This window comes from Ambystoma mexicanum, chromosome 14 (assembly GCF_040938575.1).
Source record: "Ambystoma mexicanum isolate Mex_15411 chromosome 14, UKY_AmexF1_1, whole genome shotgun sequence".
NCBI lineage: Eukaryota > Metazoa > Chordata > Amphibia > Caudata > Ambystomatidae > Ambystoma > Ambystoma mexicanum.
The window spans coordinates 65,659,356-65,730,616 of record NC_090940.1 but is presented as its reverse complement, the minus strand read 5'-3'; positions in this window follow the sequence as shown (position 1 = coordinate 65,730,616).

The window sequence follows — 71,261 nt, the reverse complement described above, 5'->3', positions numbered from 1 at the left end:
ATACTGCGGACTCGGTGGGCCACTGGGACAGCACCTCTTTTGAGGATTATTCTGTGTTGGAAACCTTTTAGGAGTCCAATCTTGTCGCAGAACACCTTGGGGAATTGTTTTGCTAGATTAGATTTGATGTCCATATCATTATTGAGCACACTCAGCACGGGGATTTCTTCTCCAGGGTGTATTCTTACTCGAAGAGCGGCTTGTTCTTCCCATCCCACAACGGAGGAGCCATCTTTGGCTACAAAGAGTTTGCAATATGTTTCTCTGTCATGGAACTTGAGGTTCACCCACACATATCCCATTATCTCGATGGGCGTTTTTCCATAACCGGTAGCTCTTACACAAGTGCTTCGCAGGTCATGTATCTTGCCAGAGAGTACACTCAAAAAGGTCTTGAGATCCACGATGGTGTAGGGGGAGCCAGTGTCTACCATTACAGGTAATGATATGCCGTTGATTTGCATTTTGACCCAGGGACCGTTGCTCTGTTGTTGGGATGTTACAGTGAGTATTTGTACCTTTTGTTGCATTGGACTGATAGATAACATGTCATTGTGCTCTTGGTTGCTTTCGATTACTCTCACAGAGGACGGTCTGATGAAAGGTCGCCTGGTGAGATTGCCATATCTGGTTGTCTTTCCCCGTGTGTTCTTGCAGACTTTGGCAAAGTGTCCAATCTGGCTGCACTTATAACACTCCACAGCGATGGCGGGGCATTCTTTGTCAGGATTTGCATGCTTGTACCATCCGCACCTCTGGCAGCGCGTTGGATTCTGGGAGTTGTATGGCCTCGCTCTGCTTGAGCCAAATTTTGAACCCCTTGATGGCGGAGCCTTTCTTACTGCTGCTACTAGAGGCTCGTAAGGCTCGGACTCAGGGCTGACACATTTGATTTCCACACTGGTCGTGTGGTCACGTCTTTCCCTCATGCATCGATCTCCCAATTCCATGCTCCTTGCTATCTCCGTGGCTTGGTCCAGGGTGGGATTTTTGGTTTGCCACAATTTTTGTTGGATGCGTGGATCAGCCACATTCAGCACCAATTGGTCTCTCAAATACTCATCACAGACACCTGTGAAACTGCAGGTTGACATAAGCGCCCTGAGGGACGCTATGTATGAATCAATAGACTCGCCTTTGAGCTGCTTTCTGGAAAAGAACCTGTATCTTTCCAGTACTACGTTGGTCTTGTTGCCAAAATGACTGGTGAGTTTGGCCAATGCTATGTCAAACTTGCGGTTGCCATCTCCTCCTATGTTGCCGGGTTCGGGAAGGGTCCTGAAAAGTCTCAGTGCTTCTGCCCCTATACAGTTCAAGAGGGTCGCCTCCTTGAGGTCATCATTGAATTTGCTGCCCCCAATGGCTCTGAGGTAGACGTGGAATCCATCGATCCATTGTTCCCATGGACAGGTTGGGCTCCCAGGGCATGGAAGAAACTTGGTGGGAGGCGGAACGCCCTGCATGGTGGTGTGCCTGATTCTAGGTTGTAAGTGGTGAGGAATGGCGTTGAGTGGCACCAGTTGCTGTAGTGTAGGCAGAGGTTTTCAGTACTGTTGGCAGTTAGCAAGGAGGCGCTGAGATACAGTCTTTATAGAATTGCTTGCATGGCAGGGTGGGACCCGATTCAGAGAATGCCCAGGTGTATCTGTACTGCAGAGTCTTTAGGCTTCAGTGTATGGATGGTCCTTAGTACAGATTGTGACCTCACAATGGGCTGGGAGCACAGGTTGGCTGGTTAGGGGAAGACCTGATGGAATGTTCAGTTGTGATGTCACAATGGACCAAGATAGTGAGTGATTAGTCCCGGAAAGTCAGAGTAGCCATTGAGAGAATGAAGACTGCTGATGCTGTGTGTGTGTTGCTGGGCAACAGCTAGCAGCTTTTGAAAATGATGCAGGTTTCTGCTCAGGGCAGCAGTGAGGGTTTTACACAAAAAAATTGCCAATAAAAGGAAAGCGTACGTTTCATTTTGTCCGTTTTACACATAAAATGCCAAATGAAAGGAAAGTGTAAGTTTCACTTCGTCCTCCCCCCTCCTCTGACCTGATAGATGGACAGCTCCTGCTGTCTGAAGCACTTTTGGAGTAGGGCAGGAGTGCAATGTGCGCCGCTCTAAACTCCCAGCGGGGAGGAGCGGCACCCTTTACAGTGGAGAACTGAAAGGTGATGTCGAGGCCTCTCTTGGCTGTTCCTCTTGGCTGTCCACAGCTGACAGGCAGGCCGCTGCAGGCGCTGGCAGCAGAAGTCGGCGGCAGCGAAAAAAGGGGGGGGCTGCGCCCAATCAGGTGACCTAATACGCTCCCGGGGGCCTCGGGGTACAGTGCCTCGTCGCCATATGAAATAAAGAGGCACAAAGTATGGGAGAAGAGAAGAGCTTTATTTGAGGCCCCCAGGTAGCTGCAGTGGAAGCATCAACTGGCGAGGCACTCCCAAATGGAATCTACATGCACAAGGTCCTAAGGAGACCTGTGCATGTATTACCATAACAGTCTGCCACCTGCGATGGACGTCCCTGCACACCTGGGTGGAGGAATGACTGCAGTCTTACAATCATACAGATCTAGGTGTTTGGCGTATGCAAGGGATGCTGGCTGCGCCACACTTGCACCCCTTGTGTGATTTAGGGGGCCTGCATGCAGCCCATGTTTGCATGATGAGATGAGAAACGTTGCTCATCACATCCTGCTTCCAGCATCATGGGTAGGGCAACAGTTAAAGGCGTAACATAAATCTTTAATTTGAATAGTGTGTTCAGCATGTGTTTGACAGAACAGATCATGTGTGTTTGTGGTATAAAACCAGGCAGCCTGAGGCAAGTGCCGAGCAGGATTGTGGTAAATACCTGTGAGAACGTGAACATCCCATTACTGTGGGGGTAATACCCCGTTCCAAGGGCTGGAACGGGGGTAACAGCCTCGCAGTCCAAGTCAATGGCCTGAGCGAAGCACCCTGGGTTACTAAAACGCTAACCCAGGGTGGTAAAAAAAAGTATTGTCATTCGTTGAAGGGGAAGCCACGCGCATCCCGTTCAGTGAATGAAAATGCTGACCCAAAATGGCTGTCATGGTCATAGAAGACAGGCTCTGTATGGTGCCCCTCTTCCATGACCATGGCAGCTGGTAAAAGGAAGCTACTGCTGCGGCAGGCGGTGGCCGCCACAATCAGGTAAGTGGGGATGGGGATAGGGGCTGGGATATTAAAAAAACACTGAGATTATAGGTTTCAGCGATCCGTGGAACCTGATTGGCTGCGTGCCCATAATCCTTGATGTCCTGGGTGTTAGTCTTAGCAGTGCACAGTGGTGGCGCGAGTTATGGTTGTTTAGCTTACCATAACTGGTGAATTTCTGGGTTTTTTTCGATTTTACTTGAAACCATAACGTCCCTTTAACAAAGTTTTTTCATAGACTTTCATAGGTTTTTATTAGTGCAACTTAACCATAACGTCCCTTTAACAAAGTTTTTTCATTGAATTTCATAGGTTTTTATTAGTCCAGTGTAAAAAGGAGTACTCACACTGGGAGGATTAAGGAACAGCTTTATTGTAGCCAACCTGAACCCAGCAGGACTCCGCCATCACCTCTCCAACCGCTCATTTGTGGAACCCAGAACCCTCACGTAAGTAAACAAACAGTTAACAGCAGGGTTGGAATCCTATCCGCATGAGGGTGAAGGGCTCTATGTTCGTGGTGGTGTGTGGGGTAGTTCTATACGCATGCAAAGCTTCTTTGAGGGTTTCTCTCCACGGGAGGTTGTTGGCCGTGGCCAGTTGGACTACGCTCTTCACGAGCCTGTTCATGCGTTCCACAAGTCCGTTGGAAATTGGATGGTACAAAGATGTTGTTATGTGGCTGATGGACCTTTTCTTGAGGAAATCAGCAAATTCCATAGATATGAACTGAGACCCGTTGTCCGAAACCAATTCCTTGGGGTCTCCCTCCCTGCTGAAGATCTCTGTCAGGAAATCTATGACTTTCTTTGAGGTCACATTGTCCTCAGCTATTCCCCATTCTGTCCATTTAGAGGTGTAATCGACAAGTACTATGATATATACTTTGACTGTTTTGAGGTTCTCGAATGGACCCATGATGTCGATTGCCAGTTTAGACCACACATGTTTGGGAGGTTCAATAGGCTGTAAGGGGGTCTTTCTTAAGATCTTGGACTTGTCACTCATGGCACACGTGGAGCAATTTTTGACCAGTTCTTCTGCTTCTTTCCACATTCCTGGCCACCAATAGTTGTTTCTCAACTTGTTTTTCGTCAAGCTTCTTCCTAGGTGACCTTCGTGTGCCAGTTGGAGTACTTTTTTTCTGAGTTGGGTGGGTGGGATTACTCGATCGCCTCTGAAGATATGCTCATCGTCCATGGATGATTCTTCCTTGAAGGGAATGAAGGTTGTTAAAGCCTCTCCCATTTCCACCCAGTCATTAGCTATCGCTTCCCTGATTTCTCGCTGTTCCGGATCAGCATTGGCAATAATTATCCATTCATCTCTCGAGATGGCAGGGTTTACGACAGCTATGATGTCCTCATCTTGAGATGCAATCTCAGTGTCGATGTTGGTTGATAATCTGGAAAGACAATCTGCTACTTGGTTTTGTGGACCAGGAGTATAGCATAGTTGGAGGTTGTATTGCATGATGTCGAGGAACCAACGTCTTATTCTCGGTGATATAAGGTGAGGAGTTTTGGACTGAAGGACATTTACTAGAGGTTTATGGTCTGTTTCCAGTATGACGGGTAAGCCCCAAATTAGGTTCCTGAAATGCTGAAGAATCCACCTCAGACCCAGAGCTTCTCTCTCAATGGTGGAATAGTTTAGTTCGGCTCCCCTCAGTACTCTCGATGCGAATGCGATCGTCACGATGTCCTTATCTTGTTGCTGTTCTAGGACACCACCCAGTCCGGTTTTACTTGCATCTACGGATATGATGGTTTTAGCTTTACAATCGAACATTCCTAAGGCTGGGGCTTGGTTAATTTGAAATTTGATTTCTTCGAATTCGTTCTTGCATTCAGTGGACCATATGAATTTGGTTGCCTTCTTCAAGATGTTTCTCATGTTTTTGGTCTTATCAGCATAGTTGCTTATAAACTTGGAGTAGTATTCTGTCATCCCGAGGAAACTCCTTAATTGGTCTTTATTTTGAGGCTCGGCGATATTCATTATGGTGTCCATGAGTTTCCTCTTGGGGCTGATGCCGTTGGCGTCAATGGAATGGCCCAGGTATGAAACTCGGTCGCACTTTATGTTGCATTTCTCTAATTTGAGTGTGAGCCCACTTTTTTGTATGACCTGTAGGACACCCACAAGTTTTGCATTGTGCTCTTCTTCTGTACTGGCTGATATGAGGATATCATCTTGGAAGCAGTGTATGCCATCAAGTCCTCCAAATAGATGTGACATGAGTCTCTGAAAGACTGCTGCGGCTGAAGCGAGTCCGAATGGCATTCTGTTAAACATGAATGCACCGAGAGGTGTGACAAAAGATGTTAGGTTCTTTGAGCTCTCTTCCAAAGCAATCTGGTGATAGGCTGAGGAGAGGTCCAGAGTTGTAAAGTATTTTGCAGGTTTCATGGTCGATAGGAGTTCAGATATATTGGGAAGTGGGTGTCTGTCAACCCATATGTTTTTGTTTAGGTATCTCAAGTCGACGCACATTCTTATGGAATCGTCCGTTTTTTTTACTAAGACAATTGGGGCAAGCCATTCTGAACTTTCGATGGGCTGTATGATATTTTAATCGCAGAGGCGCTTAAGTTCTTTCTTCAACGCCTCTTTTGTTCCAAAGGGAATACTGCGGACTCGGTGGGCCACTGGGACAGCACCTCTTTTGAGGATTATTCTGTGTTGGAAACCTTTTAGGAGTCCAATCTTGTCGCAGAACACCTTGGGGAATTGTTTTGCTAGATTAGATTTGATGTCCATATCATTATTGAGCACACTCAGCACGGGGATTTCTTCTCCAGGGTGTATTCTTACTCGAAGAGCGGCTTGTTCTTCCCATCCCACAACGGAGGAGCCATCTTTGGCTACAAAGAGTTTGCAATATGTTTCTCTGTCATGGAACTTGAGGTTCACCCACACATATCCCATTATCTCGATGGGAGTTTTTCCATAACCGGTAGCTCTTACACAAGTGCTTCGCAGGTCATGTATCTTGCCAGAGAGTACACTCAAAAAGGTCTTGAGATCCACGATGGTGTAGGGGGAGCCAGTGTCTACCATTACAGGTAATGATATGCCGTTGATTTGCATTTTGACCCAGGGACCGTTGCTCTGTTGTTGGGATGTTACAGTGAGTATTTGTACCTTTTGTTGCATTGGACTGATAGATAACATGTCATTGTGCTCTTGGTTGCTTTCGATTACTCTCACAGAGGACGGTCTGATGAAAGGTCGCCTGGTGAGATTGCCATATCTGGTTGTCTTTCCCCGTGTGTTCTTGCAGACTTTGGCAAAGTGTCCAATCTGGCTGCACTTATAACACTCCACAGCGATGGCGGGGCATTCTTTGTCAGGATTTGCATGCTTGTACCATCCGCACCTCTGGCAGAGCGTTGGATTCTGGGAGTTGTATGGCCTCGCTCTGCTTGAGCCAAATTTCGAACCCCTTGATGGCGGAGCCTGTCTTACTGCTGCTACTAGAGGCTCGTAAGGCTCGGACTCAGGGCTGACACATTTGATTTCCACACTGGTCGTGTGGTCACGTCTTTCCCTCATGCATCGATCTCCCAATTCCATGCTCCTTGCTATCTCCGTGGCTTGGTCCAGGGTGGGATTTTTGGTTTGCCACAATTTTTGTTGGATGCGTGGATCAGCCACATTCAGCACCAATTGGTCTCTCAAATACTCATCACAGACACCTGTGAAACTGCAGGTTGACATAAGCGCCCTGAGGGACGCTATGTATGAATCAATAGACTCGCCTTTGAGCTGCTTTCTGGAAAAGAACCTGTATCTTTCCAGTACTACGTTGGTCTTGTTGCCAAAATGACTGGTGAGTTTGGCCAATGCTATGTCAAACTTGCGGTTGCCATCTCCTCCTATGTTGCCGGGTTCGGGAAGGGTCCTGAAAAGTCTCAGTGCTTCTGCCCCTATACAGTTCAAGAGGGTCGCCTCCTTGAGGTCATCATTGAATTTGCTGCCCCCAATGGCTCTGAGGTAGACGTGGAATCCATCGATCCATTGTTCCCATGGACAGGTTGGGCTCCCAGGGCATGGAAGAAACTTGGTGGGAGGCGGAACGCCCTGCATGGTGGTGTGCCTGATTCTAGGTTGTAAGTGGTGAGGAATGGCGTTGAGTGGCACCAGTTGCTGTAGTGTAGGCAGAGGTTTTCAGTACTGTTGGCAGTTAGCAAGGAGGCGCTGAGATACAGTCTTTATAGAATTGCTTGCATGGCAGGGTGGGACCCGATTCAGAGAATGCCCAGGTGTATCTGTACTGCAGAGTCTTTAGGCTTCAGTGTATGGATGGTCCTTAGTACAGATTGTGACCTCACAATGGGCTGGGAGCACAGGTTGGCTGGTTAGGGGAAGACCTGATGGAATGTTCAGTTGTGATGTCACAATGGACCAAGATAGTGAGTGATTAGTCCCGGAAAGTCAGAGTAGCCATTGAGAGAATGAAGACTGCTGATGCTGTGTGTGTGTTGCTGGGCAACAGCTAGCAGCTTTTGAAAATGATGCAGGTTTCTGCTCAGGGCAGCAGTGAGGGTTTTACACAAAAAAATTGCCAATAAAAGGAAAGCGTACGTTTCATTTTGTCCGTTTTACACATAAAATGCCAAATGAAAGGAAAGTGTAAGTTTCACTTCGTCCTCCCCCCTCCTCTGACCTGATAGATGGACAGCTCCTGCTGTCTGAAGCACTTTTGGAGTAGGGCAGAAGTGCAATGTGCGCCGCTCTAAACTCCCAGCGGGGAGGAGCGGCACCCTTTACAGTGGAGAACTGAAAGGTGATGTCGAGGCCTCTCTTGGCTGTTCCTCTTGGCTGTCCACAGCTGACAGGCAGGCCGCTGCAGGCGCTGGCAGCAGAAGTCGGCGGCAGCGAAAAAAGGGGGGGGCTGCGCCCAATCAGGTGACCTAATACGCTCCCGGGGGCCTCGGGGTACAGTGCCTCGTCGCCATATGAAATAAAGAGGCACAAAGTATGGGAGAAGAGAAGAGCTTTATTTGAGGCCCCCAGGTAGCTGCAGTGGAAGCATCAACTGGCGAGGCACTCCCAAATGGAATCTACATGCACAAGGTTCTAAGGAGACCTGTGCATGTATTACCATAACAGTCTGCCACCTGCGATGGACGTCCCTGCACACCTGGGTGGAGGAATGACTGCAGTCTTACAATCATACAGATCTAGGTGTTTGGCGTATGCAAGGGATGCTGGCTGCGCCACACTTGCACCCCTTGTGTGATTTAGGGGGCCTGCATGCAGCCCATGTTTGCATGATGAGATGAGAAACGTTGCTCATCACATCCTGCTTCCAGCATCATGGGTAGGGCAACAGTTAAAGGCGTAACATAAATCTTTAATTTGAATAGTGTGTTCAGCATGTGTTTGACAGAACAGATCATGTGTGTTTGTGGTATAAAACCAGGCAGCCTGAGGCAAGTGCCGAGCAGGATTGTGGTAAATACCTGTGAGAACGTGAACATCCCATTACTGTGGGGGTAACACCCCGTTCCAAGGGCTGGAACGGGGGTAACAGCCTCGCAGTCCAAGTCAATGGCCTGAGCGAAGCACCCTGGGTTACTAAAACGCTAACCCAGGGTGGTAAAAAAAAGTATTGTCATTCGTTGAAGGGGAAGCCACGCGCATCCCGTTCAGTGAATGAAAATGCTTACCCAAAATGGCTGTCATGGTCATAGAAGACAGGCTCTGTATGGTGCCCCTCTTCCATGACCATGGCAGCTGGTAAAAGGAAGCTACTGCTGCGGCAGGCGGTGGCCGCCACAATCAGGTAAGTGGGGATGGGGATAGGGGCTGGGATATTAAAAAAACACTGAGATTATAGGTTTCAGCGATCCGTGGAACCTGATTGGCTGCGTGCCCATAATCCTTGATGTCCTGGGTGTTAGTCTTAGCAGTGCACAGTGGTGGCGCGAGTTATGGTTGTTTAGCTTACCATAACTGGTGAATTTCTGTTTTTTTTTCGATTTTACTTGAAACCATAACGTCCCTTTAACAAAGTTTTTTCATAGACTTTCATAGGTTTTTATTAGTGCAACTTAACCATAACGTCCCTTTAACAAAGTTTTTTCATTGAATTTCATAGGTTTTTATTAGTCCAGTGTAAAAAGGAGTACTCACACTGGGAGGATTAAGGAACAGCTTTATTGTAGCCAACCTGAACCCAGCAGGACTCCGCCATCACCTCTCCAACCGCTCATTTGTGGAACCCAGAACCCTCACGTAAGTAAACAAACAGTGAACAGCAGGGTTGGAATCCTATCCGCATGAGGGTGAAGGGCTCTATGTTCGTGGTGGTGTGTGGGGTAGTTCTATACGCATGCAAAGCTTCTTTGAGGGTTTCTCTCCACGGGAGGTTGTTGGCCGTGGCCAGTTGGACTACGCTCTTCACGAGCCTGTTCATGCGTTCCACAAGTCCGTTGGAAATTGGATGGTACAAAGATGTTGTTATGTGGCTGATGGACCTTTTCTTGAGGAAATCAGCAAATTCCATAGATATGAACTGAGACCCGTTGTCCGAAACCAATTCCTTGGGGTCTCCCTCCCTGCTGAAGATCTCTGTCAGGAAATCTATGACTTTCTTTGAGGTCACATTGTCCTCAGCTATTCCCCATTCTGTCCATTTAGAGGTCTAATCGACAAGTACTATGATATATACTTTGACTGTTTTGAGGTTCTCGAATGGACCCATGATGTCGATTGCCAGTTTAGACCACACATGTTTGGGAGGTTCAATAGGCTGTAAGGGGGTCTTTCTTAAGATCTTGGACTTGTCACTCATGGCACACGTGGAGCAATTTTTGACCAGTTCTTCTGCTTCTTTCCACATTCCTGGCCACCAATAGTTGTTTCTCAACTTGTTTTTCGTCAAGCTTCTTCCTAGGTGACCTTCGTGTGCCAGTTGGAGTACTTTTTTTCTGAGTTGGGTGGGTGGGATTACTCGATCGCCTCTGAAGATATGCTCATCGTCCATGGATGATTCTTCCTTGAACGGAATGAAGGTTGTTAAAGCCTCTCCCATTTCCACCCAGTCATTAGCTATCGCTTCCCTGATTTCTCGCTGTTCCGGATCAGCATTGGCAATAATTATCCATTCATCTCTCGAGATGGCAGGGTTTACGACAGCTATGATGTCCTCATCTGGAGATGCAATCTCAGTGTCGATGTGGGTTGATAATCTGGAAAGACAATCTGCTACTTGGTTTTGTGGACCAGGAGTATAGCATAGTTGGAGGTTGTATTGCATGATGTCGAGGAACCAACGTCTTATTCTCGGTGATATAAGGTGAGGAGTTTTGGACTGAAGGACATTTACTAGAGGTTTATGGTCTGTTTCCAGTATGACGGGTAAGCCCCAAATTAGGTTCCTGAAATGCTGAAGAATCCACCTCAGACCCAGAGCTTCTCTCTCAATGGTGGAATAGTTTAGTTCGGCTCCCCTCAGTACTCTCGATGCGAATGCGATCGTCACGATGTCCTTATCTTGTTGCTGTTCTAGGACACCACCCAGTCCGGTTTTACTTGCATCTACGGATATGATGGTTTTAGCTTTACAATCGAACATTCCTAAGGCTGGGGCTTGGTTAATTTGAAATTTGATTTCTTCAAATTCGTTCTTGCATTCAGTGGACCATATGAATTTGGTTGCCTTCTTCAAGATGTTTCTCATGTTTTTGGTCTTATCAGCATAGTTGCTTATAAACTTGGAGTAGTATTCTGTCATCCCGAGGAAACTCCTTAATTGGTCTTTATTTTGAGGCTCGGCGATATTCATTATGGTGTCCATGAGTTTCCTCTTGGGGCTGATGCCGTTGGCGTCAATGGAATGGCCCAGGTATGAAACTCGGTCGCACTTTATGTTGCATTTCTCTAATTTGAGTGTGAGCCCACTTTTTTGTATGACCTGTAGGACACCCACAAGTTTTGCGTTGTGCTCTTCTTCTGTACTGGCTGATATGAGGATATCATCTTGGAAGCAGTGTATGCCATCAAGTCCTCCAAATAGATGTGACATGAGTCTCTGAAAGACTGCTGCGGCTGAAGCGAGTCCGAATGGCATTCTGTTAAACATGAATGCACCGAGAGGTGTGACAAAAGATGTTAGGTTCTTTGAGCTCTCTTCCAAAGCAATCTGGTGATAGGCTGAGGAGAGGTCCAGAGTTGTAAAGTATTTTGCAGGTTTCATGTTCGATAGGAGTTCAGATATATTGGGAAGTGGGTGTCTGTCAACCCATATGTTTTTGTTTAGGTATCTCAAGTCGACGCACATTCTTATGGAATCGTCCGTTTTTTTTACTAAGACAATTGGGGCAAGCCATTCTGAACTTTCGATGGGCTGTATGATATTTTAATCGCAGAGGCGCTTAAGTTCTTTCTTCAACGCCTCTTTTGTTCCAAAGGGAATACTGCGGACTCGGTGGGCCACTGGGACAGCACCTCTTTTGAGGATTATTCTGTGTTGGAAACCTTTTAGGAGTCCAATCTTGTCGCAGAACACCTTGGGGAATTGTTTTGCTAGATTAGATTTGATGTCCATATCATTATTGAGCACACTCAGCACGGGGATTTCTTCTCCAGGGTGTATTCTTACTCGAAGAGCGGCTTGTTCTTCCCATCCCACAACGGAGGAGCCATCTTTGGCTACAAAGAGTTTGCAATATGTTTCTCTGTCATGGAACTTGAGGTTCACCCACACATATCCCATTATCTCGATGGGCGTTTTTCCATAACCGGTAGCTCTTACACAAGTGCTTCGCAGGTCATGTATCTTGCCAGAGAGTACACTCAAAAAGGTCTTGAGATCCACGATGGTGTAGGGGGAGCCAGTGTCTACCATTACAGGTAATGATATGCCGTTGATTTGCATTTTGACCCAGGGACCGTTGCTCTGTTGTTGGGATGTTACAGTGAGTATTTGTACCTTTTGTTGCATTGGACTGATAGATAACATGTCATTGTGCTCTTGGTTGCTTTCGATTACTCTCACAGAGGACGGTCTGATGAAAGGTCGCCTGGTGAGATTGCCATATCTGGTTGTCTTTCCCCGTGTGTTCTTGCAGACTTTGGCAAAGTGTCCAATCTGGCTGCACTTATAACACTCCACAGCGATGGCGGGGCATTCTTTGTCAGGATTTGCATGCTTGTACCATCCGCACCTCTGGCAGCGCGTTGGATTCTGGGAGTTGTATGGCCTCGCTCTGCTTGAGCCAAATTTCGAACCCCTTGATGGCGGAGCCTTTCTTACTGCTGCTACTAGAGGCTCGTAAGGCTCGGACTCAGGGCTGACACATTTGATTTCCACACTGGTCGTGTGGTCACGTCTTTCCCTCATGCATCGATCTCCCAATTCCATGCTCCTTGCTATCTCCGTGGCTTGGTCCAGGGTGGGATTTTTGGTTTGCCACAATTTTTGTTGGATGCGTGGATCAGCCACATTCAGCACCAATTGGTCTCTCAAATACTCATCACAGACACCTGTGAAACTGCAGGTTGACATAAGCGCCCTGAGGGACGCTATGTATGAATCAATAGACTCGCCTTTGAGCTGCTTTCTGGAAAAGAACCTGTATCTTTCCAGTACTACGTTGGTCTTGTTGCCAAAATGACTGGTGAGTTTGGCCAATGCTATGTCAAACTTGCGGTTGCCATCTCCTCCTATGTTGCCGGGTTCGGGAAGGGTCCTGAAAAGTCTCAGTGCTTCTGCCCCTATACAGTTCAAGAGGGTCGCCTCCTTGAGGTCATCATTGAATTTGCTGCCCCCAATGGTTCTGAGGTAGACGTGGAATCCATCGATCCATTGTTCCCATGGACAGGTTGGGCTCCCAGGGCATGGAAGAAACTTGGTGGGAGGCGGAACGCCCTGCATGGTGGTGTGCCTGATTCTAGGTTGTAAGTGGTGAGGAATGGCGTTGAGTGGCACCAGTTGCTGTAGTGTAGGCAGAGGTTTTCAGTACTGTTGGCAGTTAGCAAGGAGGCGCTGAGATACAGTCTTTATAGAATTGCTTGCATGGCAGGGTGGGACCCGATTCAGAGAATGCCCAGGTGTATCTGTACTGCAGAGTCTTTAGGCTTCAGTGTATGGATGGTCCTTAGTACAGATTGTGACCTCACAATGGGCTGGGAGCACAGGTTGGCTGGTTAGGGGAAGACCTGATGGAATGTTCAGTTGTGATGTCACAATGGACCAAGATAGTGAGTGATTAGTCCCGGAAAGTCAGAGTAGCCATTGAGAGAATGAAGACTGCTGATGCTGTGTGTGTGTTGCTGGGCAACAGCTAGCAGCTTTTGAAAATGATGCAGGTTTCTGCTCAGGGCAGCAGTGAGGGTTTTACACAAAAAAATTGCCAATAAAAGGAAAGCGTACGTTTCATTTTGTCCGTTTTACACATAAAATGCCAAATGAAAGGAAAGTGTAAGTTTCACTTCGTCCTCCCCCCTCCTCTGACCTGATAGATGGACAGCTCCTGCTGTCTGAAGCACTTTTGGAGTAGGGCAGGAGTGCAATGTGCGCCGCTCTAAACTCCCAGCGGGGAGGAGCGGCACCCTTTACAGTGGAGAACTGAAAGGTGATGTCGAGGCCTCTCTTGGCTGTTCCTCTTGGCTGTCCACAGCTGACAGGCAGGCCGCTGCAGGCGCTGGCAGCAGAAGTCGGCGGCAGCGAAAAAAGGCGGGGGCTGCGCCCAATCAGGTGACCTAATATGCTCCCGGGGGCCTCGGGGTACAGTGCCTCGTCGCCATATGAAATAAAGAGGCACAAAGTATGGGAGAAGAGAAGAGCTTTATTTGAGGCCCCCAGGTAGCTGCAGTGGAAGCATCAACTGGCGAGGCACTCCCAAATGGAATCTACATGCACAAGGTTCTAAGGAGACCTGTGCATGTATTACCATAACAGTCTGCCACCTGCGATGGACGTCCCTGCACACCTGGGTGGAGGAATGACTGCAGTCTTACAATCATACAGATCTAGGTGTTTGGCGTATGCAAGGGATGCTGGCTGCGCCACACTTGCACCCCTTGTGTGATTTAGGGGGCCTGCATGCAGCCCATGTTTGCATGATGAGATGAGAAACGTTGCTCATCACATCCTGCTTCCAGCATCATGGGTAGGGCAACAGTTAAAGGCGTAACATAAATCTTTAATTTGAATAGTGTGTTCAGCATGTGTTTGACAGAACAGATCATGTGTGTTTGTGGTATAAAACCAGGCAGCCTGAGGCAAGTGCCGAGCAGGATTGTGGTAAATACCTGTGAGAACGTGAACATCCCATTACTGTGGGGGTAACACCCCGTTCCAAGGGCTGGAACGGGGGTAACAGCCTCGCAGTCCAAGTCAATGGCCTGAGCGAAGCACCCTGGGTTACTAAAACGCTAACCCAGGGTGGTAAAAAAAAGTATTGTCATTCGTTGAAGGGGAAGCCACGCGCATCCCGTTCAGTGAATGAAAATGCTGACCCAAAATGGCTGTCATGGTCATAGAAGACAGGCTCTGTATGGTGCCCCTCTTCCATGACCATGGCAGCTGGTAAAAGGAAGCTACTGCTGCGGCAGGCGGTGGCCGCCACAATCAGGTAAGTGGGGATGGGGATAGGGGCTGGGATATTAAAAAAACACTGAGATTATAGGTTTCAGCGATCCGTGGAACCTGATTGGCAGCGTGCCCATAATCCTTGATGTCCTGGGTGTTAGTCTTAGCAGTGCACAGTGGTGGCGCGAGTTATGGTTGTTTAGCTTACCATAACTGGTGAATTTCTGGGGTTTTTTCGATTTTACTTGAAACCATAACGTCCCTTTAACAAAGTTTTTTCATAGACTTTCATAGGTTTTTATTAGTGCAACTTAACCATAACGTCCCTTTAACAAAGTTTTTTCATTGAATTTCATAGGTTTTTATTAGTCCAGTGTAAAAAGGAGTACTCACACTGGGAGGATTAAGGAACAGCTTTATTGTAGCCAACCTGAACCCAGCAGGACTCCGCCATCACCTCTCCAACCGCTCATTTGTGGAACCCAGAACCCTCACGTAAGTAAACAAACAGTGAACAGCAGGGTTGGAATCCTACAGTGGTAGGATTCCACCCAGATAAATAACACACATCACAACACTTCTCCCCCCATAACCTTACAGAAACACCAGAGCATCCTCCCTCCACCCGCAACCATTCATGCACCCATTCATACACTACGCACCCCACTCAATGAGTAATACTAGATAATGAGAAGGAAAGGAGAAGACAAGAGTGGAAAAACACAACTAGAAAATACCTACTGTACAACGGCCCCCAAAACGTAATCATTAAATTTGGAATGTAACTTCCTCTACCGCATGGGGTAATTGTTGATCCAAACAGGGGCGGTAAAACTTGAGTTAGCTGAAGATCTGGGGCAATTGCAAATCCTAACAGGAGTGGTCAATCTAGAGTCATCAGGAGCCCCAGTACTCACCCCAGCACCACCCCCAACAAAGGGACCCTCAATAGAAACAGAATCAGCGCCTACATCATGACACTCTGACGGGACGCCAGCATCAGCACAAGGGGAATCAAAATTTAGAATTCATAGTTACCTCGGAATCTGGAATCCAGAAAGGATGATTGGGAGCCACTCCATGCAACCCGCACCCCCACTTTCTTTAATGGGTTTACCCTCTACTAGGGACCTTTCCACAACCACCACCCATCTCATGCTCCAGCTGGACCCATCATCAAGTTTAACATATCCTCGCCCTGTCTTTATCACCACACGGGGTTGCATATACTTGCTATAACCCTTGGGCACTAGCCTCGGGTTTCTGATCTGGACGTGGTCCCCTACCTTTACCGACAGGGGCTTCCTACACGCCAACTGTTTCTGCATGAATGACTCTTGCTTACAACGCACCCGACCCAAAACCTCTTGCATGTCAACCTTCGAGTGGGTGCCACCCCCCAACACCGGCACCCTCTGTTTGGTACCAGGTCTCCTTCCCCGCATCAGCTCAAACGGGGAATGACTCGTAAGTGCTGATGGAGTGTATCTGTATGCCTTCAGAGCCTCCGAAACCAAATTCTTCCATGGGAGCCCATTGGCCAGAGCTAGCTGTATGGCTCCCTTTACGAACCGATTCATTCGCTCTACAAGGCCATTTGCCTCTGGATTGTATAGTGAAACTTTGTGGTGGCGGATGCCCAGGTTCTTCAAAAACTCCTGCATGTGATTGGACACGAATTGTACCCCGTTGTCGGTGACAATACCAGCTGGCACCCCTTCTCTGTCAAAAACCTTACTTAGAAATTCAACGACTTTCTCAGCCGTCACAGTAGACAACGCAGTAGCCTACACCCACCTGGATGTGTAGTCAACCATCACCACTATAAATCTGACACCGCCACCCAGTATGTCCATGGGACCCATTATGTCAACGGCCACTTTTGACCACACTTCCTTTGGGACTTCAATAGGATACACATGCTGGGGAGATGGAACCTTACTCTTGTCACTCACGGAAAATGCTGCACACTCCTTTACCACTGCTTCTACATCACCATCCATCCTAGGCCACCAATATGAATCTCTCAACCTCCTCTTTGTCATGGACCTTCCCAAATGACCCTCTTGAGCCAACGTCACCAGCTTACTCTTGAGCGATACCGGAGGAATCAACCTCTGGCCCTTAGCAACTCCCCAGGGGCCCTCTGACAGCTCATGCCAGACACGACCGTAGAGCTTGGTCAAACTATCACTCAAGATTCCACTCCTGAGTGCAGACCTTATCTCAATCAATGTGGGATCATAGGAACACTCCTCGCTCCACACCTGCTCACCCACAGCGGGAACAATACTTGCTACCAAAATACACTCATCCCCATCTACCTTGTGCACCTCATCAACGCTACCAGCACGAGGAAATCGCTATAAACAATCCGCTACAGCATTCTTTACCCCAGGAACATATCCTGAAATTGAACTCACTCATGTCTGCCATCCATCTCATAACTCTGGATGAGGCATGCGATAACCCCTTTGTGGTCAGAACATGCACCAAGGGCTTATGTTCCATACGAAGGGTGTACTCCACTCCCCATAAAAAGGTTCTAAAGTGTTTCGAAGCCCAAACAGCCTCCAGAGGCTCCCTTTCAATGACTGCATATCTTTGTTCCGCATCTCTCAGTACTCTCGACGCAAAAGCAATAGGGCGATACTCGCCACCATCCCACTGCTCCAAAACAGCACCAATTCCATATTCACTTGCATCGACTGTCAGAACAGTTTTCTGACAGTCTGACCACTCAAAGTGAACGCCCTTCTTCAACAAAGCTCTCATGCTGACGGTTTTGTCGGTATAGGAAGACACAAAGCGACTATAATAGTCAGCAAGACCCATGAACGACCTAAGCTGCTCTTTGTTCATGGGAGTTGGGGCATTCTTCAACACCTTTACTAAGTCCTCCTTGGGATGAATTCCCTTGAAATCCAAAGTAGGCCCAAGATAGGTTACACTGGGTACACCCACCTTACACTTGCTTAGTTTGACAGTGAGACCGCTACTTCTTAACACCTCCATTACTTCCAACACCCTCCTATCCTGTTCGGCACGAATCTTGCCCCAGACCAGGATGTCATCCTGAAAGCACTCAACTCCCTGGATGTTGACAAACAGTTTCTGCATGATTCTTTGGAATACCGCAGACGCAGATGCCAACCCAAAAGGCATCCTACAGAACCGAAAAAAAACAAAAGGGGTCATGAATGACATTAAAGGGCAGGAATCAACATGAAGATCTATCTGGTGATAAGCAGATGAAAGATCAAACGTGGGGAAACAAGATGCTGCTCCCACCAAAGTGAGCATCTCATTTATATTGGGCAGGGGATGCCTATCTACCCAGATGCAAGAGTTCAAGTCCCTAAGATCCACGCACATCCTCATGTTCCCATCTGCCTTCCTTGCCAATACTAGGGGCGCCAACCATTCGGAACTCTCTACCGCCTCTATGACACCAGCTTCTTGGAGCTTGACCAGCTCACACTTAAGCCCCTCCTGAGCCAATATGGGAGCCCTCCTGACTTTATGAAAGCTAGGTATGGCCCCTCTTTTCAGTATTATTTTGTGTGAGAAGCCTTTCAATTTACCCAACATAGAAGCAAAAACGGCAGGAAACTTCCTTTCAAGGTCTGCCACAGTCAGCCCTCTGACCATCATGGTGCCCTCTCCGTTCTCACTCACACTCAACACCGGGACAGCCTTACCAGGATGTATCTCAATCTCCAAAGCAGCTTGTTCGTCCCACCTGACCACAGGATCCCCTTTGTGGGCCACATATAGCTTCCCACGGGTCTTATGCTCCTCAAATTCTATGGTGGCCCACTCAAACCCCAGAAATTTTATGGGAACCCTGCCATAAGCGCATGGATTAATTTCAGAAGGAGACAATTCGGTTACTTGCTTCTGAAACTTTGCGACGTAAAGTTCAGCGGAAATCATAGTATAAGGGGACCCAGTATCGACAATCATCTCTATGGGTGCTTCATTGACCATCAGGGTAGCCCACGCACCCTTCCTCCCCTGGTTGTTACCCACACTCAACAATAATCCTTCTCGCGCACCTTCACTCACGGGGTCAGTGCAACCCACATACCCTACCACTGTCACATTTTCTCCATCTTGGTCAGCATCCACCATCCTAACAATTTCTCTGTTTTGTACAGCACTCATACACATGTGGGCATAGTGCCTCCTCCCTTTGCACTTCCTACAGTCAATAGTGGAAGCTGGACCCTCCTTTGATCCTGTCGGATGTCCTCGCCATCCACACTTCTTGCACACATCCCTCGGCACGGGCGTCCCTTTTGTATCCTTGGATCTGCCTCTGTTATCATCGCTCCTCCGGGGCATCACTGCATGTACGTTCTCTCCCTTGTCCATCATTTCCCTGATGCTCTTTTTGGATTCCTCAATAGCCCTGGCTATTTCTATGACCTTTTCCAGAGGCGGGTCCCTTTCGATCCACAGTCTCTCCCTCACTCTGGAGTCGCTAGTACGCATCATGACCTGATCACAACTATACTCCTCAATCAAACCTGTGAACTTGCATGTGGCTATCAAGGTTCGCAGAGCTGTTATGTATGAGTCAATGCTTTAGCCGGTTCCTTGTGCTCTGGAAAAAAAGTGGTATCTTTGCAATATGACATTGGCTCTTTTTCCAAAGGGCGCCTCCAACTTCCCTAAGGCTGTCTCATATGCAAGTACCACACCTTTGCCCGCATCTCCCCCTTCTCTGCCATTAGCATGGGGGGCACAAACATTGGGACCAGGCAGATGCCTGAAGATCCTGAGCCCTTCAGTGCCCAGGCAATTTAATAAAGCGGCTTCTTTGTCATCATCTGTGGGTCTGGCCCCACCGGCAGCCCTGAGATACACTTTAATTAAAAGTGTCAGCCCATAGATCCCAAGCTATGGGGGGTTCGCCTGGATTGGGGAGGAAGGCGGGGGGCGGGCGTGCATTGCTGTGTTGCATGGTTCACTTCGGTAACTGTAATACGTGGGTTAAATCCGACTGCTGGATGGACTGGTTGGGCTTGTTGACTGGTAAGAAGCTTAAACCAGATGACCTGCAAGTCCTCACAACCTCAGCCTGCTCACCACGCAGGAGCAAGAAACTCTTTAACTTGTGATGTGTAGTAATAAGCCTTGATTACTACAACCCTTACTACAATTGTCTTTAATGGTTGTGCTGTCTCAAAGGTTCTGCAGACTTCTCCCTCCTAAGTGACACTGACCCTGGCAAGGGTTAACTCCCATTGAAGTCTCTTGAGAGGTTCTGTCAGGCAATAGAGGGTGGGGCACCCCTCCCTTCGTTCCTTCCCGCTTCCGATACAGGCTGGGATCACAGCACAAGGAGAAGGAGGAGCACCAAGTTCCAAGCTCCTCCCCCTTTCCCTCTCCACCGCCTGTGGAGATTCACTCCCTCGACCATGGCTGTAGGGACTGAGTGAGGAGGTGGGAGGGGGAGTGAAGCTGAATGTGGAACGCCGGAGGGGAGCGCGAGGAGAGGAGTTGAGCGAGGAGCGCAGTAAAGGAGGAGGACCTTGCCTCAGTACCGTATCTCGGCTTTTCCGCCGTGTGGGAGCGCTCTGGCGAGCTGTACTTCCGGGTTACTGCCGGTCTTCGTGTGGACGGACTCAGGCAGGGCGGAGCAGCTACTAAGTGGAGAGAGTTGGGCTTGAGGAGGCTGAGAGGTCTCCTTAGGCGAGAGCAAGGAGAAAGTGTGTCCAGAAGAGGAGGTAAGGATGGGCAAGGGAGATGGGAAGCCTGGAAAGAAAGGAGGGGTGGAGGAAAGGGAGAAGAGGGGAAAGGTGTCATCTGTGAGATCCTCATCTATGGAGGAGGGGAAAGGGGGAAATGGGGGACGGCTTCGCAGTAGGTCTCCTCAGAGGAATAATGAAGGAGGGTTGGTTCAGGACTTCTCAGGGTCGGAGTGTCAGGAAAAAAGTGATTTAGAGGAGCTGGGGGCTTTGGGGAGTGGTGTGTTGGAGGCAGAGAAGATGCAACATGATAGTGTGTGGAAGGTGGTATTGAAACCTGATAGTCGCGAAAAGACATTTTTGGGGGTGAATCCATTGGAAATTGCTAGATGGATAGAGGCAGCTGTGGGGGATGTTACTCGGGTGCTAGTAGTGGCTGGGGGTCGGTTGCTAGTGGAGGGAACGAATGCTGATAGCAAAGCTAAGATTCTGGAAGTGCGTTGTTTGGGTAGACATGTGGTACATGCGATTGATCAAAGTGGTGTGTCGTGTAAGGGGGTGTTGTATGGAGTGCCGGTGACTGTAAGTATGTCTGAGATAGAAGATAAATTAGTGGATGTTGGGGTGGTGGAAGCATGGAGGTTGGGAAGGAGAGATGCACGTGGGGATGTAATATCTACGACAGTAGCAGTGAGATTTGCGAGGAAGGAGTGTCCGGAAATGGTGGAGTTGGGTTATCAGAGGTTCCGTGTGAAAGCTTATGTAGCGATGCCAATAAGGTGTTATAAGTGTCAACAGTTTGGGCATATGGCGAGAGTATGCAGGAATGAAAGACACTGTGGGAGGTGTGGAAGGGATCATGACATTAAGGAATGCAAGGTGGAGACTCCGATGAAGTGTGTGAATTGTGGGGGAGGGCATTCAACTGCGTTTAGGGGGTGTGAGAGTCACAGGGTTGCGAGAGAGGTGGTGCAGGTTAGGGCGGCGGAAGGTTTGTCATATGCGGAGGCTGTAGCAAAGGTGAAACCGGCACGGGTAGCAAGTGAGGTGAGTGCGAAAGAGTTGGTAGTGGAAGAGGGTGTGGGAAGGAAGAAAGTGATGGGTGAGGTGAAAGGCAAAGAAATGGTGATTGTTTCAAAAACTGAGTTTATGTGTTTCATAGTGAGTGTGCTGGAGTTGGTTCAAAGGAATACTTCTATTAGTGTGTCAGATCTTACGAAAGGAGTGGTGGAAGCGGGGAGGAGGTATTTGAGTGTTGTGGATGTGGTGGAAGAGGATGTATTTAAGATGGTTGCTAAAATGCGGAAGCAGAGTGGGATCCCGGCATGAGGATTTTGCAGTGGAACGCGAGAAGTTTGTTGAGAAATGGACAGGAGTTAAATGCGGTGTTGTGCAGGGAATTGAATGTTGACGTGGTTTGTATTCAGGAGACGTGGTTGAGGGGTGATCTGAGGTTTGTGATACCGGGTTTTGAGTTGTTTCGTAAGGATAGGTTGGAAGGGAGAGGGGGGGGGTGTGGCTCTAGCGGTTCGAAAGGGGTTGGTAGCAAGAGAGATTGTGGTGGATGGAGAAGTAGAGGCGATTGGGGCGGGGATACGGGTAGGAGGATTGGAAATATTGGTGCTGAATTATTATAATCCGTGTGAGGTGGTGGAAGTGGGTGTGCTGTCTGGAGTGATAAGGGGACATGTGGGACCTTGTGTTTTGTGTGGCGATTTTAACAGTGCCAACACGTTGTGGGGTAGCGACCGGACAGATACAAATGGGGAAATGTTGGAGGACATGGCTGATGAATTGAGACTGGTTTTGCTGAATGATGGTTCAGGTACGCGGTTAGATGTGAGGACTGGGAAGCTGTCGTGCTTGGACTTGACCTGGGTGTCTGCTGCTATAGCGGGTGAATGTGATTGGGAGGTGCGTGTGGAAGGGGACATGGGGAGTGATCATTCTGGTATATTGGTGACTGTAAGGGGTGAGGTAGGGATCAGGCCACGGATGACTGGGAGAAGGTTGAATTTTAAGAAGGCTGATTGGGAGATGTATAAAAGAGTGTGTCAGGAAGTGATTGTTTCTCGAGGTAGAGGTGAGGAGGTGGATGAATGGAATGAATATTTGGTGCAGGGAATGAGAGCAGCATCTGAGGCGGCAGTTCCAGAGATTGAGAAGGGGAAGAGTGGGAAGATTGAGGTACCTTGGTGGACGGTTGAATGTTCGAGAGCTGTGGCGGAACGTAAGAAGGCTAGGGCCAGGGCGATAAGGTCAGGAATGATAGCAGATTTGGTGACATATAAAAAGGCTAAAGCTAAGGCGCAAAGAGTAATTCGGGAACGGAAACGTGGTTATTGGAGGGGTTATTGTGGGTCCTTGGGGAATGAATCTGGTGTGGGTGAGGTATGGAAACAGTTCAAGCGGATGTCTGGATTAACGAGATCACAGGGTGGAATGACAGTGTTGTTGAAAGGAGAAGAGGTGATTAGTGAGGATGGGGAAAAGGCGAATTTGATGGGGGAGTATTTTGCGGAGGTGCACAGTTCGAGGAATATTCCCGAAGAGGTGAGGTTACAAATGGGTATGGTAGAGGAGGAGATGCGGGAGGTGTTGGCAAATGTTGGGCCTTGGGAAGAGCAATATGAGGTCCTGTTTTCGATGTTGGAGTTGGATGGTGCGATCCGGAAGGGGAAGTGGTCAAGTCCAGGGGTGGATGGTGTTATGTATGTATTTTTAGAGAAGTTGCCGGTAGAATGTAAGTTGGAGGTATTAGCTCTGATCAATGAGATTTGGAAGAGTGGTGTTTTGCCGTAGATATGGAAAAGAGCGATTGTGGTGGCGATTTTGAAGGGTGGAAAGGTTCCAACGGAGTGTAAGTCATATAGGCCGATTGCATTGACTGTTGTGATGTGTAAAGTTATGGAACGGATGGTGGTTGAGCGATTGGGGTTTTATTTGGAGTCGAATGGGTGTTTGAGTGATTTTCAGAGTGGGTTCAGGAAGAATCGGTCGGTGGCTGATCCATTAGTGAGATTAGTGACTGGGGTGGAAGAGGCAATATGTGATGGAGAGTTGGTGGGAGCGTTCTTTTTGGATTTGGAGAAGGCTTATGATATGGTGTGGAAGAGTGGGTTGTTGGTAAGATTGTTGGAGGTGGGTGTGAAGGGGAGGATGTTTCGGTGGATAAGGGCATTTTTGGCAGATAGAACCTTTCAGGTGAGAGTGAGGGGGGTGCTGTCTGAAGTTTGGAAGATGGAAAATGGGACACCGCAGGGAAGTGTGATTAGTGCAATGCTGTTTAATGTAATGGTGGATGGACTGATTCGGGCTATGATGGGATTCGGGTGTCAGGTAGATTTCTTTGCGGATGATGGTGTGGTATGGGTGAGAGGGCGGAGTTTGTTGATGGTGCAGAATCGGTTGCAAGCTGTGATAGTACGCATGGAGGAGTGGTGTGGGAAATGGGGCTTTTCGGTGTCTGTGGAAAAAAGTGTGAGTATGGTGTTTTCGAGGAGAAGAGTGCAGCAGGAGTTGAACTTGGTTTTGAAAGGTGTGAGGGTGAAGAGTGTGAAGGAGTTCCGGTACTTGGGGGTGATTCTGGATAGAAAGTTGAATTGGAACATGCAAGTGGATGGAGTGATGGACAAGTGTAAACGCAGGTTGAATTTGTTGCGGGCGGTGACTGGGAAAGAGTGGGGTGCGCAGCAGAAGTGTTTACGAATGTTATATAAGGGATTGATTTTGAGTGTGCTAGATTTCGGATGTCAGGTGGCAGTGGGTTTCACAAAGAGTCAGAAGTTGCGGTTGGATAGGATGCAGGCGAGAGCGTTGAGAGTGTGTTCGGGTGTGATGAGATCCTCTCCAATGAATGCGGTTCAGGTACTTGTGGGGGAGATGCCATTGGGATTGAGAAGGGATGTGTTGAATATGAGGTGGTGGATGAAGTGTAGTGCGAAGAGTGTGGCTCATCCGGTACGTGAATGTTTGCGGTATAATTGGAGGTTTGACTATTATGGGGATCGGTGGAGGAGGAAAGGGGGCACTTTGGGGTTTCACATGTGGGAGAAGGGGGTACAGTGGGGTGTGGGCGAGTTGATGGTTGTGACAGATATGGATCTAGTGAGGTGTCCGATGTGGATGATGGGGTCTCCTAAGGTGTGCTTGAAGTTGACGAGTGTGGTGTCAAAGAAGCGGGGATTGCGGGGTGAGATCAAAGATTTGGGTCAGGCATATGTGGCAGAGAAAGAAGGGTGCAGGGTGTTCACGGATGGTTCAAAGGATCCGGTATCTGGAAGAGTGGGAATGGCGTATTATTTAGAAAGCACGGGGGAGTATAAAGTGGGGCGTCTGACGGATGATGTGTCAATTTGTACGGCTGAGTTGGTGGCGATTGCAATGGCGATTGAAAGGGTATGCGAGTTGAGGTTTGAGAAAGTAGTGGTATTTTCAGATTCATTGAGTGGGTTGCAGGCGATTGTGGCAGGGGATGGTGATAGGAAGGATGTGATTTTGGATATCAGGAGAAAGATTGATCGGTGTGTGCGTGGGGGGATGGATCTGGAGTTGGCGTGGGTCCCCAGTCATAGCGGCATTCTGGGAGATGAGTTAGTGGATCTGGCGGCGGGTGAGGGTATGAGAAGGGAAGCGGTTGATGTAAGATTGCCTTTGAGTGTGGATGAGACGAAGGCAGTGATGGTGAGGCGGGTCATGGATGAGTGGCAGGAGAAGTGGGTGAGTGGGGTGAAAGGTAGGTGGATGTTTGGTATTCGTGAGAAAGTGTCAGTAAAGGTGGATTCGGGAAGTCTAGAATGGAGGAGGGGGGAGGAGGTGATGCTGAATCGATTGAGAATAGGGCATGTGGGGCTGAATGAATGTCTGTTTAGAGTGGGGAAGCGAGAGTCGAGGGATTGTGCGGTGTGTGGAGTGCCTGAGACCGTGGAACATTTTCTGTTTAGGTGTGAGAGACATGCTGTAGAGAGAGAATTGATGAGGGTTCGATTGACTGCGCAGGGTGTGGCTGAGTTGAGTGGGAAGGCTTTGTTGGGAGGTGACGGGGTGAGTGGCAGGAGGAGGAGTAGTGTGTTGTTGGATTTTGTGAGGCAGACAGGGCGGTGGGAGGAATTGTGAGTTTTACGTGGGTCGAATGCTGAATGGTGGATAGGTGCACATCATCCAATTGGATGGGGAAGCGCCTGCGTGGGTCCGTCCATGCCTACTCTAATTTAAAGAAAGAAAGAAAGATTCACTCCCTCAAGTCCTCGTTGGTGGGGAAAAGGGCGAGTTTCCAACGCTGGCAGCTGCTGACCATGGGCCCCTCCCCCACGTGCAGCCCCTCACCGGATGCGCACACGTGCGCGGCGCTGGAAATGCCTCTCTCCTTGTCAGCGGAGGTGGCGCCGCGCTCAACCCAGACCGGGGAACGCAGGCCTCTACGTCGTGGACTGACGGTTTGCTCGCTGCCCACAGGATGCTCTCAATGGCAGCGGGCGCAGGGAGAGGGATTCCACCCTGCGTTGATGAGGCGGTTCGCTCGCCGCCCACTGAGCCTTTGGCGCAGTTCACTCGCCACCCACTGAGCCTTTGGGGAGGTGGCGATCATGCTGGCAGTGGAAATCTTCTATTCCCTCCTCCTGCAGCTCAACAGCTGATGCGGTACGATTCGTGCAGCACCGGTGGGAAGAGGGGCGGTTGCTGTTTTCTTCACTGCTGGGCCTTCTGGTCATTAGAAAAGGCGCGTGGGTTGGTCAGGTTGGCTACCCTCGTCACCATTGTAAAAAGGAGGACTCACACTGGGAGGATTAAGCTTTATTGTAGCCAACCTGAGCCCAATAGGACTCCACCATCACCACTCCAACCGCTCATTTGTGGAACCCAGAACCCTCACGTAAGTAAACAAACAGTGAACAGCAGGGTTGGAATCCTACGGTGGTAGGATTCCACCCAGATAAATAACACACATCACAGCATCCAACTTAACCATAATGCCCCTTTACCAAAGTTTTTTCAGTGAATTTCATAGGTTTTTACCAGTGCATGCTATTTTCCTACAACTTACTAATATCATACTTACCCAATATAGCAATGTTTGTGTCCAATTTACAAAGTGTCATGTTAAAACTCTGGCATTTCCAACCTTCTGGAATCATTTTTAACACTTCCATACACTTGTTGCAACTATTTCAGCTAGTTTTGCTTCCGTAGACGTCTACGAACATCTGACTTCATAGCGGACCTTCCGGACAGTACCACATGACCATACGCTGACACGCGGCATGATGACATGTCCGAGAACCCGTCTGCACTTCACAGTAAGATCTCTGCTAGCGAATTTCTGGGGTTTTTCGGTTTTACTTGAAACCATAACGTCCCTTTAACAACTTTTTTCATTGAATTTTATAGGTTTGTATTAGTGCAACTTAACCATAATGTCCCTTTAAGAAAGTTTTTTCATTGAATTTCATACGTTTTTATTAGTGCAACTTAACCATAACGCCCCTTTAACAACGTTTTTTCAGTGAATTTCATGGGTTTTTACCAGTGCATGCTATTTTCCTCCAACTTACTAATATCATACTTACCCAATATAGCAATATTTGTGTCCCATTTACAAAGTGTCACCTTAAAACTCTGCCATTTCCCACCTTCTGGAATCATATTTAACACTTCTATACACTTTTTGCAACTAATTCAACTAGTTTTCCATCCGTACTTGTCTACGAACATCTGACTTCATAGCGGACCTTCCGGACAGTGCCACATGACCATACGCTGGCGTGCGGTATGATAACGTGTCCGAGAACCCGTCCACACTTCACGATAAGATCTCTGCTTCGCAGACAGTTCAGAACTGCATTTTCTGATCTAGAAACGTTCAACTTCAAAATTTCCCTTGCACTGTGTGTGGGAGTGGGGGGCCAGTAGGCCCCCCCGCCCCTCCTTTCCGTAGTACAAACTTGGACCATCTGCCTCCAATGGTGCGGGGTGCCCCCGTCGCCCTTATGCAGTGTCAGCATTGGTTGGCATTTGCGTAGATGGGACCATCACGCAGGACACAAGGCATCCATCTTTGTGCCCCCTTGACACCATCTTGGTAACTAGGCCTCATTACAATAATACAAAAAGGCTTCTCTCCCCTTTGCAGCGCCGTGCATGCAGCACACATGACCCCCACCTTTTTTCTCTCACTGTGTCTGGAAAACTCTGCAGCTTGATTTCTCACACTGAAGCCGGAGGTAATTGCAACAAAGAACTAATGTAACAACTCACTCTTCCTCTGAGATCACTGCCCTGTGTGTGAACCCACTTAAGCCAAGCATCCATCTCCACAAATCTATCCATACCCCCTCACCCTCGCCATTGGAAAGTTACAGCCAATGTAACCCTGTGTACTTGCACGGTATTCACTTGATGTACCAAAAATGTGACCCCACCATGATGCTCACCAAGCAGGCCCCCAACTAACATTACACCTCTGTCACAACATATTGCTTCCCAATACTAACACATGCCAGCGTGCCTTAGATTCTTTATGAGTCCAGACCCCAGCTTCAATTAATGTTATCATGATGGGCGAAGCCCTTTAACCTGATGCTCCATATAAGTCACTGTTATTGACGATGTAAATAAATATAAGACGTTTATAGGTTTACAATGATTTGTTCAAACAAATGGCAAAGTAATTATTTAGTGCTTCATAGAGATGTATCATGTCAGCTTAGTTAGCGATCAGCCCCGCCTCACAGCAACCTGACCTTCACCCCTCCTGGACACCGGTAACGAGTCACGAGAAGTCTATCTTCCCAGCGAAAGAGCAACCAATCCAGATGGAACCGTAACGTCATCGCCATATGTGCCTATACTGACTGCCAATCATGTACCGCTTCGACACCCTACACTAATTGTGTCATGTCTGACAAATTTACCTTTATAATACAATGTAACTGTGATTTGTGTTAGAGTGCTCTCGGACAGCCGAGTTCTTTGAATGCCAAATATATAAACTTTTATTTGAACTCACGCAACCTGTCCTCTTAGCCTTATTCCCCGCCTGGGGAGTGTCTCATTTATTCTTTTGCACGTCTAAAGACGGGGAGGACGCCTACAACAGCTCCAACACCTATTTCTACTCATTATCCATTGACAATCTAGTACACAGTACATACTTTTAGCAAAACTTCTATTTATCTTAAAATGGCATCAGCTAATGCCATCCCTCCTCCCCAAGAGCCACCACCAATGCTGTAATCATCCTTGAGAAACACTGCCCCCTACCTTAGAAATAACACATGCACACATTTTTCCTTGTCCACCTACCCCTCCATATTAGTGTTTTATTCCTCTTCCCTCATTTCCCTCCCCACCTTTCGTTCTCAGATCTCCTGTCAAAAGAAATTAATCCAAAAACAACAAAAGACATAGTACATTTGGAACCACCTTTCACAGTTAAAAAATATAACAAAAAAAACATGTATAGACTCCATCTACTTTATATTTCTCAGTAAAGTACATAGACTCAATAAGATTTTCCAACATTTCCATTTGCAGTTTGTGTTATGCTAATGGGAATATTGTGGCGTTCATCCTCCGTTCCAGGGACTGGAACGGTGGATACCGGCCCAGCTGCCCAAGTTATCAGCTCAAGCAAAGCAGCCCCTGAAGAGGGGGATGAAGGCCATGAGCATCGTGGGTTCCCAAAGCGGGAACCCGAGGTGCTAAAAAAGAGGATTTTTCTTCCTACAACGGGACGCCTGGGCGTCCCGGTGTAGGAAGGAAAATCCTTTTCCAAAATGGCCACCATGGAAAGGGAAGGTGAGGGTTCCATACAGGGCCCCTCTTCGCTTTCCATGGCAGCCTGCAGAAGGCAAAAAGAGAACCCTATGACCATATTACCACAAGCACATTTTTCTTCCCTTTCAGATCTATCCTAATTTCAAATAACTTTACCACAAAGCCAGTCCCAGGTGGACATGGCCGCTTTAATCTTTTGTTTTGTCCCTTGTGGTCATGGCCAGTAGCCAGATTGTCCGGATCATGACCTTATTCCATGACCCGGACAATCTGGCCACAGCCCATGGGCACAGGCTACCGCTCAGTCACTAAAGGTATACCACAATTTTTTGTAGCTACATTATGACACTTGTCAAATAATAAAACACTGGCACATTTGCAAAACCATGCTTGTAGGTCCTTGCCAATGCTCCTTACGCAGGTTTGCTGGAAATCCACCCATGTTTTATTTTTTCAAAAGTGTCTAATGTATGCACATACAATCGTCATATAACTTAGCCCCCACTTGACAAAATCCATTCAGACTTTACGAAAACATCTAAATCTAGATCTATAATCTTTTTGTAAACCTTTGTGTAGATTTGTCAAATGGCACCACATTTATAAGCCTTTACAATATTTTGGGACCCCCCCCTCTAATTTTGCTCTCTCTTGACAGAATCCCACCAAACGTCACAAAAACATGTATATCTTGATCTATTATCTGTTTGCCAAATGAAGTGTAGATTTGTCAAATGGCACCTCATTTATAAGCCTTTACATTATTTTGGGACCCCCCCTCTAATTTTGCCCCCTCTTCAGAAAATCCCAACAAACCTCGGAAAAACATTCATATCTAAATTTATTATCAGTTTCCCAAATTAAGTGTAGATCCGTCAAATGGCACCTCTTTTACAAGCCTTTACATTATTTTGGGACCCCCCCAGCTAATTTTGCCCCCTCATGACAGAATCCCACCAAACATTGCATACTCACTCAGAATCAGCTCAGAAATAAACATGCAAAATTTCATGCAGTTCCATTAAGTGGCGCCAAAGTTATAAGCCATCGAAGAACTGCTTTTCACCTACCTTGTAATGCTGAGGTGTTCGCGAACTTCCCAGGACTGTTTGCGAACATCCAAACTGTTCGCGGACTTTCGTGGCAAAAACCACCCGTCTTTTTACTTCTTGCAGCCATCTTCCTTCCAATCCTCATCACCCCTCACATCCCCAGAGATTATTTGATAAGTTTGACAAGTGCAATGTTGTGTTTTTTAATATGTTTTTACCGCGATGTCCGCGGACATCAGCCGATGTCTGCGAATCCAAGATGGCGGGTGTTTCCAAAAATCTGACGCACTTCACGCTCTTCACCATCCAATCAGCGAACACGTCACATGTCCGCGGACATGACATGTCCTGTCCGCGGAGCGGACAGGGAAGTGTGTCCGCGGAGCGGACATAGATATCAGACATTTTTTGTGACCTACTTTTTGGTCATTTTACAAAAAACTACTGGACGGATTTTCACCAAATTTACAAAAGCACGCTTACGGGACCAAGCTGCTGCTCCTGCTGCAAATTTGGTGAAAATCCGTCCAGCGGTTTGGGCTGTAGGCATGAGCAAAGTTTTTTCCCCATTCAGTCTATAGGGAAAAAAATAAATTTTGAGACCCCCGCTATAACTTTGCCCCCCCTGGACCAAACCTCACCAAACTTTGCAAAAAGATTCTGAGTGGGCCATATGCTTTTTTTTGCAAAGTTTGGTGTGGATTCGTCCAGGGGGAGTGAAGTTATAAGCCGTGCAAAAAGTGCTCTTCCTATGGGTTTAGCAACTTAACCATAACTACACACCCCCTACCGTGGGTGGCCATGTAGTTATGGTTAAGTTGCTGTTTCCATAGGAAGAGCACTTTTTGGGTGGCTTATAACTTCGCTCCCCCTGGACGAATTCTCACCAAACTTTGCAAATAAAATATATTGCCCACTCTGAATTTATTTGCAAAGTTTGGTGAGGTTTGGTCGGGGGGGGGGCAAAGTTATAGGGGGGTCCCAAAACTTTCTTTTCCCCATAGACATAAAGGGAAAAAACTTTGCTCACGCCTACAGCCCAAACCGTTGGACGGATTTACACCAAATTTGCAGCAGGAGCAGCGGCTTGGTCCCGAAAGCGTGCTTTTTCTTATTTGGTGTAAATCCGTCCAGTAGTTTTTTAAAAAAAGACAAAAATGTAAGTGAAAAAAATTAGTGATATCTGTGTCCGCTTTGCGGACAAACTTCCCTGTTCGCTCTGCGGACAGGACGGGGATTGGGCAAACGACTTGCGTGATGTCCGAACATCTGACGTGCTTTCCCACTGGCTGCAGTAAAGCGTGCAGTGCGTCTTATTTTCAGAGACGCCCGCCATCTTAGTTTATTGTTCGTATATTGGCATTTGTGGCAAGCTCTGCGGTGACTTCAGACTTCACAAGTGATTATCACAACATAACAAGCGAAAATTCTGATGCGATAAGATAAGAGGACAGCGGGGCCTTCAATGGGGCTGTGTGAGGTTCATGTGGATTACACTTCCTGGACATCCCAGGCTGCTGCAGACTTGCAGGAGACACGCCATTGGTACACGGTGGCCTGCGGAGGACCGAGGAGCGGATATCCCGTTCCCCCCACCCCCACTCATTACCGTGTCTTCCTCCTGTATCCCCCACCCTCGCTCATTACCCGTGTCTCCCTCCTGTACCCCCCACCCCCGTTCATGCCTGTGTCTCTCTCTTGTTTCCCCCCACCCCCGCTCATGCCCCGTGCATCCCCTGTTCCCCCCCGCTCATGCCCCGTGTCTCCCTCGCGTTCCCCCCAGCCCCCGCTAATGTCCCGTGTCTCCCCTGTTCCCCCCACACCCCGCTCATGCCCCATGTCTCCCTCCTGTTTCCCACCACTTCCCATTCAAGCCCTGTGTCTCCCCTATTCCCCCCACCCCCGCTCATGCCCCGTGTCTCTCTCCTGTTACCCCCCGCTCATGCCCAGTGTCTCCCTCTTGTTGCCCCCCACCCCCGCTCATGCCCCGTGTCTCCCTCGTGTTCCCCCCACTCCCGCTCATGCCCCGTGTCTCCCTCTTGTTGCCCCACCTCACGCTCATGTCCGTGTCTCCCTCGTGTTCCCCCACCCCTGCTCATGCCCCGTTTCTCCCTGCTGTTGCCCCCCACCCCCTGCTCATGCCCCATGTCTCTCTCCTGTTGCCCCCGACCCCCGGTCATGCCCCGTGTCTCCCTGCTGTAGCCCTCCATCCCCCAGTCATGTCCCGTGTCTCACTGCTGTTGGCCCCCACCCCCTATCATGCCCTGTGTCTCTCTCCTGTTACCCCCAACCCCCCTCATGCCCCATGTCTCCCTCGTATTCCCCCCACCCCCCGCTCATGCCACGTGTCTCCCTCCTGTTGCCCCCCACGCCCCGCTCATGCCCCCTGTCTCTCTCCTGTTACCCCCACCCCCGCTCATGCCCCGTGTCTCCCTTGTGTTCCCCCCACCACCCGTTCATGCCCCGTGTCTCCCTGCTGTTGCCCCCCACCCCCCGCTCATGCTCCGTGTCTCCCTCTTGTTCCCCCCACCCCGTCTCATGCACCCTGTCTCCCTGCTGTTGCCCCCGACCCCCGGTCATGCCCCGTGTCTCCCTGCTGTAGCCCTCCATCCCCCAGTCATGTCCCGTGTCTCCCTGCTGTTGGCCCCCACCCCCTATCATGCCCCGTGTCTCTCTCCTGTTACCCCCAACCCCCCCTCATGCCCCATGTCTCCCTCGTATTCCCCACACCCCCCGCTCTTGCCCCGTGTCTCCCTCCTGTTACCCCCACCCCCCGCTCATGCCCCGTGTCTCTCTCCTGTTGCCCCCCACCCCCCTCTCATGCCCCATGTCTTTCTCCTGTTGCCCCCCACACCCTGGTCATGCCCCGTGTCTCCCTGCTGTTGCCCCCCACCCCCGCTCATGCCCCGTGTCTCTCTCCTGTTACCCCACATCCCCCTCTCATGCCCCGTGTCTCTCTCCTGTTGCCCCCCACTCCCAAGTCATGCCCTGTGTCTCCATTCTGTTGCCCCTCACACCCTGTTCATGCCCCGTGTCTCCCTCTTGTTGCCCCCCACCCCCTGCTCATGCCCCGTATCTCTCTCCTGTTACCCCCACCCCCCTCTCATGCCCCGTGTCTCTCTGCTGTTGCCCCCCACCCCCACTCATGCCCCGTGTCTCCCTGATGTTTCCCCCAACCCCCGGTCATGCCCCGTGTCTCCCTGCTGTTGCCCCCACCCCCCACTCATGCCCCGTGTCTCCCTCGTGATCCCCCACCCCCCGCTCATGCCCTGTGTCTCCCTGCTGTTGCCCCCAACCCCTGCTCATGCCCCGTGTCTCCCTCGTGTTCCCCCCACCCCCAGCTCATGCCCCGTGTCTCCCTGCTGTTGCCCCCCATCCCCCGCTCATGCCCCGTGTCTCCCTCCTGTTGCCCCCACCCCGCTCATGCCCTGTGTCTCTCTCCTGTTACCCCCAACCCCCGCTCATGCCCCGTGTCTCCCTGCTGTTGCCCCCCAACCCCGCTCATGCCCCGTGTCTCTATCCTGTTACCCCCACCCCCCGCTCATGCCCCGTGTCTACCTTGGGTTCCCCCCAACCCCCGCTCATGCCCTGTGTCTCTCTCCTGTTGCCCCCCACCCCGGTCATGCCCGTGTCTCCCTGCTGTTGCCCCCCACCCCCCACTCATGCTTCGTGTCTCTCTCCTGTTGCCCATCAACCCCTGCTCATGGCCCTTGTCTCCCTGCTGTTGCCCCCACCCCCGCTCATGCCCCGTGTCTCTCTCCTGTTACCCCCCACCCCCACTCATGCCCCGTGTCTCCCTCGTGTTTCCCCCACCCCCCGCTCATGCCCCGTGTCTCCCTGCTGTTGCCCCCCATGCCCAGCTCATGCCCCGTGTCTCTCTCCTGTTACCCCCCCACCTCCCTCTCATGCCCCATTTCTCTCTCCTGTTACCCCCCCACCCCCCGCTCATGCCCCGTGTCTGTCTCCTGTTACCCCCCACCCCCGCTCATGCCCTGTGTCTCTCTCCTGTTGCCCCTGCTCATGCCCCGTGTTTCCCTGCTGTTGCCCCTCACCCCCCGCTCATGCCCCGTGTCTCCCTGCTGTTGCCCCCCACCCCCCACTCATGCCCCGTGTCTCTCTCCTGTTACCCCCATCCCCGCTCATGCCCCGTGTCTATCTCCTGTTGCCCCCCACCCCCCGCTCATGCCCCATGTCTCTCTCCTGTTTTCCCCACCCCCCGCTCATGCCCCGTGTCTCTCTCCTGTTGCCCCGACCCCCCGCTCATGCCCCGTGTCTCTCTCCTGTTACATCCCACCCCCTCTCATGCCCCGTGTCTCCCTGCTGTTGCCCCCACCCTATGCTCATACCCCGTGTCTCCCTGCTGTTGCCCCCCAACACCGCTCATGCCCTGTGTCTTTCTCCTGTTACCCCCCACCCCCTCTCATGCCCCGTGTCTCCCTGCTGTTGACCCCACCCTCCGCTCATACCCTGTGTCTCCCTGCTGTTACCCCCCACCCCCCTCTCATGCCCCGTGTCTATCTCCTGTTACCCCCCACCCCCTCTCATGCCCCGTGTCTCTCTCCTGTTACCCCCCACCTTCTCTCATGCCCCGTGTCTCTCTCCTGTTGCCCCCACCCCCCGGTCATGCCCTGTGTCTCCTTGCTGTTGTCCCCCACCCCCGCTCATGCCCCGTGTCTCTCTCCTGTTACCCCCCACCCCCTGCTCATACCCCGTGTCTCCCTGCTGTTGCCCCCCAACCCCCACTCATGCTTTGTGTCTCTCTCCTGTTGCCCCTCAACCCCCGCTCATGGCCCGTGTCTCCCTGCTGTTGCCCCCACCCCCGCTCATGCCCCGTGTCTCTCTCCTGTTACCCCCCACCCCCGCTCATGCCCCATGTCTCCCTCGTGTTTCCCCCACCCCCCGCTCATGCCCCGTGTCTCCCTGCTGTTGCCCCCCACGCCCCGCTCATGCCCTGTGTCTCTCTCCTGTTACCCCCCCACCTTCCTCTCATGCCCCGTGTCTCTCTCCTGTTACCCCCCACCCCCGCTCATGCCCCGTGTCTCCCTCGTGTTTCCCCCACCCCCCCGCTCATGCCCCGTGTCTCCCTGCTGTTGCCCCCCACGCCCCGCTCATGCCCTGTGTCTCTCTCCTGTTACCCCCCCACCTCCCTCTCATGCCCCATGTCTCTCTCCTGTTACCCCCCACCCCCTGCTCATGCCCCGTGTCTCTCTCCTGTTGTCCCCTGCTCATGCCCCGTGTTGCCCTGCTGTTGCCCCTCATCCCCGCTCATGCCCCGTGTCTCCCTGCTGTTGCCCCCCACCCCCCGCTCATGCCCCGTGTCTCTCTCCTGTTACCCCCCATCCCTGCTCATGCCCCGTGTCTATCTCCTGTTGCCCCCCACCCCCCGCTCATGCCCCATGTCTCTCTCCTGTTTCCCCCACCCCCCGCTCATGCCCCGTGTCTCTCTCCTGTTGCCCCGACCCCCCGCTCATGCCCCTTGTCTCTCTCCTGTTACCCCCCATCCCCGCTCATGCCCGGTGTCTATCTCCTGTTGCCCCCCACCCCCCGCTCATGCCCCATGTCTCTCTCCTGTTTCCCCCACCCCCTGCTCATGCCCCGTGTCTCTCTCCTGTTGCCCCGACCCCCCGCTCATGCCCCGTGTCTCTCTCCTGTTACCCCCCACCCCCCTCTCATGCCCCGTGTCTCCCTGCTGCTGCCCCCACCCTCTGCTCATACCCCGTGTCTCCCTGCTGTTGCCCCCACCTCCTGCTCATGCCCTGTGTCTCTCTCCTGTTACCCCCCACCCCCCTCTCATGCCCAGTGTCTCTCTCCTGTTACCCCCCAAACCCCTCTCATGCCCCGTGTCTCCCTGCTGTTGCCCCCACCCTCCGCTCATATCCTGTGTCCCCCTGCTGTTACCCCCACCCCCTCTCATGCCCCGTGTCTCCCTCCTGTTACCCCCCACCCCCTCTCATGCCCCGTGTCTCTCTCCTGTTACCCCCACCTTCTCTCATGCAACGTGTCTCTCTCCTGTTGCCCCCACCCCCCGGTCATGCCCCGTGTCTACCTGCTGTTGTCCCCCACCCCCGCTCATGCCCCGTGTCTCTCTCCTGTTACCCCCACCCCCTGCTCATACCCCGTGTCTCCCTGCTGTTGCCCCCCACCCCTGCTCATGCCCCGTGTCTCCCTACTGTTGCCCCCAACCCCCTGTTCATGCCCCGTGTCTGCCTGCTGTTTCCCCCGCTCATGCCCCGTGACTCCCTGCTGTTGCCCCCCACCCCCTGCTCATACCCCATGTCTCTCTCCTGTTAACCCCACCCCCTCTCATGCCCCGTGTCTCCCTCTTGTTGCCCCCCACCCCACGCTCATGCTCCGTGTCTCCCTCTTGTTCCCCCCACCCCCCACTCATGCCCCGTGTCTCCCTGCTGTTGCCCCCCACCTCCCGCTCATGCCACGTGTCTCTCCTCTGTTATCCCCCACACCCGCTCATGTCCCGTGTCTCCCTCTTGTTGCCCCCCACCCCCTTCTCATGCCCCGTGTCTCCCTCGTGCTCCCCCCACTCCTGCACATTCCCTGTGTCTCCCTGCTGTTGCCCCCCATGCCCCGCTCATGCCCAGTGTCTCTCTCCTGTTGCCCCCCACCACCCGGTCATGCCCCGTGTCTCCCTGCTGTTGCCCTCCACCCCCCGGTCATGCCACGTGTATCTCTTCTGTTACCCCCCACTCCCTCTCATGCCCTGTGTCTCTCTCCTGTTGCCCCCCACCCCCCGGTCATGCCCTGTGTCTCCCTGCTGTTGCCCCCCACTCCCGCTCATGCCCTGTGTCTCTCTCCTGTTACCCTCCAGCCCCCCCTCATGCCTCGTGTCTCTCTCCTGTTACCCCCCACCCCCAGCTCATGCCCCGTGTCTCTCTCCTGTTGCCCCCCGCTCATGCCCCGTGTCTCCCTGCTGTTGCCCCTCACCCTCTGCTCATGCCCTGTGTCTCTCTGCTGTTGCCCCGCTCATGTCCCGTGTCTCTCTCCTGTTACCCCCACCCCCCGCTCATGCCCCGTGTCTCTCTCCTGTTGCCCCCCACCCCCTGCTCATGCCCCATGTCTCTCTCCTGTTACCCCCACCCCCCGCTCATGCCCCGCGTCTCTCTCCTGTTGCCCCCACCCCCCGCTCATGCCCCGTGTCTCTCTCCTGTTACCCCCACCTCCCTCTCAAGCCCCGTGTCTCCCTGCTTTTGCCCCCCACCCTCCGCTCATGCCCCGTGTCTCCCTGCTGTTGCCCCCACCCCCGCTCATGCCCTGTGTCTCTCTCCTGTTACTCCCACGCCCCTCTCATGCCGTGTCTCTCTCCTGTTACCCCCCACCCTCCTCTCATGCCCGTGTCTCTCTCCTGTTGCCCCCCACCCCCGGTCATGCCACGTGTTTCCCGCCTGTTGCCCCCCACTCCCTGCTCATGCCCCGTGTCTCTCTCCTGTTACCCCCACCCCCTGCTCATACCCCGTGTCTCCCTGCTGTTGCCCCCCACCCCCGCTCATGCCCCGTGTCTTCCTGCTGTTGCCCCCCAACCCCGGTCATGTCCCGTGTCTCGCTGCTGTTGCCCCCCACCCCCTGCTCATGGCCCGTGTCTCCCTGCTGTTGCCCCCCACCCCCCGCTCATGCCACGTGTCTCTCTCCTGTTACCCCCTCCCCCCTCTCATGCCCCGTGTCTCCCTCTTGTTGCCCCCCACCCCCCACTCATGCCCCGTGTCTCCCTGCTGTTGCCCCCCACTTCCCGCTCATGCCCCGTGTCTCCCTGCTGTTGCCCCCCACCTCCCGCTCATGCCCCGTGTCTCTCTCCTGTTGCCCCGACCCCCCGCTCATGCCCCGTGTCTCTCTCCTGTTACCCCCCACCCCCCTCTCATGCCCCGTGTCTCCCTGCTGTTGCCCCCAACCTCTGCTCATACCCCGTGTCTCCCTGCTGTTGCCCCCCACCACCGCTCATGCCCTGTGTCTCTCTCCTGTTACCCCCACCCCCTCTCATGCCCCGTGTCTCTCTCCTGTTACCCCCCACCCCCTCTCATGCCCCGTGTCTCCCTGCTGTTGACCCCACCCTCCGCTCATACCCCGTGTCTCCCTGATGTTACCCCCACCCCCCTCTCATGCCCCGTGTCTATCTCCTGTTACCCCCACCCCCTCTCATGCCCCGTGTCTCTCTCTTGTTACCCCCACCTTCTCTCATGCCCCGTGTCTCTCTCCTGTTGCCCACACCCCCCGGTCATGCCCTGTGTCTCCTTGCTGTTGTCCCCCACCCCCGCTCATGCCCTGTGTCTCTCTCCTGTTACCCCCACCCCCTGCTCATACCCCATGTCTCCCTGCTGTTGCCCCCACCCCCCACTCATGCTTTGTGTCTCTCTCCTGTTGCCCCTCAACCCCCGCTCATGGCCCGTGTCTCCCTGCTGTTGCCCCCACCCCCGCTCATGCCCCGTGTCTCTCTCCTGTTACCCCCCACCCCCGCTGATGCCCCGTGTCTCCCTCGTGTTTCCCCCACCCCCCGCTCATGCCCCGTGTCTCCCAGCTGTTACCCCCCACGCCCCGCTCATGCCCTGTGTCTCTCTCCTGTTATCCCCCCACCTCCCTCTCATGCCCCATGTCTCTCTCCTGTTACCCCCCACCCCCCTCTCATGCCCCGTCTCTCTCTCCTGTTGTCCCCTGCTCATGCCCCGTGTTTCCCTGCTGTTGCCCCTCACCCCCGCTCATGCCCCGTGTCTCCCTGCTGTTGCCCCCCACCCCCCGCTCATGCCCCGTGTCTCTCTCCTGTTACCCCCCATCCCCGCTCATGCCCCGTGTCTATCTCCTGTTGCCCCCCACCCCCTGCTCATGCCCCATGTCTCTCTCCTGTTTCCCCCACCCCCCACTCATGCCCCGTGTCTCTCTCCTGTTGTCCTGTTGCCCCGACCACCTGCTCATGCCCCGTGTCTCTCTCCTGTTACCCCCCACCCCCCTCTCATGCCCCGTGTCTCCCTGCTGTTGCCCCCACCCTCTGCTCATACCCCGTGTCTCCCTGCTGTTGCCCCCACCTCACGCTCATGCCCTGTGTCTCTCTCCTGTTACCCCCCACCCCCCTCTCATGCCCCGTGTCTCTCTCCTGTTACCCCCAACCCCCTCTCATGCCCCGTGTCTCCCTGCTGTTGCCCCCACCCTCCGCTCATATCCCGTGTCCCCCTGCTGTTACCCCCACCCCCCTCTCATGCCCCGTGCCTCCCTCCTGTTACCCCCCACTCCCTCTCATGCCCCGTGTCTCTCTCCTGTTACCCCCACCTTCTCTCATGCAACGTGTCTCTCTCCTGTCGCCCCCACCCCCCGGTCATGCCCCGTGTCTACCTGCTGTTGTCCCCCAACCCCGCTCATGCCCCGTGTCTCTCTCCTGTTACCCCCACCCCCTGCTCATACCCCGTGTCTCCCTGCTGTTGCCCCCCACCCCTGCTCATGCCCCGTGTCTCCCTACTGTTGCCCCCCACCCCCGGTCATGCCCCGTGTCTCCCTGCTGTTGCCCCCCACCCCCTGCTCATACCCCGTGTCTCTCTCCTGTTAACCCCACCCCCTCTCATGCCCCATGTCTCCCTCTTGTTGCCCCCCACCCCCCGCTCATGCCCTGTGTCTCCCTCGTGTTACCCCCACCCCACGCTCATGCTCCGTGTCTCCCTCTTGTTCCCCCCACCCCCCACTCATGCCCCGTGTCTCCCTGCTGTTGCCCCCCACCTCCCGCTCATACCACGTGTCTCTCCTCTGTTATCCCCCACACCCGCTCATGTCCCGTGTCTCCCTCTTGTTGCCCCCCATCCCCTTCTCATGCCCCGTGTCTCCTTCGTGCTCCCCCCACTCCTGCTCATTCCCCGTGTCTCCCTGCTGTTGCCCCCCACGCCCCGCTCATGCCCCGTGTCTCTCTCCTGTTGCCCCCCACCACCCGGTCATGCCCCGTGTCTCCCTGCTGTTGCCCTCCACCCCCCGGTCATGCCACGTGTATCTCTTCTGTTACCCCCCACTCCCTCTCATGCCCTGTGTCTCTCTCCTGTTGCCCCCCACCCCCCGGTCATGCCCTGTGTCTCCCTGCTGTTGCCCCCCACTCCCGCTCATGCCCTGTGTCTCTCTCCTGTTACCCTCCAGCCCCCCCTCATGCCTCGTGTCTCTCTCCTGTTACCCCCCACCCCCAGCTCATGCCCCGTGTCTCTCTCCTGTTGCCCCCCCGCTCATGCCCCGTGTCTCCCTGCTGTTCCCCCTCACCCTCTGCTCATGCCCTGTGTCTCCCTGCTGTTGCCCCGCTCATGTCCCGTGTCTCTCTCCTGTTACCCCTACCCCCCGCTCATGCCCCGTGTCTCTCTCCTGTTGCCCCCCACCCCCTGCTCATGCCCCGTGTCTCTCTCCTGTTACCCCCACCCCCCGCTCATGCCCCGCGTCTCTCTCCTGTTGCCCCCACCCCCCGCTCATGCCCCGTGTCTCTCTCCTGTTACCCCCACCTCCCTCTCAAGCCCCGTGTCTCCCTGCTTTTGCCCCCCACCCTCCGCTCATGCCCCGTGTCTCCCTGCTGTTGCCCCCACCCCCGCTCATGCCCTGTGTCTCTCTCCTGTTACTCCCACGCCCCTCTCATGCCCGTGTCTCTCTCCTGTTACCCCCCACCCTCCTCTCATGCCCGTGTCTCTCTCCTGTTGCCCCCCACCCCCGGTCATGCCACGTGTTTCCCGTCTGTTGCCCCCCACTCCCTGCTCATGCCCCGTGTCTCTCTCCTGTTACCCCCACCCCCTGCTCATACCCCGTGTCTCCCGTCTGTTGCCCCCCACCCCCGCTCATGCCCCGTGTCTTCCTGCTGTTGCCCCCCAACCCCGGTCATGTCCCGTGTCTCGCTGCTGTTGCCCCCCACCCCCTGCTCATGGCCCGTGTCTCCCTGCTGTTGCCCCCCACCCCCCGCTCATGCCACGTGTCTCTCTCCTGTTACCCCCTCCCCGCTCTCATGCCCTGTGTCTCCCTCTTGTTGCCCCCCACCCCCCACTCATGCCCCGTGTCTCCCTGCTGTTGCCCCCCACTTCCCGCTCATGCCCCGTGTCTCCCTGCTGTTGCCCCCCACCTCCCGCTCATGCCCCGTGTCTCTCTCCTGTTGCCCCGTCCCCCCGCTCATGCCCCGTGTCTCTCTCCTGTTACCCCCCACCCCCCTCTCATGCCCCATGTCTCCCTGCTGTTGCCCCCAACCTCTGCTCATACCCCGTGTCTCCCTGCTGTTGCCCCCCACCACCGCTCATGCCCTGTGTCTCTCTCCTGTTACCCCCACCCCCTCTCATGCCCCGTGTCTCTCTCCTGTTACCCCCCACCCCCCTCTCATGCCCCGTGTCTCCCTGCTGTTGACCCCACCCTCCGCTCATACCCCGTGTCTCCCTGCTGTTACCCCCCACCCCCCTCTCATGCCCCGTGTCTATCTCCTGTTACCCCCCACCCCCTCTCATGCCCCGTGTCTCTCTCCTGTTACCCCCACCTTCTCTCATGCCCCGTGTCTCTCTCCTGTTGCCCACACCCCCCGGTCATGCCCTGTGTCTCCTTGCTGTTGTCCCCCACCCCCGCTCATGCCCTGTGTCTCTCTCCTGTTACCCCCACCCCCTGCTCAAACCCCGTGTCTCCCTGCTGTTGCCCCCCACCCCCCACTCATGCTTTGTGTCTCTCTCCTGTTGCCCCTCAACCCCCGCTCATGGCCCGTGTCTCCCTGCTGTTGCCCCCACCCCCGCTCATGCCCCGTGTCTCTCTCCTGTTACCCCCCACCCCCGCTCATGCCCCGTGTCTCCCTCGTGTTTCCCCCACCCCCCGCTCATGCCCCGTGTCTCCCAGCTGTTACCCCCCACGCCCCGCTCATGCCCTGTGTCTCTCTCCTGTTACCCCCCACCTCCCTCTCATGCCCCATGTCTCTCTCCTGTTACCCCCCACCCCCCTCTCATGCCCCGTCTCTCTCTCCTGTTGTCCCCTGCTCATGCCCCGTGTTTCCCTGCTGTTGCCCCTCACCCCCGCTCATGCCCCGTGTCTCCCTGCTGTTGCCCCCACCCCCCGCTCATGCCCCGTGTCTCTCTCCTGTTACCCCCCATCCCCGCTCATGCCCCGTGTCTATCTCCTGTTGCCCCCCACCCCCCGCTCATGCCCCATGTCTCTCTCCTGTTTCCCCCACCCCCCACTCATGCCCCGTGTCTCTCTTCTGTTGTCCTGTTGCCCCGACCCCCTGCTCATGCCCCGTGTCTCTCTCCTGTTACCCCCCACCCCCCTCTCATGCCCCGTGTCTCCCTGCTGTTGCCCCCACCCTCTGCTCATACCCCGTGTCTCCCTGCTGTTGCCCCCACCTCCCGCTCATGCCCTGTGTCTCTCTCCTGTTACCCCCCACCCCCCTCTCATGCCCCGTGTCTCTCTCCTGTTACCCCCCAACCCCAACTCATGCCCCGTGTCTCCCTGCTGTTGCCCCCACCCTCCGCTCATATCCCGTGTCCCCCTGCTGTTACCCCCACCCCCCTCTCATGCCCCGTGTCTCCCTCCTGTTACCCCCCACCCCCTCTCATGCCCCGTGTCTCTCTCCTGTTACCCCCACCTTCTCTCATGCAACGTGTCTCTCTCCTGTCGCCCCCACCCCCCGGTCATGCCCCGTGTCTACCTGCTGTTGTCCCCCAACCCCGCTCATGCCCCGTGTCTCTCTCCTGTTACCCCCACCCCCTGCTCATACCCCGTGTCTCCCTGCTGTTGCCCCCAACCCCTGCTCATGCCCCGTGTCTCCCTACTGTTGCCCCCCACCCCCCGGTCATGCCCCGTGTCTGCCTGCTGTTTCCCCCGCTCATGCCCCGTGTCTCCCTGCTGTTGCCCCCCACCCCCTGCTCATACCCCATGTCTCTCTCCTGTTAACCCCACCCCCTCTCATGCCCCGTGTCTCCCTCTTGTTGCCCCCCACCCCCTCGCTCATGCCCTGTGTCTCCCTCGTGTTACCCCCACCCCACGCTCATGCTCCGTGTCTCCCTCTTGTTCCCCCCACCCCCCACTCATGCCCCGTGTCTCCCTGCTGTTGCCCCCCACCTCCCGCTCATGCCACGTGTCTCTCCTCTGTTATCCCCCACACCCGCTCATGCCCCGTGTCTCCCTCTTGTTGCCCCCCACCCCCTTCTCATGCCCCGTGTCTCCCTCATGCTCCCCCACTCCCGCTCATTCCCCGTGTCTCCCTGCTGTTGCCCCCCACACCCCGCTCATGCCCCGTGTCTCTCTCCTGTTGCCCCCACCACCCGGTCATGCCCCGTGTCTCCCTGCTGTTGCCCTCCACACCCCGGTCATGCCACATGTATCTCTTCTGTTACCCCCCACTCCCTCTCATGCCCTGTGTCTCTCTCCTGTTGCCCCCCACCCCCCGGTCATGCCCTGTGTCTTCCTGCTGTTGCCCCCCACTCCCTCTCATGCCCTGTGTCTCTCTCCTGTTGCCCCTCACCCTCCACTCATGCCCTGTGTCTCCCTGCTGTTGCCCCGCTCATGTCCCGTGTCTCTCTCCTGTTACCCCCACCCCCCGCTCATGCCCCGTGTCTCTCTCCTGTTGCCCCCCACCCCCTGCTCATGCCCCTTGTCTCTCTCCTGTTACCCCCACCCCCGCTCATGCCCCGCGTCTCTCTCCTGTTGCCCCCACCCCCTGCTCATGCCCCGTGTCTCTCTTCTGTTACCCCCACCTCCCTCTCAAGCCCCGTGTCTCCCTGCTTTTGCCCCCCACCCTCCGCTCATGCCCCGTGTCTCCCTGCTGTTGCCCCCACCCCCCGCTCATGCCCTGTGTCTCTCTCCTGTTACTCCCACCCCATTCTCATGCCCGGTGTTTCTCTCCTGTTACCCCCCACGCCCCTCTCATGCCCGTGTCTCTCTCCTGTTACCCCCCACCCTCCTCTCATGCCCGTGTCTCTCTCCTGTTGCCCCCCACCCCCGGTCATGCCACGTGTCTCCCATCTGTTGCCCCCACCCCTGCTCATGCCCCGTGTCTCTCTCCTGTTACCCCCACCCCCTGCTCATACCCCGTGTCTCCCTGCTGTTGCCCCCCACCCCCGCTCATGCCCCGTGTCTACCTGCTGTTGCCCCCCAACCCCGGTCATGTCCCGTGTCTCACTGCTGTTGCCCCCCACCCCCTGCTCATGGCCCGTGTCTCCCTGCTGTTGCCCCCCACCCCCCGCTCATGCCACGTGTCTCTCTCTCCTGTTACCCCCTCCCCCCTCTCATGCCCCGTGTCTCCCTCTTGTTGCCCCCCACCCCACGCTCATGCCCTGTGTCTCCCTCGTGTTACCCCCCACCCCACGCTCATGCTCCGTGTCTCCCTCTTGTTCCCGCCAGCCCCCACTCATGCCCCGTGTCTCCCTGCTGTTGCCCCCCACCTCCCGCTCATGCCACGTGTCTCTCCTCTGTTACCCCCCACACCCGCTCATGCCCCGTGTCTCCCTCTTGTTGCCCCCCACCCCCTTCTCATGCCCCGTGTCTCCCTCGTGCTCCCCCCACTCCCGCTCATGCCCCGTGTCTCCCTGCTGTTGCCCCCCACGCCCCGCTCATGCCCCGTGTCTCTCTCCTGTTGCCCCCACCACCCGGTCATGCCCCGTGTCTCCCTGCTGTTGCCCTCCACCCCCCGGTCATGCCACGTGTCTCTCTTCTGTTACCCCCCACTCCCTCTCATGCCCTGTGTCTCTCTCCTGTTGCCCCCCACCCCCCGGTCATGCCCTGTGTCTCCCTGCTGTTGCCCCCCACTCCCGCTCATGCCCTGTGTCTCTCACCTGTTACCCTCCAGCCCCCCCTCATGCCCCGTGTCTCTCGCCTGTTACCCCCCACCCCCAGCTCATGCCCCGTGTCTCTCTCCTGTTGCCCCCCGCTCATGCCCCTTGTCTCCCTGCTGTTGCCCCTCACCCTCCGCTCATGCCCTGTGACTCCCTGCTGTTGCCCCGCTCATGTCCCGTGTCTCTCTCCTGTTACCCCCACCCCCCGCTCATGCCCCGTGTCTCTCTCCTGTTGCCCCCCACCCCCTGCTCATGCCCCGTGTCTCTCTCCTGTTACCCCCACCCCCCGCTCATGCCCCGCGTCTCTCTCCTGTTGCCCCCACCCCCCGCTCATGCCCCGTGTCTCTCTCCTGTTACCCCCACCTCCCTCTCAAGCCCCGTGTCTCCCTGCTTTTGCCCCCCACCCTCCACTCATGCCCCGTGTCTCCCTGCTGTTGCCCCCACCCCCCGCTCATGCCCTGTGTCTCTCTCCTGTTACTCCCACCCCATTCTCATGCCCGGTGTTTCTCTCCTGTTACCCCCCATGCCCCTCTCATGCCCCGTGTCTCTCTCCTGTTACCCCCCACCCCCTCTCATGCCCGTGTCTCTCTCCTGTTGCCCCCCACCCCCGGTCATGCCACGTGTCTCCCGTCTGTTGCCCCCCACTCCCTGCTCATGCCCCATGTCTCTCTCCTGTTACCCCCACCCCCTGCTCATACCCCGTGTCTCCCTGCTGTTGCCCCCCCACCTCCGCTCATGCCCTGTGTCTTCCTGCTGTTGCCCCCCAACCCCGGTCATGTCCCGTGTCTCGCTGCTGTTGCCCCCCACCCCCTGCTCATGGCCCGTGTCTCCCTGCTGTTGCCCCCCACCCCCCGCTTATGCCCCGTGTCTATCTCCTGTTACCCCCTCCCCCCTCTCATGCCATGTGTCTCCCTCTTGTTGCCCCCACCCCTCGCTCATGCCCCATGTCTCCCTCGTGTTCCCCCCACCCCTTGCTCATTCTCCGTGTCTCCCTCTTGTTCCCACCACCCCCCGCTCATGCCCCGTGTCTCCCTGCTGTTGCCCCCCACCCCCGCTCATGCCCCGTGTCTCTCTCCTGTTACCCCCACCACCGCTCATGCCCTGTGTCTCCCTCTTGTTGCCCCCATTCCCCGCTCATGCCCCGTGTCTCCCTCGTGTTCCCCGCACCCCGCTCATGCCCCGTTTCTCTCTCCTGTTACACCCACCCCCCGCTCATGGCCCGTGTCTCTCTCCTGTTGCCCCCCACCCCCCTCTCATGCCCCATGTCTCTCTCCTTTTGCCCCCCACACCCTGGTCATGCCCCGTGTCTCCCTGGTGTTTCCCCCCACCACCCCGCTCATGCCCCGTGTCTCTCTCCTGTTACCCCACACCCCCATCTCATGCCCCGTGTCTCTCTCCTGTTACCCCCACCCCCTCTCATGCCTCGTGTCTCTCTCCTGTTGCCCCCCACCCCCAAGTCATGCCCTGTGTCTCCCTTCTGTTGCCCCCCACACCCTGCTCATGCCCCGTGTCTCCCTCTTGTTGCCCCCCACCCCCTGCTCATGCCCCGTGTCTCTCTCCTGTTACCCCCACCCTGCTCTCATGCCCCGTGTCTCTCTGCTGTTGCCCCCCACCCCCACTCATGCCCGTGTCTCCCTGCTGGTTCCCCCAACCCCCAGTCATGCCCCGTGTCTCCCCCACGCCCCGCTCATGCCCCGTGTCTCTCTCCTGTTGCCCCCACCACCCGGTCATGCCCCGTGTCTCCCTGCTGTTGCCCTCCACCCCCCGGTCATGCCACGTGTCTCTCTTCTATTACCCCCACTCCCTCTCATGCCCTGTGTCTCTCTCCTGTTGCCCCCCAGCCCCCGGTCATGCCCTGTGTCTCCCTGCTGTTGCCCCCCACTCCCGCTCATGCCCTGTGTCTCTCACCTGTTACCCTCCAGCCCCCCCTCATGCCCCGTGTCTCTCGCCTGTTACCCCCCACCCCCAGCTCATGCCCCGTGTCTCTCTCCTGTTGCCCCCCGCTCATGCCCCTTGTCTCCCTGCTGTTGCCCCTCACCCTCCGCTCATGCCCTGTGACTCCCTGCTGTTGCCCCGCTCATGTCCCGTGTCTCTCTCCTGTTACCCCCACCCCCCGCTCATGCCCCGTGTCTCTCTCCTGTTGCCCCCCACCCCCTGCTCATGCCCCGTGTCTCTCTCCTGTTACCCCCACCCCCCGCTCATGCCCCGCGTCTCTCTCCTGTTGCCCCCACCCCCCGCTCATGCCCCGTGTCTCTCTCCTGTTACCCCCACCTCCCTCTCAAGCCCCGTGTCTCCCTGCTTTTGCCCCCCACCCTCCACTCATGCCCCGTGTCTCCCTGCTGTTGCCCCCACCCCCCGCTCATGCCCTGTGTCTCTCTCCTGTTACTCCCACCCCATTCTCATGCCCGGTGTTTCTCTCCTGTTACCCCCCATGCCCCTCTCATGCCCCGTGTCTCTCTCCTGTTACCCCCCACCCCCTCTCATGCCCGTGTCTCTCTCCTGTTGCCCCCCACCCCCGGTCATGCCACGTGTCTCCCGTCTGTTGCCCCCCACTCCCTGCTCATGCCCCATGTCTCTCTCCTGTTACCCCCACCCCCTGCTCATACCCCGTGTCTCCCTGCTGTTGCCCCCCCACCTCCGCTCATGCCCTGTGTCTTCCTGCTGTTGCCCCCCAACCCCGGTCATGTCCCGTGTCTCGCTGCTGTTGCCCCCCACCCCCTGCTCATGGCCCGTGTCTCCCTGCTGTTGCCCCCCACCCCCCGCTTATGCCCCGTGTCTATCTCCTGTTACCCCCTCCCCCCTCTCATGCCATGTGTCTCCCTCTTGTTGCCCCCACCCCTCGCTCATGCCCCATGTCTCCCTCGTGTTCCCCCCACCCCTTGCTCATTCTCCGTGTCTCCCTCTTGTTCCCACCACCCCCCGCTCATGCCCCGTGTCTCCCTGCTGTTGCCCCCCACCCCCGCTCATGCCCCGTGTCTCTCTCCTGTTACCCCCACCACCGCTCATGCCCTGTGTCTCCCTCTTGTTGCCCCCATTCCCCGCTCATGCCCCGTGTCTCCCTCGTGTTCCCCGCACCCCGCTCATGCCCCGTTTCTCTCTCCTGTTACACCCACCCCCCGCTCATGGCCCGTGTCTCTCTCCTGTTGCCCCCCACCCCCCTCTCATGCCCCATGTCTCTCTCCTTTTGCCCCCCACACCCTGGTCATGCCCCGTGTCTCCCTGGTGTTTCCCCCCACCACCCCGCTCATGCCCCGTGTCTCTCTCCTGTTACCCCACACCCCCATCTCATGCCCCGTGTCTCTCTCCTGTTACCCCCACCCCCTCTCATGCCTCGTGTCTCTCTCCTGTTGCCCCCCACCCCCAAGTCATGCCCTGTGTCTCCCTTCTGTTGCCCCCCACACCCTGCTCATGCCCCGTGTCTCCCTCTTGTTGCCCCCCACCCCCTGCTCATGCCCCGTGTCTCTCTCCTGTTACCCCCACCCTGCTCTCATGCCCCGTGTCTCTCTGCTGTTGCCCCCCACCCCCACTCATGCCCGTGTCTCCCTGCTGGTTCCCCCAACCCCCAGTCATGCCCCGTGTCTCCCCCACCCCCCACTCATGCCCCGTGTCTCCCTCGTGTTCCCCCACCCCCCGCTCATGCCCTGTGTCTCCCTGCTGTTGCCCCCAACCCCTGCTCATGCCCCGTGTCTCCCTCGTGTTCCCCCCACCCCCAGCTCATGCCCCGTGTCTCCCTGCTGTTGCCCCCCATCCCCCGCTCATGCCCCGTGTCTCCCTCCTGTTGCCCCCACCCCCGCTCATGCCCTGTGTCTCTCTCCTGTTACCCCCCACCCCCGCTCATGCCCTGTGTCTCCCTGCTGTTGCCCCCCAACCCCGACTCATGCCCTGTGTCTCCCTGCTGTTGCCCCCCACCCCCGCTCATGCCCCGTGTCTCTATCCTTTTACCCCCCACCCCCCGCTCATGCCCCGTGTCTACCTTGGGTTCCCCCCAACCCCCGCTCATGCCCCGTGTCTCTCTCCTGTTGCCCCCCACCCGGTCATGCCCCGTGTCTCTCTCCTGTTACCCCCCCACCCCCGCTCATGCCCTGTGTCTCTCTCCTGTTGCCCCTGCGCATGCCCTGTGTTTCCCTGCTGTTGCCCCTCACCCCTCGCTCATGCCCCGTGTCTCCCTGCTGTTGCCCCCCACCCCCCACTCATGCCCCGTGTCTCTCTCCTGTTACCCCATCCCCGCTCATGCCCCGTGTCTATCTCCTGTTTCCCCCCACCCCCCGCTCATGCCCCATGTCTCTCTCCTGTTTCCCCCACCCCCCGTTCATGCCCTGTGTCTCTCTCCTGTTGTCCCGACCCCCCGCTCAAGCTCCGTGTCTCTCTCCTGTTACCCCCCACACCCCTCTCATGCCCCGTGTCTCCCTGCTGTTGCCCCCACCCTCCGCTCATACCCCGTGTCCCCCTGCTGTTACCCCCACCCCCCTCTCATGCCCCGTGTCTCCCTCCTGTTACCCCCCACCCGCTCTCATGCCCCGTGTCTCTCTCCTGTTACCCCCACCTTCTCTCATGCAACGTGTCTCTCTCCTGTTGCCCCCACCCCCCGGTCTTGCCCCGTGTCTCCCTGCTGTTGTCCCCCACCCCCGCTCATGCCCCGTGTCTCTCTCCTGTTACCCCCCACCCCCTGCTCATACCCCGTGTCTCCCTGCTGTTGCCCCCCACGCCTGCTCATGCCCCGTGTCTCCCTACTGTTGCCCCCCACCCCCCGGTCATGCCCCGTGTCTGCCTGCTGTTTCCCCCGCTCATGCCCCGTGTCTCCCTGCTGTTGCCCCCCACCCCCTGCTCATACCCCGTGTCTCTCTCCTGTTAACCCCACCCCCTCTCATGCCCCGTGTCTCCCTCTTGTTGCCCCCCACCCCCCGCTCATGCCCTGTGTCTCCCTCGTGTTACCCCCATCCCACGCTCATGCTCCGTGTCTCCCTCTTGTTCCCCCACCCCCCACTCATGCCCCGTGTCTCCCTGCTGTTGCCCCCCACCTCCCGCTCATGCCACGTGTCTCTCCTATGTTACCCCCCACACCCGCTCATGCCCCGTGTCTCCCTCTTGTTGCCCCCCACCCCCTTCTCATGCCCCGTGTCTCCCTCATGCTCCCCCCACTCCCGCTCATTCCCCGTGTCTCCCTGCTGTTGCCCCCCACGCCCCGCTCATGCCCCGTGTCTCTCTCCTGTTGCCCCCCACCACCCGGTCATGCCCCGTGTCTCCCTGCTGTTGCCCTCCACCCTCCGTTCATGCCACGTGTCTCTCTTCTGTTACCCCCCACTCCCTCTCATGCCCTGTGTCTCTCTCCTGTTGCCCCCCACCCCCCGGTCATGCCCTGTGTCTCCCTGCTGTTGCCCCCCACTCCCGCTCATGCCCTGTGTCTCTCTCCTGTTACCCTCCAGCCCCCCCTCATGCCCCGTGTCTCTCTCCTGTTACCCCCCACCACCAGCTCATGCCCCGTGTCTCTCTCCTGTTGCCCCCCCGCTCATGCCCCGTGTCTCCCTGCTGTTGCCCCTCACCCTCCGCTCATGCCCTGTGTCTCCCTGCTGTTGCCCCGCTCATGTCCCGTGTCTCTCTCCTGTTACCCCCATCCCCCGCTCATGCCCCATGTCTCTCTCCTGTTGCCCCCACCCCCTGCTCATGCCCCGTGTCTCTCTCCTGTTACCCCCACCCCCCGCTCACGCCCCGCGTCCCTCTCCTGTTGCCCCCACCCCCCGCTCATGCCCCGTGTCTCTCTCCTGTTACCCCCACCTCCCTCTCAAGCCCCGTGTCTCCCTGCTTTTGCCCCCCACCCTCCGCTCATGCCCCGTGTCTCCCTGCTGTTGCCCCCACCCCCCACTCATGCCCTGTGTCTCTCTCCTGTTACTCCCACCCCATTCTCATGCCCGGTGTTTCTCTCCTGTTACCCCCCACGCCCCTCTCATGCCCGTGTCTCTCTCCTGTTACCCCCCACCCCCCTCTCATGCCCGTGTCTCTCTCCTGTTGCCCCCCACCCCCGGTCATGCCACGTGTCTCCCGTCTGTTGCCCCCCACTCCCTGCTCATGCCCCGTGTCTCTCTCCTGTTACCCCCACCCCCTGCTCATACCCCGTGTCTCCCTGCTGTTGCCCCCCACCCCCACTCATGCCCCGTGTCTTCCTGCTGTTGCCCCCCAACCCCGGTCATGTCCCGTGTCTCGCTGCTGTTGCCCCCCACCCCCTGCTCATGGCCCGTGTCTCCCTGCTGTTGCCCCCCACCCCCCGCTCATGCCCCGTGTCTCTCTCCTGTTACCCCCTGCCCCCTCTCATGCCCCGTGTCTCCCTCTTGTTGGCCCCCACCCCACGCTCATGCCCTGTGTCTCCCTCGTGTTACCCCCCACCCCACGCTCATGCTCAGTGTCTCCCTCTTGTTCCCCCCACCCCCCACTCATGCCCCGTGTCTCCCTGCTGTTGCCCCCCACCTCCCGCTCATGCCACGTGTCTCTCCTCTGTTACCCCCCACACCCGCTCATGCCCCGTGTCTCCCTCTTGTTGCCCCCCACCCCCTTCTCATGCCCCGTGTCTCCCTCGTGCTGCCCCCACTCCCGCTCATGCCCCGTGTCTCCCTGCTGTTGCCCCCCACGCCCCGCTCATGCCCCGTGTCTCTCTCCTGTTGCCCCCACCACCCGGTCATGCCCCGTGTCTCCCTGCTGTTGCCCTCCACCCCCCGGTCATGCCACGTGTCTCTCTTCTGTTACCCCCCACTCCCTCTCATGCCCTGTGTCTCTCTCCTGTTGCCCCCCACCCCCCGGTCATGCCCTGTGTCTCCCTGCTGTTGCCCCCCACTCCCGCTCATGCCCTGTGTCTCTCTCCTGTTACCCTCCAGCCCCCCCTCATGCCCCGTGTCTCTCTCCTGTTACCCCCCACTCCCAGCTCATGCCCCGTGTCTCTCTCCTGTTGCCACCCGCTCATGCCCCGTGTCTCCCTGCTGTTGCCCCGCTCATGTCCCGTGTCTTTCTCCTGTTACCCCCACCCCCCGCTCATGCCCCGTGTCTCTCTCCTGTTGCCCCCCACCCCCTGCTCATGCCCCGTGTCTCTCTCCTGTTTCCCCCACCCCCCACTCATGCCCTGTGTCTCTCTACTGTTACTCCCACCCCATTCTCATGCCCGGTGTTTCTCTCCTGTTGCCCCCCACGCCCCTCTCATGCCCGTGTCTCTCTCCTGTTACCCCCACCCCCCTCTCATGCCCGTGTCTCTCTCCTGTTGTCCCCCACCCCCGGTCATGCCACGTGTCTCCCGTCTGTTGCCCCCCACTCCCTGCTCATGCCCCGTGTCTCTCTCCTGTTACCCCCACCCCCTGCTCATACCCCGTGTCTCCCTGCTGTTGCCCCCCACCCCCGCTCATGCCCCGTGTCTTCCTGCTGTTGCCCCCCAACCCCGGTCATGTCCCGTGTCTCGCTGCTGTTGCCCCCCACCCCCTGCTCATGGCCCGTGTCTCCCTGCTGTTGCCCCCCACCCCCCGCTCATTCCCCGTGTCTCTCTCCTGTTACCCCCTCCCCCCTCTCATGCCCCGTGTCTCCCTCTTGTTGCCCCCCAACCCCATGCTCATGCCCTGTGTCTCCCTCGTGTTACCCCCCACCCCACGCTCATGCTCCGTGTCTCCCTCTTGTTCCCCCCACCCCCCACTCATGCCCTGTGTCTCCCTGCTGTTGCCCCCCACCTCCCGCTCATGCCACGTGTCTCTCCTCTGTTACCCCCCACACCCGCTCATGCCTCGTGTCTCCCTCTTGTTGCCCCCCACCCCCTTCTCATGCCCCGTGTCTCCCTCGTGCTGCCCCCACTCCCGCTCATGCCCCGTGTCTCCCTGCTGTTGCCCCCCACGCCCCGCTCATGCCCCGTGTCTCCCTGCTGTTGCCCTCCACCCCCCGGTCATGCCACGTGTCTCTCTTCTGTTACCCCCACTCCCTCTCATGCCCTGTGTCTCTCTCCTGTTGCCCCCCACCCCCCGGTCATGCCCTGTGTCTCCCTGCTGTTGCCCCCCACTCCCGCTCCTGCCCTGTGTCTCTCTCCTGTTACCCTCCAACCCCCCCTCATGCCCCGTGTCTCTCTCCTGTTACCCCCCACCCCCAGCTCATGCCCCGTGTCTCTCTCCTGTTGCCCCCCCGCTCATGCCCCGTGTCTCCCTGCTGTTGCCCCGCTCATGTCCCGTGTCTCTCTCCTGTTACCCCCACCCCCCGCTCATGCCCTGTGTCTCTCTCCTGTTGCCCCCCACCCCCCGCTCATGCCCCGTGTCTCCCTGCTGTTGCCCCGCTCATGTCCCGTGTCTCTCTCCTGTTACCCCCACCCCCCGCTCATGCCCCGTGTCTCTCTCCTGTTGCCCCTCACCCTCCGCTCATGCCCTGTGTCTCCCTGCTGTTGCCCCGCTCATGTCCCGTGTCTCTCTCCTGTTACCCCCACCTCCCGCTCATGCCCCGTGTCTCTCTCCTGTTGCCCCCCACCCCCTGCTCATGCCCCGTGTCTCTCTCCTGTTTCCCCCACCGCCCGCTCATGCCCTGCGTCTCTCTCCTGTTGCTCCCACCCCCCGCTCATGCCCCGTGTCTCTCTCCTGTTACCCCCACCTCCCTCTCAAGCCCCGTGTCTCCCTGCTTTTGCCCCCCACCCTCCGCTCATGCCCCGTGTCTCCCTGCTGTTGCCCCCACCCCCCGCTCATTCCCTGTGTCTCTCTCCTGTTACTCCCAGCCCATTCTCATGCCCGGTGTTTCTCTCCTGTTACCCCCCACACCCCTCTCATGCCCCGTGTCTCTCTCCTGTTACCCCCACCCCCTCTCATGCCCGTGTCTCTCTCCTGTTGCCCCCCACCCCCGGTCATGCCACGTGTCTCCCGTCTGTTGCCCCCCACTCCCTGCTCATGCCCCATGTCTCTCTCCTGTTACCCCTACCCCCTGCTCATACCCCGTGTCTCCCTGCTGTTGCCCCCCACCCCCGCTCATGCCCCGTGTCTTCCTGCTGTTGCCCCCCAACCCCGGCCATGTCCCGTGTCTCGCTGCTGTTGCCCCCCACCCCCTGCTCATGGCCCGTGTCTCCCTGCTGTTGCCACCCACCCCCCGCTTATGCCCCGTGTCTCTCTCCTGTTACCCCCTCCCCCCTCTCATGCCCTGTGTCTCCCTCTTGTTGCCCCCACCCCTCGCTCATGCCCCGTGTCTCCCTCGTGTTCCCCCCACACCTTGCTCATGCTCCGTGTCTCCCTCTTGTTCCTACCACCCCCCGCTCATGCCCCGTGTCTCCCTGCTGTTGCCCCCCAACCCCCGCTCATGCCCTGTGTCTCTCTCCTGTTACCCCCCATTACCGCTCATGCCCTGTGTCTCCCTCTTGTTGCCCCCCATTCCCCGCTCATGCCCCGTATCTCCCTGCTGTTGCCCCCCCACCCTGCTCATGCCCCGTGTCTTCCTGCTGTTGCCCCCCAACCCGGTCATGTCCCGTGTATCCCTGCTGTTGCCCCCCACCCCCTGCTCATGGCCCGTGTCTCCCTGCTGTTGCCCTCCACCCCCGCTCATGCCCCGTGTCTCTCTCCTGTTACCCCCACCCCCCTCTCATGCCCTGTGTCTCCCTCTTGTTGCCCCCCACCCCTCGCTCATGCCCCGTGTCTCCCTCATGTTACCCCCACCCCTTGCTCATGCTCCGTGTCTCCCTCTTGTTCCCACCACCCCCCGCTCATGCCCCGTGTCTTCCTGCTGTTGCCCCCCAACCCCGGTCATGTCCCGTGTCTCCCTGCTGTTGCCCCCCACCCCCTGCTCATACCCCGTGTCTCCCTGCTGTTACCCCCACCCCCCTCTCATGCCCCGTGTCTCTCTCCTGTTACCCCCCACCCCCTCTCATGCCCCGTGTCTCTCTCCTGTTACCCCCCACCTTCTCCCATGCACCGTGTCTCTCTCCTGTTGCCCCCACCCCCCGGTCATGCCCTGTGTCTCCCTGCTGATGTCCCCCACCCTCGCTCATGCCCCGTGTCTCTCTCCTGTTACACCCCACCCCCTGCTCATACCCCGTGTCTCCCTGCTGTTGCCCCCCACCCCCCACTCATGCTTTGTGTCTCTCTCCTGTTGCCCCTCAACCCCCGCTCATGGCCTGTGTCTCCCTGCTGTTTCCCCCACCCCCGCTCATGCCCCGTGTCTCTCTCCTGTTACCCCCCACCCCCGCTCATGCCCCGTGTCTCCCTCGTGTTTCCCCCACCCACCCGCTCATGCCCCGTGTCTCCCTGCTGTTGCCCCCTATGCCCCGCTCATGCCCCGTGTCTCTCTCCTGTTACCCCCCCACCTCCCTCTCATGCCCCATGTCTCTCTCCTGTTACCCCTCCACTCCCCGCTCATGCCCCGTGTCTCTCTCCTGTTACCCCCCACCCCCCGCTCATGCCCCGTGTCTCTCTCCTGTTGTCCCCTGCTCATGCCCCGTGTTTCCCTGCTGTTGCCCCTCACCCCCGCTCATGCCCCTTGTCTCCCTGCTGTTGCCCCCCAACCCCCGCTCATGCCCTGAGTCTCTCTCCTGTTACCCCCCATCCCCGCTCATGGCCCGTGTCTATCTCCTGTTGCCCCCCACCCCCTGCTCATGCCCCATGTCTCTCTCCTGTTTCCCCCACCCCCCGCTCATGACCCGTGTCTCTCTCCTGTTGCCCCGACCCCCCGCTCATGACCCGTGTCTCTCTCCTGTTACCCCCCACCTCCCTCTCATGCCCCGTGTCTCCCTGCTGTTGCCCCCACCTTCTGCTCATACCCCGTGTCTCCCTGCTGTTGCCCCCACCCCCCGCTCATGCCCTGTGTCTCTCTCCTGTTACCCCCACCCCCTCTCATGCCCCGTGTCTCCCTCCTGTTACCCCCCACCCCCCTCTCATGCCCCGTGTCTCCCTGCTGTTTCCCCCACCCTCCGCTCATACCCCGTGTCTCCCTGCTGTTACCCCCAAACCCCTGCTCATGCCCCGAGACTCTCTCCTGTTACCCCCCATCCCCGCTCATGCCCCGTGTCTATCTCCTGTTGCCCCCCACCCCCCGCTCATGACCCGTGTCTCTCTCCTGTTGCCCCAACCCCCCGCTCATGACCCGTGTCTCTTTCCTGTTACCCCCCCATCCCCCTCTCATGCCCCGTGTCTCTCTCCTGTTACCCCCCACCACCTCTCATGCCCCGTGTCTCTCTCCTGTTACCCCCCACCTTCTCTCATGCAACGTGTCTCTCTCCTGTTGCCCCCACCCCCCGGTCATGCCCCGTGTCTCCCTGCTGTTGTCCCCCACCCCCGCTCATGCCCCGTGTCTCTCACCTGTTACCCCCCACCCCCTGCTCATACCCCGTGTCTCCCTGCTGTTGCCCCCCACCCCCGCTCATGCCCCGTGTCTCCCTACTGTTGCCCCCCGGTCATGCCCCGTGTCTGCCTGCTGTTTCCCCCGCTCATGCCCCGTGTCTCCCTGCTGTTGCCCCCCACTCCCTGCTCATACCCCGTGTCTCTCTCCTGTTAACCCCACCCCCTCTCATGCCCTGTGTCTCCCTCTTGTTGCCCCCCAGCCCCCGCTCATGCCCTGTGTCTCCCTCGTGTTACCCCCACCCCACGCTCATGCTCCGTGTCTCCCTCTTGTTCCCCCCAGCCCCCCACTCATGCCCCGTGTCTCCCTGCTGTTGCCCCCCACCTCCCGCTCATGCCACGTGTCTCTCTTCTGTTACCCCCCACCCCCGCTCATGCCCCGTGTCTCCCTCTTGTTGCCCCCCACCCCCTTCTCACGCCCCGTGTCTCCCTCGTGCTCCCCCCACTCCCGCTCATGCCCTGTGTCTCCCTGCTGTTGCCCCCCACACCCCGCTCATGCCCCGTGTCTCTCTCCAGTTGCCCCCCACCACCCGGTCATGCCCCGTGTCTCCCTGCTGTTGCCCTCCACCCCCCGGTCATGCCACGTGTCTCTCTTCTGTTACTCCCCACTCCCTCTCATGCCCTGTGTCTCTCTCCTGTTGCCCCCCACCCCCCGGTCATGCCCTGTGTCTCCCTGCTGTTGCCCCCCACTCCCGCTCATGCCCTGTGTCTCTCTCCTGTTACCCTCCAGCCCCCCCCTCGTGCCCCGTGTCTCTCTCCTGTTACCCCCCACCCCCAGCTCATGCCCCGTGTCTCTCTCCTGTTGCCCCCCGCTCATGCCCGTGTCTCCCTGCTGTTGCCCCTCACCCTCCGCTCATGCCCTGTGTCTCCCTGCTGTTGCCCCCCACGCCCCGCTCATGTCCCGTGTCTCTCTCCTGTTACCCCCATCCCCCGCTCATGCCCCGTGTCTCTCTCCTTTTGCCCCCCACCCCCTGCTCATGCCCCGTGTCTCTCTCCTGTTACCCCCACCCCCCGCTCATGCCCCGCGTCTCTCTCCTGTTGCCCCCACCCCCCGCTCATGCCCCGTGTCTCTCTCCTGTTACCCCCACCTCCCTCTCATGCCCCGTGTCTCCCTGCTTTTGCCCCCCACCCTCCGCTCATGCCCCGTGTCTCCCTGCTGTTGCCCCCACCCCACGCTCATGCCCTGTGTCTCTCTCCTGTTACTCCCACCCCATTCTCATGCCCGGTGTTTCTCTCCTGTTACCCCCCACCCTCCTCTCATGCCCCGTGTCTCTCTCCTGTTACCCCCCACCCCCCTCTCATGCCTGTGTCTCTCTCCTGTTGCCCCCCACCCCCGGTCATGCCACGTGTCTCCCGTCTGCTGCCCCCCACCCCCTGCTCATACCCCGTGTCTCCCTGCTGTTGCCCCCCACCCCCGCTCATGCCCTGTGTCTTCCTGCTGTTGCCCCCCAACCCCGGTCATGTCCCGTGTCTCCCTGCTGTTGCCCCCCACCCCCTGCTCATGGCCCGTGTCTCCCTGCTGTTGCCCCCCACCCCCCGTTCATGCCCCGTGTCTCTCTCCTGTTACCCCCACCCCCCTCTCATGCCCTGTGTCTCCCTCTTGTTGCCCCCACCCCTCGCTCATGCCACATGTCTCCCTCGTGTTCCCCCCAACCCTTGCTCATGCTCTGTGTCTCCCTCTTGTTCCCACCACCCCCGCTCATGCCCCGTGTCTCCCTGCTGTTCCCCCCCACCCCCGCTCATGCCCCGTGTCTCTCTCCTGTTACCCCCCACCACCGCTCATGCCCTGTGTCTCCCTCTTGTTGCCCCCATTCCCCACTCATGCCCCGTGTCTCCCTCGTGTTCCCCCCACCCCGCTCATGCCCCGTGTCTCCCTGCTGTTGCCCCCCCACCCCCGCTCATGCCCCGTGTCTTCCTGCTGTTGCCCCCCAACCCCGGTCATGTCCCGTGTCTCCCTGCTGTTGCCCCCCACACCCTGCTCATGGCCCGTGTCTCCCTGCTGTTGCCCCCCACCCCCTGCTCATGCCCCGTGTCTCTCTCCTGTTACCCCCACCCCCCTCTCATGCCCTGTGTCTCCCTCTTGTTGCCCCCCACCCCTCGCTCATGCCCCGTGTCTCCCTCGTGTTCCCCCCACCCCCTGCTCATGCTCCGTGTCTCCCTCATGTTCCCACCACCCCCCGCTCATGCCCTGTGTCTCCCTGCTGTTGCCCCCCACCCCCGCTCATGCCCCGTGTCTCTCTCCTGTTACCCCCCACCACCGCTCATGCCCTGTGTCTCCCTCTTGTTGCCCCCCATTCCCCGCTCATGCCCCGTGTCTCCCTCGTGTTCCCCCCACCCCGCTCATGCCCCGTGTCTCCCTGCTGTTGACCCCCACCCCCCGCTCATGCCCTGTGTCTCCCTGCTGTGTCCCCCCACCCCCTGCTCATGCCCTGTGTCTCTCTCCTGTTACCCCCCACCCCCTCTCATGCCCCGTGTCTCCTTCGTGTTCCCCCACCCCCCGCTCATGCCCCGTGTCTCCCTGCTGTTGCCCCCCACGTCCCGCTCATGCCCCGTGTCTCTCTCCTGCTACCCCCATCCCCCGCTCATGCCCCGTGTCTCTGTGTCTCCCTCGTGTTCCCCCCACCCCCCGCTCATGCGCTGTGTCTCTCTCCTGTTGCCCCCCATGCCCCTCTCATGCCCCGTGTCTCTCTCCTGTTGCCCCCCACCCCCCGGTCATGCCCCGTGTCTCCCTGCTGTTGCCCCCCACCCCCGCTCATGCCCCGTGTCTCCCTCATGTTCCCCCCACCCCCCGCTCATGCCCCGTGTCTCCCTCCTGTTGCCCCCACCCCCCCGCTCATGCCCCGTGTCTCCCTCTTGTTGACCCCCACCCCCTGCTCATGCCCTCATGCCCCGTGTCTCCCTCTTGTTGCCCGCTACCCCCGGCTTATGCCCCGTTTCTCCCTCGTGTTCCCCCACCCCCCGCTCATGCTCCGTGTCTCCCTCTTGTTCCCCCTGCTCACGCCCCATGTCTCCCTGCTCCCCCGCTCATGCCCTGTGTCTCTCTCCTGTTACCCCCCACCCCCGCTCATGTGCTGTGTCTCTCTCCTGTTGCCCCCCACCCCCCTCTCATGCCCCGTGTCTCTCTCCTGTTGCCCCCCACCCCCGGTCATGCCCCTTGTCTCCCTGCTGTTGCCCCCACCCCCGCTCATGCCCCGTGTCTCTCTCCTGTTCCCCCCACCCCCCTCTCATGCCCGTGTCTCTCTCCTGTTGCCCGCCACCCCCCGCTCATGCCCTGTGTCTCTCTCCTGTTGCGCCCCACCCGCCTCTCATGCCCTGTGTCTCTCTCCTGTTACCCCCCACACCCCTCTCATGCCCCGTGTCTCTCTCCTGTTGCCCCCCACCTCCCGGTCATGCCCTGTGTCTCCCTGCTGTTGCCGCCATCCACCTGCTCATGCCCCGTGTCTCTCTCCTGTTACCCCCCACCCCCTGCTCATGCCCCGTGTCTCCCTGCTGTTGCCGCCCACCCCCTGCTCATGCCCCGTGTCTCCCTGCTGTTGCCCCCCACCCCCAGGTCATGCCCCGTATCTCACTGCTGTTGCCCCCCACACCCCTCTCATGCCCCGTGTCTCCCTCGTGTTCCCCCCACCCCCGCTCATGCCCCGTGTCTCCCTGCTGTTGCCCCTCACCCCCGCTTATGCCCAGTATCTCCCTGCTGTTTCCCCCCACCCCCTGATCATGCCCCGTATCTCTCTCCTGTTATCCCCCACCCCCTGCTCATGCCCCGTGTCTCTCTCCCATTACCCCCCACCCCCCTCTCATGCCCCATGTCTCTCTCCTGTTGCCCCCACCCCCGGTCATGCCCTGTGTCTCCCTGCTGTTGCCCCCCACCCCCGCTCATGCTTCATGTCTCTCTCCTGTTACCCCCACCCCCCTCTTATGCCCCGTGTCTCTCTCCTGTTACCCCCCACCCCTCTCTCATGCACTGTGTCTCTCTCCTGTTGCCACCCACCCCCCGGTCATGCCCCGTATCTCTCTCCTGTTATCCCCCACCCCCTGCTCATGCCCCGTGTCTCTCTCCCATTACCCCCCACCCCCCTCTCATGCCCCATGTCTCTCTCCTGTTGCCCCCACCCCCGGTCATGCCCTGTGTCTCCCTGCTGTTGCCCCCCACCCCCGCTCATGCTTCATGTCTCTCTCCTGTTACCCCCACCCCCCTCTTATGCCCCGTGTCTCTCTCCTGTTACCCCCCACCCCTCTCTCATGCACTGTGTCTCTCTCCTGTTGCCACCCACCCCCCGGTCATGCCCCGTGTCTCCCTGCTGTTGCCCCCACCCCCGCTCATGCCCCGTGTCTCTCTCCTGTTACCCCCCACTTCCTTCTCATGCCCCGTGTCTCCCTCGTTTTCCCCCACCCCCCACTCATGCCCCATGTCTCTCTCATGTTGCCCTCCACCCTCTGCTCATGCCTGTGTCTCTCTCCTGTTACCCCCCACCCCCCTTTCATGCCCCATGTCTCTCTCCTGTTGCCCCACACCCCCGGTCATGCCCCGTTTCTCTCTCCTGTTGCTCCCCACCCCCCGTTCATGGCCCGTGTCTCCCTCCTGTTGCCCCCCACCCCCTGGTCATGCCCCGTGTCTCCCTCCGGTTGCCCCCCACCCCCGCTCATGCCCCGTTTCTCCCTGCTGTTGCCCCCCACCCCCGCTCATGCCCCGTGTCTCTCTCCTGTTACCCACCCCCCCGCTCATGCCCCGTGTCTCCCTGCTGTTGCCCCCCACAACCCGCTCATGCCCCGTGTCTCCCTGCTGTTGCCCCCCACCCCCCGCTCATGCCCGTGTCTCACTCCTGTTACCCCCCACCCCCCTCTCATGCCCCGTGTCTCTCTCCTGTTGCCCCCACCCCCCGCTCATGCCCGTGTCTCTCTCATGTTACCCCCCACCCCCTTTCATGCCCCGTGTCTCTCTCCTGTTGCCCCCCAACCCCCGGTCATGCCCCGTGTCTCTCTCCTGTTACCCCCCACCCCCCTCTCTTGGCCCGTGTCTCCCTCCTGGTCCCCCCTACCCATGCCCTGTTGTGTTCTCTGTATACACCCCGCCTTCCCTTTCCATGATGTCCATCTTGGTAAAAGATTTTCCTTCCTTGGGAAGAAAAATCTTAGCTTACCATAACTGGCCAATTTCAAGGGTTTTTATGTTTTAATTGGAACCATAACGTCCGTTTAACAAAGTTTTTTCACTGAATTTCATAGGTTTTTAGTAGCGCAACTTAACCATAACGTCCCTTTAACAAAGTTTTTTCACTGAATTTCATATGTTTTTAGTAGCGCAACTTAACCATAACGTCCCTTTAACAACATTTTTTCACTGATATATATATATATCAGAAAAAAAAAGTTGTTAAAGGGATTTTATGCTTAAGTTGCGCTACTAAAAACCTATGAAATTCAGTAAAAAAACTTTTTTTAGGGACAGTATGGTTCCAAGCAAAACCGAAAAACCCCTTAAATTCGCCAGTTATGGTAAGCTAAGCAACCATAACTTGCACCACCACCGTGCATTGCTAAGACTAACACCCAGGACATCAAAGATGACATAACAAATGTCATTGATGACATCACATGTGCATTTACTTTTTATGAAAACTCTGCACAAGAGATTCTTATTATAATGTTGACAGAAAAAGTGTCAAGGATCATTGGAATAGATATCTTGAGCTATGTAGTGCATTAGGCAATGCGTTGATATAAATAGCATTCTATTATGAAGTTCTTAACAGTATACTAAGCTGCTCATGTATAAATATAAGCATTGTGTGCAGCATACATGATGGAGGTGCAATATTCATAATCTTCCCATGTTGAATAGTGAAATGTTACATGCTTTTAATGAGAGTTTTGTGTATTGTGCAACTATCACGCGACGCGTTCCCGGCTGGCGTCTGTTGCCCCGAGTACGTCTCTGGACTTCCTGAGTCCTATCACGCTCAGCAGCTACGTGCACTCGACGGTCTAGTCTTTCTCCGTTCGAGTGCACGAAGCGCTACTTAACCACGCCTCCCTTTCAGTCCTACGCATTGCAACCGCTCATGGTCAGCTGTGCTCCCTTGCTGCCGCGGTTTTGCTATACGCTGTTGTTTTGTTCCTCTGAGCATTCACTATCTACTTTCCTCTTCCTTTTCCTACCTCCCCTTTTTCTTGGTTCCAGTCCTCTCTTGGTTCCTCTGCTTTCAGTTTCGGGGCTCCCCCGGTTTGCCTCCTCCTGCGAACTGCTCCTGCAGTTCGTGCATCCAGCTTCCTTCTGGAGTGTTTCTCTTGTCATCCTCCGGTACTACTATTTCCATTCTGGGTCTCCCGCTCCTTCTATCCTCCGGACCCAGCATCCATCAGGAGACCTGCCGGATCCTTATCTTCAGTGGGTTTTCTTTTGCCAGTACTTGGCTTTTCTTCCCCTTTCTGTCCCCGCGGGGAGGGGGTCATGGCCAGGGCGTTTTTACCCGCTCTCACTGTGGTTTCCTCTTACGGGAGACTCAAGCAGCAAAGGAAAAAAGAAAAGGATTACAGAGCTCATCGATCTCTCAGCCCCGTGGAGGAGGACTCAGATACTCCAGGTGAGGAGTTAGAGGAGGGAAGGGGGGAATACCAACATAACATCAGGGAAACCGGTTGACAGATTGAAACGCCCAACCTTTAAGATGGCTACCCCTAAGCAAGTGCAGGAGTTAATCGCTGCGGTACAGAATCTTTCCATTGAGATGCAAAACATGAAGACAGAGAACAATCTTCTTAAACAAATGGTGGCGGCCCGCGAGCCCCCTCCTACGGATTTGCCCCCGATGTCTTTGTCATCAGGGAAGTATGACGGATCTCCCAAGACACTCAAGGTATTCCTTGACGCCTGTAGGGTGTACTTTTCCTTCAGAACCCGCACCTATGCATCCGACCACGCCAAGGTTGGCTTTCTGATATCAAATATGACAGGGAATGCACTTGCATGGGCCACCCCTCGCATCACAGGAGCTGATCCAGTGCTTCATAATTTTGATGCCTTTGTGGATTTAGTGAAAACCACATTCGAAAGACCTGAAATTACCATGGCAGCAGGCGAAGACCTGTTGGACATTCGTCAGGGTTAAACTGACGTATTGTCTTAAATTTCTTCATTTAAAAGATTGGCGATGGAAACTGGTTGGACCGAACAATCACAATATATATTGTTCCGCCGTGGTCTCCGGGAGGACCTAAAGGATGAATTGGCCCACTTCCCTCGTCCTGCATCACTACCGGAATTGATGACTGCAGCCCTTCAGATGGAATTCAGGATGCAAGAAAAGCGTCAGGAGAGACGAAAGACACGTTCTCCACTTCCAAGAACCTCCTCTCCTCCTTCACCTACACTCAAACAGCACGACGAGCCTATGCAGATCGGCGCCACTCGTCGATCATTGACTCCTGAGGAAAGAAAAAGGAGAAGAGAACAAGGTCTATGCGCTTATTGTGCTTCAGATCGTCACACTGTTCGGAACTGTTATGAACTGCCCCAAAGGCCGGCGGAAAACAAGAACCCTCGATCCTAGAAGGGACGAGCTATCGAAGGCAGTCTTCTAGTCCCTATTTTACCATGTCAATTGATTCCTCGGATCCGTCCGAAGTCTCCCGTCTCATGGTCTTGTCAGTAAAAGTTACCATTCATGGTAACCAAGTAGAGACTTTGGCACTCCTGGATTGTGGGGCCGCAGGAAACTTTGCTGATACCCTCTGGGTGGACAAGGCTGGTGCTAAACGCATTGACCGCAGACACGGACAGAAGGTTGAGGGAGTGGATGGTAAACCCCTTGTGTTCCGGACCGATTACTCAGACCACTGAACCTCTGCCACTCACGATTCTCCAGCATTCAGAAGTCATCACTTTTGACATAATACGAGCGGCTCACTTCCCTTTGATATTAGGGATCACCTGGTTGCGTCAACACAATCCCAGAGTGAACTGGAAGTCAAATTGTATGCATTTCAACTCTGAGTACTGCCAAACCCATTGTTTTCGAGATACACACTACCTGGAGGTAAAGGTTACATCTACCCCTCTCCACACGGCTATTGGGGTCCATTCTCTTGACAAAATTGTGGACGATTACTCTACTGTATTTTCTGAAGGTGTTCAGATGGCATTGCCCCCTCACAGACCAGAGGACTGTGCCATAGAGTTAATTCCCAATGCCCTAGTACCGTTTAGCAGGATGTTTGCACTGTCCAAGATGGAAAAGGAGGTATTATGGAAATATTTGGACGACAACTTGTGCAATGGTCTCATTAGACCTTCAAAGTCTCCTGCGGGTGCCCCCTTGTTTTTTATCCCCAAACGAGACTCCAAAGATCTCACGCTATGTATAGACTACCGGGGATTGAACAAGGTTACTCTCAAGGATAGGTATCCCATGCCTCTCATCCCGGACGTTTTGGAAACCGTCCAGGGTGCAACAGTGTTTTCTAAATTGGATCTCCAAAATGCCCATCATTTGCTCAGAATACGTTCTGGAGACGAATGGAAAACTGCGTTTAGGACACCTTTCAGACTGTCCGAATATCATGTGATGCCTTTTGGCCTTGTGAACGCTCCAGCCATCTTTCAAAGATTTATCGACCGTATCTTTTCAGACCTGTTGTTCGTGCCAGTGGTTGTATATCTTGACGATATACTGGTCTATTCTCGGACTATGTCAGAACATCGGCTTCATCTCACAGAAGTACTGAAGCACCTTAAAGGACATCAACTATTAGCCAAACGAGAAAAATGCATATTTGGTGTCTCTTCGGTACCCATTTTAGGGTTAATTCTTTCGTCTCAAGGCATTCAAATGGACCAGAAGAAGGTAGATGCCATTCTCAAATGGCCAGCCGCTACCTCGGTCAAAGAAGTGCAACGGTTTCTGGGCCTGGCAAATTTCTATCGGCGGTTTATACCGAGTTTTTCCAACATCGTTTTGCCCATCACTGGGTTATTAAGGAAATCATCTAAACCATTTATTTGGAGCCCTCAGGCTGAAGACAGCTTTCAATTCTTAAAGAACAGTTTTTGTAGTGCTCCCATTCTACGCCAGCCAGATCAAAACAAGCCTTTTATCCTAGAAACAGACCCATCAGCAGCATCTATTGGAGCCGTACTATTGTAAGAACATGATCATAAAGAACACCCTGTGGCCTATCTATCAAAGACCCTCATAACAAGTCAACAAAACTACTCTGTGATCGAAAAAGAACTCTTAGGCATAAAGAGGGCCTGTGAAGTATGGAGACAACTGCTGCAGGGGAGCCACCATACTTTTTTGATTCGGACGGATCATAAAAATCTACAAGTTCTGCAGTCTATGGATTGTATCAATTCCAGGCAGGCACGATGGGCTCACTTTTTCTCTCAATATGATTTCCACAACACTTACATCCCGGGAAGCCAGAACACCTTGGCAGATGCTTTGTCTAGAAATATGCTTACCTCCCGTGAAACCTCTATTCACCCCAAGAAACTGTTTCCTAGAAACCGAATTATAGCTACAATCTCCTCCTTTTTTCAGCAGATCAGAGAAGCTGCTGCAGGTCACTCAATACTGCCAGGCATGACTAAAAAGGACGGCCTGTTTTTCAGGAATCAGAAGATATTGGTCCCTTCCAAAACTCTTCAAGAAAACATCTTGTCTTGGTGTCATGACCACAAGACGGCGGGCCATCGAGGGCAAGCCGGTACCCTGGATTTGGTGAGAAGAGCCTTCTATTGGCTTGGATTACCTAAAGATGTCAAACAATATGTTCAGACCTGCGGAGTCTGTTGTCAAAGTAAATACAGCACAAAAAGACCCATCGGATTGTTGCAACAAGATACCATCCCTGATCGCCCGTGGAGTAGCATCTCCACTGATTTCATTGTGGATTTACCCCCATCTAAAGGGTGCACCTGTATAATGGTAACTGTAAATACTTTCACCAAGTTGGCTCACTTCTCTCCGCTCCCTGGCCTCCCAACAGCAGATGGCATGGTATTGGTTTTCATTAAGGATATTTTTAGGCTCCACGGCCTTCCGGACAAGATTGTGTCTGACCGGGGAAGCCAGTACATGTACACATTTTGGAAATCACCTTGCACCGCTCTCAACATCCAGCGGGCATTATCGTCTGGCTATCATCCTCACTTATGGCCAGACAGAACGTTTAAATGCCACCCTGGAACAGTACCTACGTAGCTACACTAACTTGGAGCAGGATAACTGGGTTGATCTGTTGCCTACGGCGGAATTCGCCTATAACAATGCCAGTCATTCGGCAACTGGGATGTCTCCTTTTTTCTGTTCTTATGGGTTTCATCCCCGAGCCATTGTTCCTCTCACTTCTTATCAACCTGCACTGCCGGCAGTAGAAGACGTACTGTCCCGGATAAAGGACACCCGAGAAAAGGCAAAGGTAAACCTGATGGATAGTCTTAAGGACTATAAAAATCAGGCCGACCATCATCGGCAGATTGTCCCTGATTGGAAGGTGGGTTCAAAGGTATGGCTTTCTACCAAATACCTTCCGAGATGGTCTCAACCATCTAAGCTGTCTCCTAGGTTCATTGGGCCCTATCCTATCACCGCTAAAATCAATCCGGTGGCTTTTCAATTGAAATTGCCTCACATTCTAAGGAGGATTCACCCCGTGTTTCATGCCTCTCTTTTAAAGAGCGCCAAACCATCTTGCAGGGCTAAAACTTTACCGATTCTCTTTCAGTCCCCTGATACCCCGGAGTATGAGGTTTCCCAACTGCTGGATTCTAGGTACCGTAAAGGGCGCCTGGAATACCTGGTGCATTGGAAAGGATTTTATCATGCGGAAGACTCCTGGGAGCCCTTGTCGTATATTCATGCCCCAGTTCTTCTTAGTAAGTACCATCGGTTGCATCTCGGTAAACCGGGTGGGTTGCGCCTTGGAGGGGGGCATACTGTCACGCAACGCATTCCTGGCTGCCGTCTGTGGCCCCGAGTATGTCTCTGGACTTCCTGAGTCCTATCACGCTCAGCAGCTACGTGCACTCGACGGTCTAGTCTTTCTCCGTTCGAGTACACAAAGCGCTACTTAACCATGCCTCCCTTTCAGTCCTACGCGTTGCAACCGCTCACGGTCAGCTGTGCTCCCTTGCTGCCGTGGTTTTGCTATATGCTGTTGTTTTGCTCCTCTGAGCATTCGCTATTTACTTTCCTCTTCCTTTTCCTACCTCCCCCTTTTCTTGGTTCCAGTCCTCTCTTGGTTCTTCTGCTTTCAGTTTCGGGGCTCTCCTGGTTTGCCTCCTCCTGCGAACTGCTCCGGCAGTTTGTGCATCCAGTTTCCTTCAGCTTTCTTCTGGAGTGTTTCTCTTGTCATCCTCCGGTACTACTATTTCCATTCTGGGTCTCCCGCTTCTTCCATCCTCTGAACCCAGCATCCATCAGGAGACCTGCCGGATCCTTATCTTCAGTGGGGTTTTTTTTTGCCAGTACTTGGCTTTTCTTCCCCTTTCTGTCCCCCCGGGGAGGGGGTCACGGCGAGGGCGTTTTTACACGCTCTCACTGTGGCTTCCTCTTACGGGAGACTCAAGCAGCAAAGGAAAAAAGAAAAGGATTACCAAGCTCATCGATCTCTCAGCCCCGTGGAGGAGGACTCAGATACTCCAGATGAGGAGTTAGAGGAGGGAAGTGGGGATACCAACATAACATCAGGGAAACCGGTTGACAGCAACATGTAATAAGTAGCTAATAAAACCACTGACTACATAATTTCATTATTACATACAAACCACAAAGACACAACAACAGATACAACCATGAGTATATATAGAGAAAGTGAAGCACGAAAAAAAGCAGCAGTAGAAGCAGAAAGTGTTCACAATCTAACTGATTATCTTTATGCACAGAAAGGATTGCTCTGCTTCAAACCTACTACTTCCCTATGTACAAATATCACATGAGGTGACTGCACCCTAAAGAAAGTAATGCAAATACAAATATGAGCACATCCAGAAAAAGTAAAGTAATAAAAACACAACAGAACAATAAGAAACTGCTGATAACCTTACTGATTGTCTTCATACACAGAAAGCATTGCTATCTTTTAAGTGTGTATTTTTCATATGTATATGTTTCATATGCTGTGAGTGGACCCTATGTCAGGAATCGAGGGTGGAAGCTGTGGGATCGATGGACGCTCTAGTCCTCACCCAACATGGCTGCCTCCACTATAAATCTAGGCCCCGCCTCTAGCTCGGCGCGTTGTATCTGTGTATTGCTTACACGTCTACCAGCGCTCAGAGTTACTCGTAACTTTCTTCCTAGTATCCTCCTCGCTCTCGTTTTCGGCGTGAGCTTGTATTTTTCTCTTGTGTCCCTCTCCCCTTTCTGTCCGCTCTGTGTTATAGTTCTATGTGGTTTTTCGTAACCGACTATCTGTGTTCTGCCTTTCTTGCTCGCGAACCCTTTTCGTGCTCCGCCTCTTGCTTACCTTCCTGTTTACTTTTTCTCCGCTTGCGAATCCCTTAGCACTCAGCTCCTTGCTCTGCCTTTCTGATTCCTTTTTCTCCGCTCGCGATCTCTTTCGCGTTCCGCTTCTTGCTTACCTTCCTGTTTACTTTTTCTCCGCTCACGATCTCTTTCGCGTTCCGCTTCTTGTTTACCTTCCTGTTTACTTTTTCTCCGCTTGCGAATCCCTTCGCACTCAGCTCCTCGCTCTGCCTTTCTGATTCCTTTTTCTCCGCTCGCGATCTCTTTCGCGTTCCGCTTCTTGCTTACCTTCCTGTTTACTTTTTCTCCGCTCGCGATCCTTTTTGCGTTTCGCTTCTTGCTTACCCTCCTGTTTACTTTTTCTCCGCTGGCGATCCCTTTCGCGTTCTGCTTCTTGCTTACCTTCCTGTTTACTTTTTCTCCGCTTGCTAAATCCTCCGCACTCTATTCTTCGCTCTGCCTTCCTGTACCTTAAACTGCTTGCGGCCCTATCTGCTTCGGTGTCCGAGGCATCTGGCACTCCCGGCATTCTGCAGTGTCCTGACTTTGGAGAAAGCACTTGCTTTTCAATCCATCTTTCCTGAATCTTCATCATCTCAGTCTGGGAGAACCTGCCTTATACCTGGCCTTAGGAACCACTCCTCACCTTGCCTGCAGATCTTCATTCAAGGGTTTTTTCTGCCGTTCCGGCTTTTTCCCTTGGGCACCGAGGCTGGCCCACTGGAAGCCCCCCGCGGCAGGTTTCCACTTCTGCCAAGGTGGCCTCCGGAGGGGCCAGACCTTACTTGCACGATAAGAAGGTTAGAACACCTAAGGATCTTATCTCTACCAAGAAGAAGGAACGTCCCCGAATCCGGACTACGGTAAAGGACTCTGTATCAGAAGATTCAGGTGAGGAGAAGGGGGAGGTGGAGCCGAAGTCTGACAGCATACAACGCCCAACTACAAACATGGCATCTTTGGAACAATACCAGGAACTCGTAGCAGCTATACAGAACCTAACAGCTGAAGTACAATCCCTAAGGGCTGAAAACATAGTCCTTCGCCAACAAGTAGTGTTGCGTCGAGATGACCACAGAGACCTACCCACGATGCCTCTCTCATTCGGCAAGTATGATGGTCATCCAGGAGGTCTCAAGGATTTCCTGGATGCCTGTAAAGTATACTTCACATTCAGGCCTCATGCATATGAGTCTAGCCGTGCCAGGGTCGGATTCATAATTGCCAATCTTTCTGGGAATGCCTTATCATTGGAAACTCCACTGGTCTCCAATGATGATCCTTCCCTAAATGTCTACGATCAGTTTGTTACAGCCTTTAAGGATAGATTTGATAGACCTGAGGTTCTATACTCCTCATTAGAAGCCATTCTTGATGTCCGTCAAGGAAATACAGACGTGCAAACATATATCTCACGCTTCCTCAGACTGGCTGCAAAGGCGGACTGGCCGGACTCGTCTCAACAGACGATCTTCAGAAGAGGACTTCAGGACGAGATCAAGGATGAGCTTGCGAGGATAGCCAGACCACAGTCATTTCGTGACTTGATGACCTTGTCCCTCCAGATCGAGTTCAGGCTGCATGAACGCAGACAAGAAAGGAGACGTCCACGGGGAACCTCACAGACGATAGGCCTGCCCTCCCAGACTCCAATCCAGAGACCGATATCATCCACCGAAGAGTCAATGCAGATAGGAGCTGCTCGTGGACCTCTGACTCCTGAAGAAAGGAGACGGCGCCGAGAGGCGGGATTGTGCATGTATTGTGGATCCTCTAAACACCTGCTGAGAAACTGTCCAGAAGTTCCTCCTAGGAAGAAGGAAAACTTCCACCCCCGGGCTGTTGCAAGGGAAGTCTCGGGGGACCTTCCAGTTACCCTTGCAACCACTCAAGAACCCTAGAAGAGGGCGAAAACAGTAGTTTAATGGTTTTCAAGGTCCACGTGAAGTTATCTGAAGCAACATCAGTTGAGGTATTGGCAATGTTGGATTGTGGTGCCGCGGGTAACTTCATGGACATTAACTGGGCTAAGGAGAACCTAGTCTCTACCAGACCCAAGTCCAGACCCATACCTGTTGAGGGTGTGGATGGTGTACCTCTTTCTTCGGGTCCTATCCTGTGGGAGTCGATTCCATTGCAGATTAGAGTAGGCAATCACCAAGAACTCCTAGTATTCGACCAGATACGTGCAGCTCATTTTCCTTTAGTTCTGGGAATACCTTGGTTGAGGAGACATAATCCTCTTATCGATTGGTCTGCCAACAAGGTGTGCTTCGACTCCCAATTCTGCAAATCAAACTGTCTGATTACTACTGCGGCTATGGTGGTGACTGGAGAAAGTTCAGAAGCTCCTGGCTCCTTAATTGTAGCAACAGTTCCGCCCCAATACCATGAATACACCGAAGTCTTTCTGGATACTCTCCCCAAGCAGCTACCCCCACACCGGGCAGAGGACTGCTCAATCGACCTGGTGCCTGATTCTATTGTTCCTTT